The following is a 71,689-nucleotide window of genomic DNA, read 5'->3' as shown; positions in this document are numbered from 1 at the left end:
TGTCCTTCTGGGTGTCTCTGATGCTGCTCCTTAGCACACCTGTGGGCTTCCCTCGCTGGGACGGAGCCTTGAGATCACATACTTTGACCTGCCCTTGCTCCACGCTCTTCCCTGACGCGTCTTTCCCGCCTTCCGTCCCAGCTGTACAGCCCAGCATAAGTTCAGACACTTAGATACGCCACCAAATGCCGAAAATCCAACAGCTTCATTCCAACGGATGCTTTTTAAGCATCGTTTCAGGTTTACACGTCCTTAGCAGAGACTTGCGCCACCTTGCGTTTTGGTTTTGGTAATTCTTCTCAGCCTATATCAAAGGCCAACTTTCGGGTCTGGGACCCTAGAAATTTGACTCCCAGCCCCTTAGTCAAGTCTTAAAAATAAGTTCATCTTTCACTTCTAGCCACTCGCTTTTCCAAATGTGGTGGTTCCTCCCACCCTGTTCCTCTTTTTGCTCTTAATTTGTCAAGCCTTTAAATGTTTGCCTTTTTTCCTGGCTGCAGTCTAGTTGCCAGTTCTGCTTACACATTTATTACCAGTGCTGGTAATATATCTTAAATATTTTTTGTACATACATATGCATATGTATGTATACACATATGCATGTATACATATGTATGCATATATAGTGACACAGCATAGCTTTAATTACTTAAAACAAGTAATTACTTAACAGTTTTAACTACTTAAAACAAGTAAGCTTGACACAGGATTTAATTACGTAAAACCTTCCACCCCACATGAGGGAAGAAAAAACGTTTGAATTCCACCAGCCTGAGCTTTTAGATACTACTGATGAAATACATGATCGATACACAGTGCCTAAGGAAAGACAAATGGGATTCCTGTTTTTCTATCATGTCAACCATTACTGACTGTCCAAGACTCAGTTGAATAGAGAATGAAAGCCACTGGCCTCTATTCACAGAAAGTAGAGCAGAGAAACCATGTTAGGGATGGAGATGGTCTTCCGAGTCGAGTGGGTTTTTCCCATTCCTTAGGGGATTTGCCATGGGATATTACAGTTATTCACTGTTTTTGAAATTTCAAGATAATGTGAACAAGAGATAATCATCTTTTCACTCTCAGGGTGCCTGGGGGCTCAGTTAAGCATCCGACTCTTGATTCTGGCTCCAGTCATGATCTCACAGTTCGTGGGATCGAGTCCTGCATCAGGTTCTACACCAACAACACAGACTCTGCTTGGGATTCTCTCTCTCTCTCTCTCTCTCTCTCTCTCTCTCTCTCTCTCTCCCCCTCCCTCCCTCCCCCCCAGCCCCACTCACTCACTCTCTCTCCCCCTCCAACAAAATAAATAAATAAACTTAAAAAAAAATAAATTAAAGGATGCCTAGGTGGCTCAGTCAGTTAAGTATCTGATTCTTGATTTCGGCTCAGGTCATGATCTCATGGTCCATGAGTTCGAGCCCTGAGTTGGACTCTGTGTTGACAGCTCAGAGCCTGGAGCCTGCTTCCAATTCTGTGTCTCCCTCTCGCTCTGCCCCTTCCCCACTCATGCTCTGTTTCTCTTTCTCTCAAAAATAAATAAACATCTAAGAAAATTTTTTAAATAAGTAAAAGTAAAAGATAGACATTGACAGAATATATTTGCACCGCATAGTAACTAACAAAAGATTGGTGTCAATACTAATACTTAAAGAATTTCTATTAATCAATAAGGAGATAAGAAAAGGATAATCCAATAGAAAATCTGGCAAAATATATGAACAAGCATTCCACAGAGAAAGAGACATATATGGCCAATAAACACATGAAAAGATATTCAACCTCCCTAGGAGTGGAGAAATGCAAATTCAGAGTGTATAATTGGCAAAAACAAGGAAGTCTAATGATACACAGTGTTCAAGAGCATATGGATCAATTGAATAGTTATGTATTGTTGATGAAAGTGTAACTTGGTACGATTTTTTTAACTTAATAGTATCTTGCAAAGCTGAATATTCATAAAGTCTAATGATCCAGCAATTTGACTTCTAGTCACATACCCAAAAGAAACTTGAGCAAATAGGTACCTGGAGACATACTCAACAATGTCCCCAGCAGCATTGTTCATCACTGGGGGGGGGAAGAAAAAAACAAACAAACCTGGAAACAAAACAAATGCTCAAAAACGGAATAGCAGGAAAATTGTGCCATATTCATGCAGTGATATATATAAATAGCATTGACTACGAACATGTGAATGTGTAACCGCATAAGATAATCATAGTTACATATCACAGGGGACAAGGATGTTCCAAAGACAACATGTAACATGTTAGTATTTTCATACAGTTTGAAAACAAAGGAATTAGACAATGTATCACTTAAGCATATGTGTGATGTGTACGCACATGTGTGTGATCGTTAAAAAGTAACTTAAACAACAGCATGATAACCACAAAATCAGACAGTGGCTACTACTGAGGCAGAAGCAAGGTGGGGGAGGGGAGGTGGAGTAATCTAGAGAAGCACACAGATAGGAGTAGGGTAAAATGACATCCTAGCCCTTGGGTTGTGCCATGGTTCACAGATGTCTACTGCATCACAGAAGACAGGGAGAGAGGGAGGGACACAGAGAGGGAGGGATGCCCTAGTTCCCATGCATCTCTGCTATTTGTTACAACCACCAAGAAAGGACCACTAATATTATTTCATCACGAGGCTAAAATGGTGTTTTGGAAGCCCCTAACCCTTGCAGTTCAGTCCTCAAAGGTACAGAATGTCTGTACCTGAACAGAGGGTCCCACAGCTCTGGCCCTGAGACTCAGCAAAGAGTAAGGAAAGGTCACATTCCCACACATACATACCAGCCACACACACACACACACACACACACACACACACACACACACACACTGACCAACAAACTTACACAAGTGCCCTTGATCCCCACAAGGACTCCCATGTTCCGTGTTACACCCAGTGACTCACTCCAACACAATATGCTCCTCAAAATCTGAAACATCACTTTATCACATGATCCGGCAATTCCACTCCTAGGCATAGACCCAGAAGAATCGAAAACAAAGACTCAGATATCGTACACCAGTGTTCATTACAGCCTTATTCACAACAGCCAAAAGATGGAAACAACCCAGTGTCCATCAGCAATGATAAATGTACTATATACCTACGATGGATAAAAAGGAACGAACCTCGGACACACGCTACAACACGGATAAGTCTCGAGAATATTATGCTAAGTGAAATAAGTCAGACGCAAAAGGGTAAGTATTGTATGATTCCATTTATAGGAAGTACCTAGAACAGGCAAATTCACAGACGTAAAGAGAAGAACAGAGATCACCATGGGCTGGGGGATGGAAGGAATGTGGAATTATTATTGCTTAATGAGTACAGAGTTTCTGTTTGGGGTGATGAAAAAGTTCTGGAAACAAGCAGTGGTGATGCCACACGACAGTGTGAAGAGATTAATGCCGCTGAACTGTACACATAAAGATGATGAAAATGGCAAGTTTTGTATCATGTATAGTTTACCACAATTCTAAATAATAAGTCCCAGAAGACAAAAAACCTGATTGCCCCAACTGGGCTCTATTTAAATTCTTCATCACTCAGGGTTCCCGGGTGGCTCAGTAGGTTGAGTGTCGGACTCTTGACTTCAGCTCAGGTCACGATCCCAGGGTCGTGGGATGGAGCCCCGTGTCAGCCCTGCATCGGGCTCCAAGCTGAGGGTGGAGCCTGCTTGGGATTCTCTCTCCCTCCCTCTCCTCCCACCCCTCACTTCCCTTAAAAAAAAAATCCTTCATCATTCCACCTCCTGCATGAAGGCACCCCTCTTTGATTTCCTTGCAGCCTCTGGGCAGAGATGGAGACAAAGGAGGACAGGTCCATTCTCGGGTGCGGCAGTGACCACAGCTAGAGAATATGCAGAGTTTCAGTCTCACTACCTTTTTGACACAAGACCAGCCTGTCCTCGCTACCAGCCCCGAACCATCCCACGTCTGTAGCACAGCCTGGGTGGCAAGGCCCTGAGAGGACCAGCGTCGTATCCACTCAGGGCCTCTGACCCCACAGCACAGACTTCCTACCTGCCTCTTTCCATACATCTCCACGCTTGTGCTGGGCCCTGTCCAGGGCACGGGGCATTCAAGGTAAGAAGACATGCCCTCAAAGGACTCATGTCTCAAGGGAGTTGCTGACAAGTCAACAGAAAAGTAAACTGAGAAGAATAAATGAAAGGCCAGCCCAGGAGAACAGCAGAAAGATGTGGAGACAGGACAGGAGGGTGAAGAGGCCCGCAGGGGGTCAGGTGGCTGTCAGGGAAAAGGTCCTCAGGGTTCCATCAGAGCGAGCTTCCCAAGCCTAATGACACCTTAGCTTATTCTGAATGAATAAATATGACTTACCAGTAGAGAGAAAAAGGGATTCAAGGCAGGGAGACAGCAAGGCATGGAGAAAAAATGTATAGCATAGCCCAACCTGTTGAAGAAGTGGAAACAGATTCAAGCGGCTGAACCAAAGGGGGTGAAGTAGGGGGTGGTGGGACCGTGGCCACGAGGCTAACAGAGGGGCAGAATGAAGAACTTTGTGTGCTCGTCTAAACGTTAAAGAGTTCGCAGACAATTTCAAAGTCTAGAAGAATGAAAATATTCACATACTTCAAGGTCAGAGGGGGTCAGTGCTTACGAGTTGAGTGTCCTTGGGATTGTACTTAACATAAGTGACCCTCAGTTTCCCCGTACCTAAAATGAAACTGGTACACATGATTTTGTGGAGGTCAAGTGAGATGATCTTTAGAAACATGCTTTGGTTCTTCAAAAAAAAAAAAGAGAAAGAAAAAAGATCAATAACAATGAAGAGAAATGCGAATCTTTAAAAGGCCTTTGTTACTGACCTTGTGGAGGAAGTCCTCACTCAATGTGAAGAGAACAGGCACAAAACAGACCTTGCAGCCACATCTGGAAATCCCAAGGCCACTCAAGTGGGGAGTGGCTGGGAGCTCCTACTAGACCCCCTCAGGGCCACACAGAGGCAGAGCATGGGCCCAGGACACTCAGCCAGCCTACACCCTAACAGCTACAGGTCAGATAACACCAGGGGTAAGAAATGATCAGTCAGCCCACGTCTCAAGTCTGCAGGGGGATGTGGCCTTGGTGCATAACAAAGACCTTCCCTCTGACCCAGGAGAGACCAGGCCCCTGGGAGCAGGTTCCTCGACTGGGAAATTCACGGACCTGTGTATTTCCCCAAAAGAAAATTGTTGAGAAGACCAGTATGAGTTGATATTGCTTTGGGGTTTTTTGTATCTTTTTTAAGATTTTTTTTTTTTAAGTAACCTCTACACCCAACATGGAGCTCGAACTCACAACCCCCGAGGTCAAGAGTCACACGCTCCACCCACTGAGCCAGCCAGGGCCCCTTGTGGGTCTTTCTTACAAGGAAAAACTTTTTTTTAATTAAATATCTACCAACATTATCATTTTATTTAAAAAGGAAATTTCTTTGAATTTTTTTTTTTAAGTGTATTTATTTTTGACAGAGACAGAGTGAGAGCATGAGCTGAAGAGGGGCAGAGAGAGGGGGAGACACAGAATCCAAAGCAGGTTCCAGGCTCTGAGCTGTCAGCACAGAGCCTGACACGGGGCTCAAACTTATGAACCGTGAGATCATGACCTGGGCCAGAGTCGGACGCTCAACCGACTGAGCCTCCCAGGCGTCCCTAAAAAGGAAATTTTAACAACAAAATAGGAACATGATCATTTCAGAATAAATATAAGCCTTTAGCTGAATTAAACTGAGCTCCATACAAAGACCCGAATTTGTTCTTCTTAATTTTCTCATTTTGCCACAAACTAGTGAAAATTTACTATAGGTGACCGCCAGTCTGGAGACAACATTTGAGAATAAGTCAGCACGACCTGCCCCCTGATGCCTCTGACCTCCTCCACCGCCTTTCAGCTGCAAGAGAACTGATCAGGCCCTCCACGGTGACACCATGTACCTAACGCATATTATCATAGCACTGATAATATTGCAATGCTTAGGAAAAGGTTGTCTCTTTTTTGCTAAGATAATCTTTTCTATCTTTGTAGGCTCAGAGTACTGATTCACACCAAATACTCAGATATGTTGATAAAAGAAAGGAGAACTCCAGGGCACCTGGGTGGCTCAGTTGGTTAAGTGTCTGACTCTTGATTTCGGCTCCGGTCCTGATCTCATGGTTTGTGAGTTCAAGCCCTGGATCGGGATTCTCTCTCTCCTACTGTTTGGGATTCTCTCTCTCTGCCCCTCTCATGCTCTCTCTCTCAAAATAAATAATAAAAAAAAAGAAAATAGAACAGCGCCCAAGAAAGTAAGCTCCAAAGAAAATTTACGTTTCTTTTGTATTTTTATTGCTTTAAGACACATGTGTTCACGTTTTGACGTTTTTAATATCATTCTGCATTTCCTCTTTAGTGGTATATAAATTGCGGAATGACCTATAGTTGATGGCACCTAAGAGTCTGGGAGGACAGCAGACCTAATCTTAGGGACGTCACCCCTCTGACCACCGCCACCCAGCCACCACCCACGACTGTGTCCCATCGATCTCACCTCCTACCCCCTCTTCAATCTGTTCCCCCCACCACCTCCCCCAGATCCCACTGCGCCGATGTTTATTTGGCTCAGGTCTAGATCGGCGAGGGTGTTTTCAGCTGTGACCAACAGAGATCCCATCTCGAAGTGGCTTCAACAAAAAGTGAAGAAACTGCCTCATGAGATGGCACGAGACACAGCAGCTCAGGCTTGATCTACTCATCAGCGCGTCCGTGGCTTCGAGGACCCCTTCGTTCCCCCTGTGCTGGCTTCGCCAGCTGCGTGAGACGTCGGCCGAGTTCCGAGCATCGCCTGCGTATCAGCTTGCCAGGGCCTGCCCTAACAAAATACCCAGACTGGGGACTTCAACAGCAGAAATGTATTTTCGCACAGTTCTGCAGGCGGCAAGTCCAAAATCAGGGTGTCGGCACGTGTGCTCTCTCCTGAGGCCTCTCTCCTTGGCTTGCGGACGGACAGCAGCCTCCTCGCTGGGGCCTCACATGGTCTTTCCTCCGTGCACACGTCCCAAGTGCCTCTGTGTACCCAAACTTCGTCTTCTTATGAGGACACCAGTGAGGGGCCCCTGGGTGGCTCAGCCGATTACAACGTCTGACTCTTGGTTTCAGTTCAGGCCATGATCTCACAGTTTCGTGAGTTCGAACCCCACATCAGGCTCTGTGTGGACAGCATGGAGCCTGCTTGGGATTCTCTCTCTCCCTCTCTCTTTGCCCCACCCCTGCTCATACTGTCTCTGTCTCTCTCAAAAACAAGGACATACATAAACCCTTAAAAATAAATAAATGAATGAATGAATGAATGGAGACCAGTGAGATTCGAGTAGGGCCCACTCAAATGGCCTTATTTCAACCTAATCACATCTTTGCAGACTCTGTCCTCAAATACAGTCACATTCTGAGGCACAAGGGTTGAAGGTCCGACATACAAATTTGGGGGAACACAATTCAACTCATAATCTATACACCAAAAGAACGTCCAGAGGGAAGAGAGCTCCTCTCTTCCTGCGGCTCCTTTTTAGGAGGGAGGACGCTTTTTCCAGAGGCCCCCAGCACACTTTTCCTCAGGTCTAATTAGCCAGAGATGGGTCAGATGCCCGCTCCTTGGGCGCCTGGCTGGCTCAGTCGGTACAGCATGCGACTCTTGACCTCGGGGTCATGAGTTCAAAACCCATGTTGGGCATAAAGCTTACTTAAAAAAAAAAAAAAAAAAAAAAAAAAGCCCACTCCTGAACCAGACTCTGGCCAGGACGGTGGAACTTCCATGATCGCCTCAAACCAATTGTCTGGACCTGGGATTGATGTTGGTGACACCTATAACAAGGCCCTCCCGTGGCCCCCTTCTCTGAAATGGCCTCCTGACCACTTCCAATCCTCTTCAGTGTCCAGAACTGGCCCACCTCCATCCCTTGTCCATACGGCTGCCAACAGAGATCCTTCTAAGACCCTAACCACCTCCGCAATCCCATGAAAACATTCTCAGCATCTGCAAGAGCGTCTCGCACCAAAGCCCAAACTCCACACCATACGAGGTGTGTCTCAGTCACCTACTGGCGCGTAACAAAGCGCCCCGAGACTTAGCGGCTTAAGACAATCGTCGCCTCTTGCTCGTGAGTCTGCAGTGCGAACAGAGCTCAGTGGGACGGCGTGTTTCGGGGACATACGAATGCCCCCCCTTTTCTTCAGTCACTTCTCCATCTTTCTCTCCTTCCCCCATGACCCTTCTGCTCAGCACCTCAACTTTGCCACTCCCTCTTTCCTTTCCCTTCCTCTTTCGCTCTCCGCTTTCTTTACCTCCTGACCTTTCCCTCTGTCACACCCCTTCCTCTCTCTGCCCACAGCTGTCCCTGTTCGTCATGTTGCAACCACTCTCCAGCCACTCTCTTCCAGGCTGGAGAATGCTCCACGGGACACGGGCACACACTTCTCGGGTCTCTGCCTCCGCATCTCTTAGAGAACTTTTGCCACAGACTTTCCTTTGCAGACAGTACCAGAAACGGTTCTGGAAACAGGCTGTCGGGGTGGGATTTTGCAGCTGGATTGCTCACACATCCAAAAGGAACAGTGACTCCATTGCTGTCGGTCAGCGGGATCACCGGAATACGATCCTTTCTCCTCCCCACTCCTCCACCTTTCTCCTCCCCACTTTGGGCCTTTTATACATTTTAGGTCAACTCCTCTGTTCACTGAACTTCCGTGTGCACTGGAAGGCAGGAATCGAGGAGAGAAGGTAGGAGAGTAACAGGAGAACCAGCAAGGAATGTCAAGGCACGGGCAGTGGAGAGGAGCTGGGGGTGAGGGAGGGGTTAGGAGGGACCCATGGCAGCCACCCAGTCTTTCCGCCATGCAACAGCCTAAATGCAGCAGCATGGCGGAGTTGGAGGCTGGGTTGTGTGTGGTAACAAGCTGGAAATTGTTAGGAGGTAGGGTAGGGTTGGTAAGAACGTAAAAGAAGGAATAGATCAGGGAGCCCAGGTGGCTCAGTCCGTTGAGTGTCTGATTCTTGATTTCAGCCCATGTTGTGATCTCAGGGTCATGGGATCGAGCCCCACATCAGGCCCTGCACATCAGGCCCTGTGCTGAGCATGAAGCCTGCTTCAGATCGTCTCTCTCTCTCTCTCTCTCTCTCTCTCCCTCTGCCCTTCTCCCGTTTGTGCTCTCTCTCTCTCTTTCTCTAAAATACAATTTAAAAAAAAACAACAACAAAGGAGTAAATAATTGCTTTTGATAGAGTGTTGCGTCCAACTTCCACTCAGGTCATGATCTCCCAATTCGTGAGTTGGAGCCCCATGTCTGGCTCTGTGCTGACAGCTCAGAGCTTGGAACCCTCTTTGGATTCTGTGTCTCCCTCTCTCTCTGCCCCTCCCCCACTCACACTCCGTCTCTCTCTCTCTCTCTCTCTCTCTCAAAAACAAACATTTTAAAAATGTTTTTAATAAATTTTTTTTAAAAGTTTAAACCAACAATAACACTGGGAAACTCTTCAATTGCTGACTTGTTAATAGAAGGGACTGAACTTGGCTGCTGGAAGTGGAAGAAAAAATGTCCCCTCTCAAACAGGGTTTAGGCAGGTCTTCCAGATTACGATAAGAGCTTTCCCCCTTTTGTCAGGACTGTCCAACCCACTGTCACAGGCTCAATGCCTGGATTCTTCTGCTCAGCTAACAAGAAGTGAAAACTCATTTGCTGCTGGTGAGGGATGGAATTGTGAGGGTAGGGACCAGAGGGCTGGAAGATGTTCCCTGGACACAGCAGTGACCGCCCAGCTCCCTCTGGAGACCCCGAGGCCAGCAAGAGTAGCTGAGAGGGCACACCATCCTTTCCATCCCACCCCCCACCCCCTTCGCAGGCACACGGCACAGAGTGAGGTCCCAGGCCACGCCTCAGCTACCTAACACCCCGACCGCTGCAGGCCGGACCCCAGGAGACGCCAGCAATCCACATCACACAAGAGGGCTGCAAAGCACAGCTTCTCGTCATCTGAGCCTCTGCATGGAGCCCAGCTCTGCTCCCCCCCCCCCACACCGCACGGCACGACACTGCGCCCCAGAAGTGAGCGGGAGGAACTGCGGCCCGCTCTGCTCCCTCTGGTGGCCACAGAGGGGAACAGCAGGAAGCCGAATCTGGTCCTCGTCTAAAGAAAAAACGACACGCGTAAGGTCACCGGCTCGACTGTCTTCTCTCTTCTCCCTCCCACCCCCGTCCTGCTAATGGTTAGAAATTTTTTATAGCGATGCAAAAACCAAAGCCATGTTTCCACAACCACTTAAGTGTTTACGGCAGTCAAAGTTATATTGGATTATTATTTGTATGGTTCCCCCAGTATACTCCCTAAATTCAGTCATGACGATCTCGGCAGAAGACTGCAGTTGTAACCCTCGCCACCAGAGGGCGTACCCCGTGGGCTGCACCAAGGAGCATCTCCCCCAGGGATGCCAGGGCACATGTTATCCTTTTCCGTTGAGGGCCAGGATGCAAAGGTTTGGAAGCACTGACCCGGCCAGATTCAAAAACAAACAAACAAACAAACAAACAAACAAACAAACAAACAAAAAACCGATTTTTGAATTAAATCAAATAAAACTGCATGAATGAATTAATGAAAGACATCAAAGTACTTGCTTTGCCTCTTAGTAACTGCAAATCACCAGCGTCTCCAAGCCGTGGATTTCCAGCTGCAAAGCGAGGACAGGACTTATCTTACAGGATTATGACGATTTATAAGGATGGGAATGCAAGCTGGTGCAGCTACTCTGGAGAAGGGTATGGAGGTTCCTCAAAAAACTAAAAACAGAACTACCCTACGACCCAGCAATTGCACTACTAGGCATTCATCTAAGGGATACAGGTGTGCTGTTTGGAAGGGACACATGCACCCGCATGTTTATAGCAGCACTATCGACAATAGCCAAAGTATGGAAAGAGCCCATTCATTCATCGATGGGTGAATGAGTAAAGAAGATGTGGTATGTGTGTGTGTGTGTGTGTGTACACACACACATACACACACACACAATGGAGTATTACTCGACAATCAAAAAGAATGAAATCTTGCCATTTGCAATGACGTGGATGGAACTGGAGGGTATTATGCTAAGTGAAATTAGTCAGAGAAAGACAAAAATCACATGACTTCACTCATATGAGGACTTTAAGAGACAAAACAGACAAACATAAGGGAAGGGAAACAAAAATAATATAAAAACAGGGAGGGGGACAAAACAGAAGAGACTCATAGAGAACAAACTGAGGGTTACGGGAGGGGTTGTGGAAGGGGGGATGGGCTAAATGGGGAAGGGGCATTAAGGAATCTCCTCCTGAAATCATTGTTGCACTACATGCTAACTAATTTGGATGTAAATTTTTAAAAATAAAAAATTAAATTAAAAAATATATATATTCTTTCTCTCTTTCCCTCTGCCCCTCTCCCCAGCTAACCTCCTTTCTCTCTCTCTAAAGAAACAAAAATAAAAACAAACAAAAAAAACAAGGTAAATGGATAAATAAATTGTGGTATATCCATTCAGTAGACATGTACTCTGTAGTAAAAGGAACATATTCATAGTAAATGTAACAACATGGATAAATCTCAAAAATACAGCGCTGGATAAAAGAAGCCAAATACAAAATAGTATTGCTGTACTGTATGCTTTCCATTTATAAATACAAATCTAAACTTCAGTGATAGAAAACAGATCAGTGATTGTTTGGGGCCAGGAGTATGGGATTCGAATAAACTGGCAAGGGGCCCAAGATAACTTTCAGAGTTAAAAAAATAGTCTGTATCTTAATTGGCATGGTGGTTGCATGATGCACACATTTGTCAAAACTCACTTTACTATAAATACAAACAGCACATTTTATATTATGTAATTTTACCTCAATAAAGTTAATTTAAGTAACAAAAAAAAATTACAAGGAATGATGTAAGTTGAAGCTATAAAGCTTTATACCAATTTAACTATGACCACCTTTGGCCTTAACAACTAGTTACACCGCCATTTCCCTAACTGACCGCCCTCTTCAACTTCCCCTCTCTGCCATGTACCCTGCTCTCATCAACGAACTGTTTTGGGGGCGCCGTTCCCCGACTCCCCCAAATCATTCTCCACATTAACAATGTGGGCAGCTCCCCTTTCCTACTCGGTCAAGTCTAAATTCACACCGCAAGGATGGCGGTCACCTGGCTGTCCCTCCCTCTGTCCTCCGTGAACCCAGTGATGGAGGGGGGAGGGGCTGGAGTCCAAGTCCAATCTGTCAGGTACACCAACAGCTAGGGACGTAAGGCGCCAGGGTCAAGCTGCATTAGGCAAAAGCTTTCCCCAGAGAAGTCAGAAGCAACAGCACGAAGGGGCAAGTTCAACAGGGAGCCCAAGTCAGAGCTGCAGAGACAGCATCCGTATTGGCTTCAGGGGCAAGGTAAGGACGTAAGCCGTGTATTTGAATAAGGATGGGCTCAATTACACTGTCCTAACAAACAATTTCCAAACCCCAGGGGCTTAACAGAACAGAGGCAAAGCGGGCAGCGGGTCTGGATGAGTGCGTGGTGACCGTCTCCCATGAGGCTATCGTGGCTGCAGAAGGGACGACACATCTGGAGGCTGGTGCAGGCCTTTCTTTGCCTCGGCCTGGAGCTGAAACCTTTTGCTCAGAACTCACTGCCCACAACTGGCCAAATGGCCCCATCTTATTTCCAGAGGACCGGCAAATGTGGCCATGGTGGATGGAATCCGAAAATACCACCCCAAGCCCCTCCCCGGAGGTGGACATCACTCCTCCCATCAGCAGTGTGGCTCATTTTCTCCTCCCTCAATCTGGGCTGGCATCGTGACCTCCTCTTACCGATGGAATGTAGCAGAATGACACAGGTGCAGGCTGGCCCTTAAGCCCAGCACCTTCTGTGTTTGCTCCTTGGAACCCAGCCTCTGGTGAGACGGAAGTGGAATTCTCCTGCTGGAGAAAGATGGGCCCCGTCCCGAGGCCCTGGAGGGTGAGGCCCACATAGAGAGAGACGTGGGGCGAATTCCCAGCTGAATACAGCTGCATAAGCCACCTGTCTGACCACTGATGATACGCCTTGTTCAGTCAACACGCAGAATCCAGAGAAATAATGCAAATGTCCACCTGCTCCCAGCCCACGCCCTTGGGCTCGCTAAGCAATAGAAATTGACAAGAGGACGAATGGGAGTTTCAGGCCAGGCTTTACCGGGGCTTTGGCTTGAGCACAAGGGAGGCAGCACAAAGAATCCTCAGGCTGACTGCCCGAGGAGAGGTCAGGGAGACTTTTCTGTTTTGTTTTGTTTTTAATTTTTTTAATGTTAATTTATTTTTGAGAGAGAGACAGAGACAGAGAGACAGAGCGTGAGCAGGGAAGGGGCAAAGACGGGAGGGACACACTGAATCTGAAGCAGGCTCCAGGCTGCGAGCTGTCAGCACAGAGCCTGACGCGGAGCTCGAACCCACGAACCATGAGATCGTGATCTGAGCCCAATGGGCCGCATAACGGACAGAGCCATTCAGGCGCCCCTCAGGGAGGGTTTTTAAAAGAAATGTGGGTGGGGAAAGGGTCCCTTGGAAGCATGAAGTGGCCGGGATTCATTAGCACCTGGGCACTTAAAGGTCATGCCTTTAAGGCGAGCATGTCAATTAGCAAGTTCCATTTCCACCCCTGAGGGTGATTTTTTAGCATTAGGGGAGGGGGAAAGTCAGTGAAAGGTCAGCACTGGGGTCCCTCTGGGCACAGACTGGTTTGATGGGTCTTCTCCAGTTTGTCCTCGCCATCCTCCCCAGATGCAACTCAAGAGGCAGTGACAGAGGGGTTGCCACAGAGGGGAGGCAGCCACAGAGGGGTTGAGGGGTTGAGGGGACCCGAGTCCAGAGCCTGTTCTGTCTCACAGATAATTAAATATGGCAAATCCACAAAATGGCCGACTTGGTGATTAAAAGGAATTAAATACTGATACAGGCTATAAAATGGGTGAACCATTTATATGAAATGTCCAGAAGAGAAAAATCTATAGAGACAGAAAGGAGATCAGTGGTTGGCTAGGCTTGGGGGGAGTAGGGGGTGCGCAAGGGCACAGAGTGTGACCGCAGTGAGTATGGAGTTGGGGGGGTAATGAAAATACTCAAAAAGGGACTATGGCGTTCATTACAGGACTGTGTGAATATATAAAACACCATTCAACTGTATGCTTTAAATGAGTGGGATGTATGGTATGTGAATTATACCCCAATAAATGCTTTTTTAAAAAAAAAAAAAATCAAGGGGCACTTGACTGGCTTGGTGGGAAGAGCATGTGACTCTTGTTCTCCAAGTTGGAGTCGCACACTGGGTGCAGAGATTACTTAAATGATAAAACTTAAAAAATAAAAATAAATCAAGGTTGGAGTGCCTGACTGGCTCAGTCCCTAGAGCATATGACTCTTGACCTCAAGGTTATAGGTTGGAGCCCCACATTAGATGTAGAGATCACTTAAAAATAAAATCTTAGGGTGCCTGGTGGCCAGTTAGACGACCAACTTCGGTCAGGTCATGATCTCACGGTTCACGAGTTTGAGCCCCACGTCTGGCTCTGGACTGACAGTGTGGAGCCTGTCTGGGATTCTCTCTCCCTCTCTCTGCCCATCCCCCAGTCTGTCTCTCTCTCCCTCTCCCTCTCTCTCTCTCTCTCCCTCTCTCTCTCTCTCCTCTCTCTCTCAAAATAAACTTTAAAAGATAAAAAATAAATCTTAAAAAAATATAACAATAAATTTAAAAATCAAGATAATGGGGCGTCTGGCTGGCTCAGTCCATGGAGCATGTGGCTCTTGATCTTGGGGTCACGAGTTTGAGCCCCACATCAGAAGAGTTTACTTAAAATATATATATTAAGTAAACTGATATACCCTCAGAACTCTTAACAAAAATTATCCGAAATTTGGAAATAAGGTAAAAAGATGACCCCATGTCCTTTCACTGTCACACAAAAGCACAGTCCAGGAGGCTCACCCAAAGATTATCTAAATCTCTAGTTCTGGGCTGACCACTACTGTAACCATGAGCCACAGGTGTCCTGTGAGCACAACCGAGTGCTTAACTTTATTTAATTTTCATTAATTTAAATTTAAATTTCAAAACTGGATACTTTTCAGGTGCCCAGCTGACTCAGTCAGTAGAGTGTGCAACTCAGTCTTGGGATTGTGAGTTCCAGCCACGATTTAAGAATAATAAAATCTTTAAAAATAAAAATAAAATCGGGGCGTCTAGGTGGCTCAGTCGGTGAAGCATCCGACTTCAGCTCAGATCATGATCTCACAGTTCGTGAGTTTGAGCCCCACCCACATCGGGCTCTGGGCTGACAGCTCAGAGCGTGGAGCCTGTTTCAGATTCTGTGTCTCCCTCTCTCTGCCCCTCCCCTGCTTGCTCTCTGTCTCTATCTCAAACATAAACATTAAAAAAAATTTTTAATAAAAATAAATAAAAACTGGATACTGTTCAGTTACTGGGGAAGTTTCAAGTATGTTGTTAACTATGTCAGCAACACCTTTTTCAGCTGTAAATTTTATGAAATCTAAATGCAGATCAACAGTTTCTGGTGAAAATTAGCGTACAAATTGAGCTGAGCTGTGAGTATTAAATACACGCTGGATTTTAAGCAGCTGGCAAGAGAGAGAGGAGCCAGGATCGTGGAACAGCACGGAAGTTTTTTGTGTGTCTCGCGTCCGTGAAATGCGGCCAGACCGACACGAAACCATCCTACACACCTAGACAACTGATCGGAGGATGAACACAACAATCTGCACAACCTGAAACACAGCATTCAGTGGGTACGCGGCGCAGAGAGGTGAATTTGGGGAGCGAGAAGCCGCTGGGGATAGGGAACCGCTTTTGCAGGTGGAGAGAGGACGGAGACTGGGGGGGGGGGGAGAATTCGGGAAAAGCACCGCTCCCCAAAAGCAGCTGGAGAGAAAGTGGAAAATTGCAAACGGCCGCAGGGACTAAACTAAAAAGGGAGAAAGGAGAGGGTTTCAATTCCACTAAGACTGTAAACAAGGGGAGCGCAAAGGCTGCAACTCCGCAGCTCCCTACCTGGCGGTGCTCGGGTGGGAAGGGCGAATCCCCAGGAGCAGAGTGGAGGCCGGGAGGTCCTCGGGCCACACGGGGAAAGGCGGTTCCACTGCTGGAAGGACATTCGGTGGTGACTGTTGAAGCCACCTGGTCCCGGCAGACCCGAGAACAGCCACATTCGCTGGTGCTGGAACAGGGTCGTTGGGGGTGGACCCTGGTGCCAGATGTGTTGTGATTTCCCATCATCCCTGAAACGCTGCTGCTGCACTAGCTCGCGAAGTTTTTCTGGGCCGGGCTGGCACCTCGGCGCAGTCTCGGGGCACCAGCAGCAGCAGGGTCCAGCGGGCGTCCCTGGGTGCAGCCGACATTCGGCCATTGCTCATTTGGCCTTTGCTCGGGGAGACCCTTCCGCAGAGGGGCGGAGCGGGTCAAGGCCGCAGTCCTTCAGAAGTAAGGGGCCGGGGAAAACAGCCGCGTCTGAGACAAAACTCGGGAGAGAGGTACGGCCTGGGGCCTCGTCACGAAGACTGAAAAAGCAAGTCGTGGACGAGAGCTGAAGACAGGACAGGTGCGCTGATCCGGAAGAACAGACGGGGTAGCTGGGTGGCGCCATTTTAACCGCTCCCGCGCATGCGCATACGCACCTACGAGCGCCGAAAGACTCCACCCCAGTAGGCTAGCAGCGCCATCTAGTGGAGACGGGAGCCGTTACACTGAGCCCCGCCCAACCGGGTCAACCTCGCTCTTCAAGAACACAAGTCTCACCGCCCGCTTAGTTTATGGACTATAAAGCACTTCATAGTCTGACTTGTACGGGAAAACGAAGTAATTTCAGTCCTATTTCAATCTGTTAGCAGGTCCATCTATGCAACTGTCTTTCTTTTTTTTTTTTTCTCTTTTACACTACTTTTCTTCTTGAATACAGAAAAAGAAAAAAATTCATTTTTATTTTCAAGTTTTATTAAAAATATTTTTCTTTAATTTTCATTACTATATTTTTTACTTTTGTGTAAATTTTTTCAAGTCCTATTTTACTTCCATCATTTTATTTTAGTCAACTTCAGTGTATTCACCTTTTCAAATTTTCAAACGATTTCCTTTTTTTCTTCTTTCTTTCACTTTTTTCTCTTTCATTTCTTTTTCTTGAATGCAGAAACAGAAAAACTTCATTTTTACTTTCAATTTCTTTTTTTAATTTTTTTTAACGTTTATTTATTTTTGAGACAGAGAGAGACAGAGCATGAACGGGGGAGGGTCAGCGAGAGGGAGACACAGAATCGGAAACAGGCTCCAGGCTCTGAGGTGTCAGCCCAGAGCCCGACGCGGGGCTCGAACTCACGGACCACGAGATCATGACCTGAGCCGAAGTCGGCCGCTTAACCGACTGCGCCACCCAGGCACCCCTTTACTTTCAATTTTTATTAAAAATATTTTTCAATTTTTTGGGGCGCCTGGGTGGCGCAGTCGGTTAAGCGTCCGACTTCAGCCAGGTCACGATCTCGCGGTCTGTGAGTTCGAGCCCCACGTCGGGCTCTGGGCTGATGGCTCAGAGCCTGGAGCCTGTTTCCGATTCTGTGTGTCTCTCTCTCTGCCCCTCCCCCGTTCAGGCTCTGTCTCTCTCTGTCCCAAAAATAAATAAACGTTGAAAAAAAAATTTTTTTTTAATATTTTTCAATTTTTTTACTATACTTTTTGCTTTTATGTAAATTTTTTCAAATTCTATTTTACTTCCATCATTTTATTTTAGTCTACTACAGTGTATTCACTTTTTCAAATTTTCAAAAACGATTTCCTTTTTTTTCTTTTTTTTAATCTTTTCATTTTTTTCATTTCTTTTCTTTTTCTTGAATACAGAAAAAGAAAAAAATTCACATTTATTTTTAATTTTATTAAAAATATTTTTCTTTAATTTTTTCTACTATATTCTTTACTTTTGTGTATATTTTTTCAAATTCTATTTTACTCCCATCATCTCATTTTAGTCTACTTCAGTGTATTCATTTTTTCTTTTTTATTTTTTTAAATTTTTTTCAACGTTTATTTATTTTTGGGGGGACAGAGAGAGACAGAGCATGAATGGGGGAGGGGCAGAGAGAGAGGGAGACACAGAATCGGAAACAGGCTCCAGGCTCCGAGCCATCAGCCCAGAGCCCGACGCGGGGCTCGAACTCACGGACCGCGAGATCGTGACCTGGCTGAAGTCGGACGCTTAACCGACTGCGCCACCCAGGTGCCCCGTATTCATTTTTTCAAATTCTCAAACGATTTCCTTTTTTTTCTCCCCCCCATTTTTTTCTCTAATTTGTCAAACCACTTTCAACACCCAGACCAAAACACACGTAGGATCTAGCATCATTTATTCGATTTGTGTGTGTGTGTTTAATTTTTTAATTTTAATTTTTCTACCTCATTAATTCCTTTTCTCCCTTCAAAATGACAGAACGAAGGAATTCACCCCAAAAGAAAGAGCATGAAGAAACGACAGCCAAGGATTTAACCAACACAGATACAAGCAAGATGTCTAAACCAGAATTTAGAATCACGATAATAACAATACTAGCTGGAGTCGACAATAGATTAGAATCCCTTTCTGCAGAGATAAAAGAAGTAAAAAATAGTCAAAATGAAATTAAAAATGCTATAACTGAGCTGCAATCATGGATGGATGCAGCCGCGGCAAGCATGGATGGATGAGGCAGAACAGAGAATCAGCGATATAGAGGACAAACTTATAGAGAATAATGAAGCAGAAAAAAAGACGGAGATTAAGGCAAAAGGGCACGATTTAAGAATTAGAGGAATCAGTGACTCATTAAAAAGGAACATCAGAATCATAGGGGTCCCAGAGGAGGAAGAGAGAGAAATAGGGGTAGAAGGGTTATGTGATCAAATCATAGTGGAAAACGTCCCTAACCTGGGGAAAGACACAGACATCAAAATCCAGGAAGCACAGAGGACCCCCATTAGATTCAACAAAAACCGACCATCAACAAGGCATATCATAGTCAAATTCACAAAATACTCAGGCAAGGAAAGAATCATTAAAGCAGCAAGGGGAAAAAAAAGTCCCTAACCTACAAGGGAAGACAGATCAGGTCTGCAGCAGACCTATCCACAGAAACTTGGCAGCCCAGAAAGGAGTGGCAGGATATATTCAGTGTGCTGAATCAGAAAAATATGCAGCCAAGAATTCTTTACCCAGAAAGGCTGTCATTCAAAATAGAAGGAGAGATAAAAAGTTTCCCAGACAAACAAAAACTAAAGGAGTTTGTGACCACTAAACCAAGAAATTTTAAGGGGGACTCTCTGAGGGGAGAAAAGATGAAAATAGAAATAAATAAATAAATAAATAAATAAATAAATAAATAAATAAATACCAAAAGCAACAAAGATTAGAAAGGACCAGAGAACACCACCAACTCTACAAGCATGATAATGGCAATAAATTCATATCTTTCAGTACTCACTCTAAACGTCAATGGACTCAATGCTCCAATCAAAAGACATAGGGTAACAGAATGGATAAGAAAACAAGATCCATCTATATGCTGTTTACAAGAGACCCACTTTAGACCTAAAGACACCTTCAGACTGAAAATAAGGGAATGGAGAACAATCTATCATGCTAATGGTCAACAAAAGAAAGCTGGAGTAGCCATACATATATCAGACAATCTAGACTTTGAAATAAAGACTGTATCAAGAGATACAGAAGGGCATTATATCATAATCAAGGGGTCTATCCACCAAGAAGACCTAGCAATTGTAAACATTTATGTGCCAAATGTGGAAATACCCAAATATATAAATCAATCACAAACATAAAGAAACTCATTGATAATAATACCATATTAGTTGGGGACTTCAACACCCCACTTACAGTGATGGACAGAACATCTAATCAAAAAAATCAACAAGGAAACAATGGCTTTGAATGACACTCTGGACCAGATGGACTTAACAGATACATTCAGAACATGTTATCCTAAAGCAGCAGAACATACATTCTTCTCCAGGGCACATGGAACGTTCTCCAGAATAGACCATATACTGGGACACAAATCAGCCCTAAGTAAGTACAAAAACATCGAGATCATACCGTGCATATTTTCAGACCACAACGCTATGACACTCGAAATCGACCACAAGAAAAAATTTCGAAAGTTAACAAATACTTGGAGACTGAAGAACATTCTACTAAAGAATGAATGGGCTAACGACGCAGTTAAAGAGGAAATTAAAAAGTATATGGAAGTCAATGAAAATGATAACACCACAACCCAAAACCTCTGGGACGCAGCAAAGGCGGTCATAAGAGGAAAGTATATAGCAATCCAGGCCTTCCTAAAGAATGAAGAAAGATCTCAGGTACACGACCGAACCTTACACCTTGAAGAGCTGGGAAAAGAACAGTAAATAAAACCCCAAACCAGCAGAAAACAAGAAATAATAAAAATTAGAGTAGAAATTACTGTTATCAAAACCAAAAAAAAAGAAAACACACACACACACACACACACACACACACACACACACACACAGAACAGATCAATGAAACCAGAAGCTAGTTCTTTGAAAGAATTAACAACATTGATAAACCACTAGCCAGTTTGATCAAGAAGAAAAAGGAAAGGACCCAAATAAATAAAATCAAGAATGAAAGAGGAAAGATCACAACTAACACAGCAGATATAAAAATAATAAGAGAATATTATGAGCAATTACATGCCAATAAAATGGGTAGTCTGGAAGAAATGAACAAATCCCTAGAAACATATACACTACCAAAACTGAAACAGGAAGAAATAGAAAATTTGAACAGACCCATAACCAGGAAGGAAATAGAATCAGTAATCAAAAATCTGCCAAAAACAAGAGTCCAGGGCCAGATGGCTTTCCAGGGGAATTCTACCAAACATTTAAGGAACATTTAACACCTATTCTCTTGAAGCTGTTCCAAAAAATAAAAATGGAAGGAAAACTTCCAAACTCGTTCTTGAAGCCAGCATTACCTTGATTCCAAAATCAGACAGAGACCCCACTAAAAAGGAGAACCATAGACCAATTTCCCTGATGGACATGGATGCAAAAATCCTCAACAAGATATTAGCCAACCGGATCCAACAATACATAAAAAAAATGATTCACCACGACCAAGTGGTATTTATACCTGGGATGCAGGGCTGGTTCAATATCCGCAAAACAATTAACGTGATTCGTCACATCAATAAAAGAAAGGACATGAACCATATGATCCTCTCAATAAATGCAGAGAAAGCATTTGACCAAATACAACATCCTTTCTTGATAAAAACCCTCAAGAAAGTAGGGACAGAAGGAGTATACCTCGAGATCATAAAAGCCATATATGAATGACCCAACGCTAATATCATCCTCAATGGGGAAAAACTGACAGCTTTCCCCCTAAGGTCAGGAACAAGACAGGGATGTCCACTCTCGCCACTGTTATTCAACATAGTATTGGAAGTCTTAGCCCCTGCAATCAGACAACACAAAGAAATAAAAGGCATCCAAATCGGCCAGGAGGAGCTCAAACTTTCACTCTTCGCAGATGACATGATACTCTTTATGGAAAGCCCAAAATATTCCACCAAAAACCTGCCAGAATTGATTCATGAATTCAGCAAAGTTGCAGGGTATAAAATCAACACACAGAAATTGGTTGCATTCCTATACACCAACAATGAAGTGATAGAAAAAGAAATCAAGGAATCGATTCCATTTACAGTTGCACAAAAAACTATAAAATACCTAGGAATAAATTTAACCAAAGAAGTGAAAACTCTATATGCTGAAAACTATAGAAAGCTTATGAAAGAAACTGAACAAGACACAAAAAAATGGAAAAAGATTCCATGCCTCTGGATAGGAAGAGCAAATATTGTTAAAATGTCGGTACCACCCAAAGCAATCTACATATTCAATGCAATCCCTATCAAAGTAACACCAGCATTCTCCACAGAGCTAGAACAAATAATCCTAAAATTTGTATAGAACCAGAAAAGACCCCGAATAGCCAAAGCAATCTTAAAAAGGACAACCAAAGCAGGAGGCATCACAATCCCAGACTTCAAGCTATACTACAAAGCTGTCATCATCAAGACAGTATGGTACTGGCACAAGAACAGACACTCAGATCAATGGAACAGAATAGAGAACCCAGGAATGGACCCACAAACGTATGGCCAACTCACCTTTGACACAGCAGGAAAGAATATCCAATGGAATAAAGACAGTCTCTTCAGCAAGTGGTGCTGGGAAAACTGGATGGCGACACGCAGAAGAATGAACCTGGACCACTTTCTTACACCAGACACAAAAATAAACTCAAAGTGGATGAAAGACCTCAGTGTAAGACAGGAAGCCATCAACATCCTCGAGGAGAAAGCAGGCAAAAACCTCTTGGATCTTGGCCACAGCAACTTCTTACTCAACACATCTCAGGAGGCAAGGGAAACAAAAGCAAAAATGAACTACTGGGACCTCATCAAAATAAAAAGCCTCTGCACAGCGAAGGAAACAATCAGCAAAACTAAAAGGCAACCGACAGAATGGGAGAAGATATTTGCAAATGACATATCAGATAGAGGGTTAGTATCCAAAATCTATAAAGAACTTATCAAACTCAACACCCAAAGAACAAATAATCCAGTGAAGAAATGGACAAAAGACATGAATAGACACTTCTCCAAAGAAGACATCCAGGTGGCCAACTGACACATGAAAAAATGCTCAGCATCACTCATCATCAAGGAAATACAAATCAAAACCACCATGAGATACGACCTTAAACCTGTCAAAATGTTAATGGCTAACATTAACAACTCAGGCAACAACAGATGTTGGTGAGGATGTGGAGAAAGAGGATCTCTTTTGCATTGTTGGTGGGAACGCAAGCTGGTGCAGCCACTCTGGAAAACAGTACGGAGGTTCCTCAAAAAACCAAATAGAACTACCCTACGACCCAGCAATTGCACTACTAGGCATTTATCCAAGGGATACAGGTGTGCTGTTTCAAAGGGACACATGCACCCATGCACCCATGCACCCATGTTTATAGCAGCGCTATCAACAATAGCCAAAGGATGGAAAGAACCCAAATGTCCATCGATGGATGAATGGGTAAAGAAGATGTGGTGTGTGTGTGTATATATATATATATATATATAATGGAGTATTACTCGGCAATCAAAAGGAATGAAATCTTGCCATTTGCAACGACGTGGATGGAACTGGAGGGTATTAATGCTAAGTGAAATTAGTCAGTCAGAGAAAGACAAAAATCATAGGACTTCACTCATATGAGGACTTTAAGAGACAAAACAAATGAACAGAAGGGGAGGGAAATAAAAATAATATAAAAACAGGGAGGGGGGACAAAACAGAAGAGACTCCTAAATATGGAGAACAAACCAAGGGTTACTGGAGGGGGTGTGGGAGGGGGGATGGGCTAAATGGGGAAGGGGCACTAAGGAATCGACTCCTGAAATCATTGTTGCACTATATGCTAACTAATTTGGATGTAAATTTTAAAAAATAAAAAATAAAATTTTTTAAAAAATTAAAAAATAAAGAGTTGACAAGACAATAAATTTTTATATCGGCTACACATTTTGGCTACACACACCCAAATGTGTTAATTTCACCTGTTCCTTTGTGTTTTATTTTATTGTTTTTAATGTTTATTTTTGAGAGAGAAAAAGTGAGACAGAATGTAAGCAGGGGAGGGGCAGAGAGAGGGGCAGAATCCGACGCAAGCTCCAGGCTCCAAGCAGTCATCATAGAACCCTACGTGGGTCTTGAACTCACGAACCGCAAGATCATGACCTGAGCCAAAGTCAGATGCTTAACCAATTTAGCTACCCAGGTGCCCCGGAAAATTGTTTTTATTCATCCTTATTATCTCTCAATTTTTTAAATATAATTTATTGTCAAGTTGGCTAACATACAGTGTATACAGTGTGCTCTTAGTTTTGGGGGTAGATTCCTGTGGTTCATCACTTACATACAATACCCAGTGCTCATCCCAGCAAGTGCCCTCCTCAATGCCCATCACACATTTTCCCCTCTCCACCCCCCCCATCAACCCTCAGTTTTTTCTCTGTATTTAAGAGTCTCTTATCATTTGCCTCCCTCCCTCTCTGTAACTATTTTTTTCCCCTTCCCTTCCCCCATGGTCTTCTGTTAAGTTTCTCAAGTTCCACATATGAGCGAAAATAGATGATACCTGTCTTTCTCTGACTTACTTCACTTAGCATACTACTCTCCAGTTCCATCCACGTTGCTGCAAATGGCAGGATTTCATTATTTTTCATTGCCAAGTAGTATTCCATTGTACATATAAATCACATCTTCTTTATCCATTTATCAGTTGATGGGCATTTAGGCTCTTTCCACAATTTGGCTATTGTTGAAATCACTGCTATAAACATTGGGGTACATGTGCCCCTGTGCATCAGCACTCCTGTATCCTTTGGATAAATTCCTAGTAGTGCTATTGTGGGGTCGTAGGGTAGTTCTATTAATTTTTTGAGGAACCTCCACACTGTTTTTCAGAGTGGCTGCACCAGTTTGCATTCCCACCAACAGTGCAAGAGGGTTCCCATTTTTCCACAACCCCGCCAGCATCTGTTGTTGCCTGAGTTGTTAATGTTAGCCATTCTGACAGGTATGAGGTGTTATGTCAGTGTTGTTTTAATTTGTATTTCCCTGATGATGAGTGATGTTGAGCATCTTTTCATGTGTCTGTTGGCCATCTGGATGTCTTCTTTGGAAAAGGGTCTGCTCATGTCTTTCGCCCATTTCTTCACTGGATTATTTGTTGTTCCGGTGTTGAGTTTGGTAAACTCCCTATAAATTTTGGATACTAACCCTCATCTCTCAATTTTTGACTATGACTTCTTCACACAGATATAATTATAAAATGGATGCTATTTTGCATTCTTAATAGGTATATATGTAAAAATCATAAACATTGTTCATGTTTTTACATGGTCCTCATAATTATCATTTTTAATAGATGCATAATATTTCATGGGCTTTTGTGTTCTAACTTAACAACTTACTGATTGTTGAGAATTTGGTTTCTTTCCAACTTTTTACTCTTACAAAGCATGCGACAATGAACATCTTTCACACATATATGTATATGACCTCTTGCTTCTGTCTGATTATTTCCATAGGGTGGATTCCCAGGGGAGGGATTACTGACCTTCATGGTGTGAACATTTTTATGGCCATTGAAAGGTGCTGCTGTTATGTGTCCAAAAAAAAAAAAAAAAAAAAAAAAAGGGTTGTAACCATTTACACCACACCACCAGTTCATGAATGTGCCGCTTCCCAGAATGCCCCTGCCTTGTTGAAAGAGTGTCTGGGTTTTGCTATAAAGTAATCAATGCAAAAGAGATTCTCAACGTAAATGCTGCTTATAATTTCCTGTTTTCTTTCTGCTTCCACAGTAGAACAGGCGCTCTGGGGCATCTATCACAAGAACGATTCCTCGTCTGGAGCTCCCCATTGGAACGGAGGGACCGACCTAGGGGAAATGTAAGCTTCAGACGACTTCCACAGGAAACAGACTTAGCTGTAGAGAAATGAATGAGCCCCAGCAGGGTCTGACTCCAAAACACAGGAGTGGAGCCCGATACCGGTGTGTGGGCAAAGTCAGACTGAGCTATGAGTCAGGGATGAATGGAAACATGGAATAATGCCGAGAGTGTCCTCCTGCCGAAGTTCGGAGCGCGTTCTGTAGGCACCGTCCTTAGATACAACTGCACTGGTTTGCTAGAGCTCCCATAACAAAATATCCTGGGGGAGGCTTTGGTTCAGAGGCCGGAAGGCCAAGATCACAGGGTGTGGGCAAGTTTGATGTCTCCGGAAGCCTCTCCCGGTAGCTTGCAAAGGGCCCCTTCTAGCTGTTTCCTCACATGGCGGGTCATCCCTGGGTCTGCATTTATATCCTAAGTTCTTCTTCTTATAAGAACTGCAGTCACATTGGGTTGGGGTCTACCCTAAAAACTTCGTTTGCCCTAAGTATCTCTTTAAAGAGCCCATCTCCAAATATAGCCATATTTTAAGGGTCTGAGGGGTTACAACTTGTTTTGAATCGGATGGGGCGAGAGGAGGACACACGCACAGTCCAGCCCCTGACAGTTTCAGCAATATCTGTTGCAACTTGGTACACGTAAAAAAATTTTAAATGGGTAAGGTTGGAGCTCAGTGGTTAAGCCTCCGGCTTTGGCTCAGGTCGTGATGTCGCAGTTCCTGAGTTAGAGCCCCCTGCGCTGACAGCCCAGATCCTGCAGCCTGCTTTGGATTCTGTGTCTCTCTTTCTCTCTCTGCCCCTCCCCTGTTCGCGCTCTGTGTGTGTCTCTCTCTCAAAAATAAACATTAAAAAAAGTTTGTTTTTTTTTAAGTTGGTAAGACTAAGGGCCCCTGGAGGGATAGTATCTACAAAATCACAATTAAGATGGGCACAAAATAATTAGGGGGAAAAAATCCCTCTTTATATTGTCCTGCAAAGAACATTAAACGGGGAGAAATCCTCACTATCACAGTCTTTTCGTAATCCCCTTTCTCCCCCCATTCTGTCCACATGCAGAAAACAAGTTCCCCGCTGCTGCCCCGCCAGGCGCTTTGTAACGTGGGTTTAGTGAGCCCCTCACGCTCCCGGCGCGGGGTTTCTGCACCGGCCGCTTCTGTGACTCCGCGCGGCCGAGCGCAGGGGCCTGGGGTCGGGGCTCATCGCCCAGCACAGGGGGCCGCGGGCCGGGGAGCACCGCCGAGAGCAGGGCCTGGGGGGCCGGGGCGCACCGCCGAGCGCGGGGCAGGGGGGCCGGGGCGCACCGCCGAGCGCAGGGGCCTGGGGTCGGGGCTCATCGCCCAGCACAGGGGGCCGGGGGCCGGGGCGCACCGCCGAGCGCGGGGCAGGGGGGCCGGGGCGCACAACCGGGCGGCGGCTGCAGTGCGGCGCAGCAGGTGTCGTGGGCGCGGGAGGCCCTCCGGAGCAAGGAGGCTGGCTGGGGGATCGGATCTGCCCTGGGGTCCCCGAGCCCGCCTCCGCATCCCCACCCCCACCCCCCAAGAAGCCCAGCGTCCCGGGAACTCCCGCCGCCTCCCCGGGGCTCCTCCCTCCGGAGACCTGGGGGAGCCGCGGGCGGAGCCGTCCTCCCACCACGCCCGGAACCCGCACCTTCTCCGCGGACTGATCCCCACGGGGACCGATGTCGGGCACCACGAGGAAAAGAAACAGGGAAAGAAGCAGCCGCTAGATGTCCCCTCTGCCTCACCACAGAAACGCAGAGCGCGGCCAGCCCCCCAAGTCTCGGTATTCATCTGTCCCCAGCTGGGGCCGGGGGACGGGCTTCACGGCCGCCCCCCCGCCCGCCCCCAGTGGGAGCAAATTAGGGAGCGTGGTGTCCAGCCAGAGCCCTCAGCTAGCCCCCGACAAGTGGTCCCCGCGGGAGCTGGAGACCCCCTTGAACGCACCCGCGACCTCACTGCGGCAGCTTCATCTTTGGGGGGGTTGGAGTCAGGCCTGCGTCCGTCCCAGGTCCCCAAAGGGACACACCCCTGGGACAGGAGAGCGGTCTCCGACAGAAGGGGAAGACTGTGTTGTCTCCATCCTTCTAGGCGATGAGAGTCTAGTCTTTCATTTTTGAAGTATTCAAATTGGAGGCAATTGATAGACGTGCAAAATTTACGACTTTCTCCCCTCCCCCAAATCAGTGTCACCACCACTTAGGATTCGTTTCAACATTCTTTTACTGCCCCTTTAATTCCCCCCCCCCCCCCCCGGCGCCTGGCTGGCTCAGTGGGAGTAGCCTGGGACTCTTGATCTTGGGGTGGTGAGTTCCAGCCCCACGTAGGGTGTAGAAATTACTTAATAAAGACAAACCAGATAGATTTGTTTTTTCTATTCTCGCTTAAGCCAGTTTTGCTGCCCCGCTTGATTCTCCCTTAGGAGTAAGATGAGATCTTTAACCTGGGATCATTTTTATATCTTCTAGGGCATTCATGATTTTACCTTTTTCTGAAAATTATCTTTCAGCAATGGTAAAGGGGCAGATTCACTGTGATGTTTAAGGTTACGCCTCAGGACCTCTTCCAAGGCCTTCTACCTAATGCCTTATTTTTAAGGAGCCTCCCTCCCCCACGCAACTTGTATAAACTAAACACCCACCAAATCTACATCCACACCTGCTACTGACTGCCAGCCCCCTCCGCCCCCACTAGGCAGTTGAAAGATTTTAATTTTATTATTATTATGTTTAAGTCATCTCTACACCAAACGTGGGTCTCAGACTCACAACCCTGAGATCAAGAGTCCCACGCTCCACTGACTGAGCCATCCAGGCACCCTGAAAGATTTTTTTTTTAAGTAAAATCATAGAAATATATAATGAGCGCATTAACTATTACTCATTAATTACTCCTATAAAGCAAAAATGTAATGTGTGGGATCTTCTCCTTTCTATTTCTTTTTAATGTTTATTTATTTTTGAGCGAGTAGGACAGAGTGTGAGCAGGGGAGGAGCAGAGAGAGAGGGAGACACAGAATCAGAACCAGGCTCCAGGCTCCGAGCTGTCAGCACAGAGCCCAACGCGGGGCTCAAACCCACGAACCTTGAGATCGTGACCCGAGCCGAAGTCGGATGCTTAACTGACTGAGCCACCCAGAGGCCCCCGAATCCTCTCCTTTCTCAACCGGAAAGCAATCAGATGGGTACCAGACAAAAGCCATTTGCGTTTCTATGAACACGGGTCATTTGCAACATCGGCCTTCTCGGTAAACTTCTCTCCCTGCAGAGCTGCAAAACAGTCAGACAATGAGGAATGCAAATCCCCACAGAATCAGGAAACTCCACAGAGGGGGTCCTCTGGTCTAGAAGAATCCTAGTATTCCACTGGGAAGGATGCTCAGTATCCGCGCATTTCAAAATCCTCCACAATTTTCCCTTAATTAACAGCAGGAGTCTGAGTAGCAAAAGTCACATGCTGTTTGTTATTTGCCGAGTGTATTGCTTCTCACAGAGCCTCCCTCCGTGTTCCCCTGTATCCCGATGGCTGGCAACTTGTGGAAATTCTCCCCACGGCCTCCAAAGTGGTGCTTGCTTTTTGCCTGGTTGTTGATGCATGTTATGAACGGGGCCAAGAATCATGTGGATGAAGTTTTGGGGTGACAGTGAGGGGTTCAGAGCCGGCGGCCAAGAAAGAATTCTTGAAGATGTCTTTGGTGCAGAAAGGTGATTTTATTAAAGCACGGGGACAGGACCCGTGGGCAGGAAGAGCTGCACTGGGGTCGTGACGGGTAACTCATTATATACCCTCAGGTTGGGAGGGCGTTAGGGACAGAGTAAGTCTCTAAGGCATTTTGGAAGCAAGGTTTCCAGGACCTTGAGGGGCTAGCTGTGCTTTAGAAAAAATGCCATTTATTACTGTTTAGTAAAACCTCAGCCATGAGACCCTTCAGATGTATATCAGGGGGTCATAAGCTTGGATTATGTTTGCCAGCATATATCTTGGGGAAGTTGAGATGAAGTTTCCAAAGGAATTTTTATGTTGAAGTAGACTTACAGGAACCTCGAGGTTGGGATGATGTTAAGCTAAGATTCTCTTTTGCCCCTAGCAAAGTGTCATCATGGAGGCAGCTGAGCTTCTAGAAGGAGGTCACTCTGCCAGTTTCAAGGACTTGTCATTGGGGCCTGTAGGCAGTAAGGGAATTTAATTTTTCATTTGCCTTAGTTTCCCATATCACCATGGCAAGCACTCAAACCCCTTTTCTTTGTGTGTGGGTAGCTGGGAGTGTCTGAGGAATATCACACATATCCCATCTGGGAGGTGGAGCCGGGGGGGGAGGGTTGCTAGCTTGTACTTGGCCCCCAGCTTGCCACATGCTCCCTCATCGCTGTCACTGTTCACCTACCACACGCTGGCTCTGGGGCCTGAGACAGCACTGCCCACACGGGCCAGGTGATGCAGACTCTCCTCGACCAGACTCTACTGTGACATTCGCCCCCGCCCGTGGATTGCTTTCTAGTAAAATAAAGGACATCGAATTCATTACCAAATTGTATTATTTTTGCCATTTGAGACTCCTTACTTTCTAGTTCTCGGCTTCCAGAAACTTTTCCCTTTAGTCAAACACCTAGCGGTTTTTAGGTCCGCCTCGTCACCCAGCATGTTCAACGGTCGCAAGAAACACCTTCTCCCAAAATGTGCGGTCCTGACTTGAGACCTTTGCTTTTCTTTGTCTCTTTCAAGACTGCCACAGCTCCTGCATGGTCAGCCCGCAACTCCTTTCCCACTGTTACCAGACACTCCCATGTAATTCATCTTTTTTTCTCATTGATTTATTTTTTTATTAATGATTTATTGGCTTTTCAAATTGACATCCAAGTTAGTTAGCAAATGGTGCAACGATGACTTCAGGAGTAGATTCCTTAAGCCCCTTCCCCATTTAGCGCATCCCCCCTCCCACAACCCCCCCATCAACCCTCTGTTCGTTCTCTGTATTTAAGAGTCTCTTCTGTTTGGTCCCCCTCCCTGTTTTTGTATTATTTTTGTTTCCCTTCCCTTCTGTTCATCTGTTTGGTCTCTTAAAGTCCTCATATGAGTGAACTTATACGGTATTTGTCTTTCTCTGACTAATTTCACTTAGCATAATATCCCCTAGTTCCATCCACGTAGTTGTAAATGGCAAGATTTCATTCTTTTTGATTGCCAAGTGATATTCCATTGTGTATATAGACCGCATCTTCTTTTTTTTTTTAATTTTTTTTCAACGTTTTTTTTTTATTTTTTTTATTTTTGGGACAGAGAGAGACAGAGCATGAACGGAGGAGGGGCAGAGAGAGAGGGAGACACAGAATCGGAAACAGGCTCCAGGCTCCAAGCCATCAGCCCAGAGCCTGACGCGGGGCTCGAACTCACGGACCGCGAGATCATGACCTGGCTGAAGTCGGACGCTCAACCGACTGCGCCACCCAGCCGCCCTAGACCGCATCTTCTTTTTTTTTTTTTTTTTTTTTTTTTTTTAGACCGCATCTTCTTTATCCATTCATCCATCGATGGATATTTGGGCTCTTTCCATACTTTGGCTATTGTTGATCGTGCTGCTATAAACATGGGGGCTCATGTGTCCCTTTGAAACAGCCCATCTGTATCCCTTGGATAAATGCCCAGTAGTGCAATTGCTGGGTCGTACGGCAGTTCTGTTTTTAATTTTTTGAGGAATCTCCTTACTGTTTTCCAGAGTGGCTGCACCAGTTTGCATTCCCATGATTTTTTTTTTTTATGTGAAAAACATTAACATGGTTCTGTTAAAACCATGGGCCCCAAATAGTGCCACCTAGGTTAAGGCCCCAAGTCGGTAAAACAAGACTTACTACCTAACCTAACTGTAATTTCAACCCCCTAAAATGTAACCTTTAACCAGTCAACATGGGATTTCCTGGTCAGCACTGTGAATTTTACTGCTAGACCCCTCCTGTTCCTCTAAGGAGGGCGACCTCCCCTGAAACAATGGATTCCTTGTTATTTCCTTTTCCTCACTCTCTACCTTTAAAAAACTTGCCTTTTCTGGAGCTCCTCTCTACTTGCTAGATGGGACGCTTCCTGATTCCCGAATCGATTAATAAAGCCCATTAGATCTTTAAAATTTACTCGGGGGGCACCTGGGGGGGGGCTCAGTCAGTTAAGCATCCCAGTCTTGGTTCCGGCTCAGGTCATGATCTCACGGTTCATAAGTTCAAGCCCCACGTTGGGCTTTGTGCTGTCTCTTCCCGTGGCTCTCTGCCCCTCCCCCACTTGTTCTCTCTGTCTCTCTCAAAATAAATAAATAATAAACTTTAAAAATTAAAATAAATTTACTCGGTTGAATGTTATTTAACAGTTCCAAAAGTCGAAAGCAGACGAAACAGTATACTCCCAGGAGGTGAAACTTCATCGCCTCTTTCACTCGGATCCTATCACCTCTTGTAGGTAACCAATCTCATTAATTTTTATCTTCTATCTTATGTATGTTTCTGCAAAAACAATACAGTATGCTTTCTTATTCTATCTCCTTTTCCTACCAAAATGTAGCTTTGTGCTTTTTTTTTTTTTTTTTTCATTTAAAAATATGTCCTGGAAAATACTTCAAGTCAGTTGATACAATTAGGGGAAGAAAATTTTTTCCTTATTCTTTTCTAGGTTCTTTGGCTGTTCTAAAAATTAAATTGAGATTGAGATTTTTTGTGTGTTTGTTTTTTGAGAGAGAGAGCAGGGGAGAGGGTCAGAGGGAGAAAGAATCTTAAACTGGCTCTATGCTCACAGTACAGAGCCCGGTGCAGGGCTCGAACTCACGACCCTGGGATCATGACCTGAGCTGAAATCAAGAGTCAGACGCCCAACCGACTGAGCCACGCAGGCACCCTTAAGACAGGTTAACAGGAAAAAAAAATCAAACAGAAATTTAATGGCGTGTATACCTCCTGTATACAAGGGAACACCCAGGAAAACTGAATAACTCCCTGAAAAGGCTGAAGCTGTCACATTAAAAACAAAAAAAGGTGTTGGGGATGGGGAGTCACTTACAGGAGGTGACCCGGAGAAGCACAGTAAACAGGAGTGAGGTTGTTATCCAGGTTTACTTGGTGGTCTCCTCCACTGAGAAGTTTCTAGAGATTAGGTCACCCTCCCCCCCACACACACACCCTCCTCCTGGTACATGGAGGGAGACAGTCTTCCAAATGGAGATTTCCCTTATGAATGCAAAGGTCTCTTACAAAAAGATCGCTTCTCAAGTTTTCACAGCTTCTCTCTTGTCTGAGTTCCTTAAAAAAAAAAAAAAACAAAAACAAAAAACCCAGTTTAGGGGTGCCTGGGTGGCTCAATCATCTGACTCTTGATTTTGGCTCAGGTCATGGTCTCATAGTTTGTGGGATCAAGGCCCGTGTTGGGCTCCGCACTGACAGCACGGAGCCTGCTGGGGATTCTCTCTCTCCCTTTGTCTCTGCCCCTCCCTCATTCTCTCTCTCACTCTCTCAAAATAAATAAATTAAAAAAAAACAGTTTAAATATTTAAGTAATCAATATGCCAGAGGTGCATTTCGGGGTGGTGTATTTTTCTCCCTTCAAGATCTTCAATTTTTTTTTTTTTTTTTTTTTTTTTTTTTTTTTTTACAGTTGCAACCTATTGCATTGTGTGACTACACCGGAGTTTATTGACTCAATTGCCTATATTTGAACTTTTGGGGGCAGTTTCCAATACATTGCAATGACAAAGAATGCTGCAAGTAACTTCGTGTATGCAGATGTTTGTATTGTCAGGGGTGTAGCCTCAGGGTCGATGCCTAGACGTGTATCTGTGGTTTTGTTGAGATATTGCCAAAATGCTCCTCATCAGAATGACGCCTTTTTTTTTTTTTTTTTGTGCCCGCCGCACAGTATCCGCGTTACTCATTCCCCACAGCCTTGCCAGGTGGGGAAGCAGAATACGTGACCCCGAAAGTGTGCCTCTTTGGCATGAGGATTATCTCGAGCTGGTTATCTTGAAGAAAACAGTGGATCCGGGAGAAGCTGTGAAAACCAGATGGCAGGGACCCTTTGTAAGAGACTTTTGCATTCGGAAGGGAAATCTCCACTTGCAAGGACGGGTGTCTCCCTCCCCGAACCCGGAAGAGGAGGAGGACCTGATCGCTAGAAATTGATGGAGAAGGTAACGACTGAAATCCGCATGACCTCCTCACCCTTGTTTACTGTGCATTACCTGAAAAACCTCCCTTAACCGGCTGTCCTCCGCCCCCAACATCTTTGTCTTTAGCTAGAGATAATATTTAAGATGCTGGCTCGGACCGTTTGGGGGAGTTGCTCAGTTTTCCCGGGCATCTCATGCTTACGAGAGGTACACGTGTTACTGAACTTGTTTTTCTCCTGTTAAATTATCTTCTATGACGATGGGGGGGGGGGGGTCTCCACCAGGAACCTACAAGGGTAAAGGACGATTATTTTTCTTCCCTTACACAAACATTTTAACGTTTGCCGATCTGATGGATGAGATTAACCATTTTTAATCCCTCCTTCTTAACCGAGTCTCCAGCAAACCACGCCTGTCATTTACCCTCAGGTTTGGAAGCGCCTTCCGGGAGGTTCTAGCTCCACCTGGCGGTGGCGTCTAGTTGCCGGAATTCGTGCCTTTGCGCTTACTTTTCCTACAAGAGCAGCCTGGAGGGGCGTCTGGGTGGCTCAACCGGTTAAGCTTCCAGCTTTGGCTCAGGTTCATGAGTTCGAGTCCCGCGTTGGGCTCCGTGCTGCCGGTCCAGAGCCTGGAGCCTGCTTTGGATTGTGTGTCGCCCCCTCTGCCCCTCCCCTGCTCGTGCTCTGTCTGTCTCTCTCTGAAAAAATAAATAAACACTAATAATGCCACCCCTTCTCAGCCTGGACATCCTTAAGGATTTCAACCTGTGTCTCGTGGGGTACTGCCCTCCAAAAAAAGACACTGAGACAGGGCAGAATATGCCACCCTAAAGACACCACTTTGGCATCTTGATCATTTTGAGCTGAAGGCAAGTAAGAAATAGGTACAAGAAAAGCTCTCTGCCCTTTCCCTATTGGCCTAAAAGCAGGACATCAATTCATAAAGGTGACCCCCCCCGCACCCCCCCACCCCCACCAGGAAGGGGAGAAGTTAATCTCTGGCAACAACTCTAGACCCTTAGTCCAGAGACTGTATGTAACAATCCTTACTAAGTAGATTCTATGTAACAATCCTTACTAAGTAGCCCTTACCAGAAGATAACATGTAACAATCCTTACTAAGTAGCGCTCATTGGGGCGCCTGGCTGGCTTAGTAGGTACAGCATGCAACTCTTGATCTTGGGCTCCTAAGTTCAAGCCCCACACTGGGTGTAGAACTTACTTTAAAAATAAATAAATAAGGGGGCGCCTGGGTGGCTCAGTCGGTTAAGCGTCTGGCTCTTGATTTCGGCTCAGGTCACCATCTCACGGTTTGTGGGTTCGAGCCTCACATCGGGCTCTGCACTGGCTTGGGATTCTCTCTCTCCCTCTCTCTGCACCTCTCTCGCACATGCTCTTACTGTCTCTCAAAACAAATCAATAAAACCTGAAAAGATTTTTAAAAATAAATAAGTAAAGTGATCACATAGGGGCAAAGAAAAAAATATTTTTAAAAAGTAGCCCTTCTCTTCCATTTATTCCCCCCCCCATATTTACTTTCCCGTAATTTGCCACCCTAGAAATTCAAGCCTTTTTCCTTTTTCCTTTGTCTTATCACGTCCCTAAAAATGTGTTATTCTTTTGTGAAGATGCCACAGAAGCCCAAGTTGTGTTGTTTTGTTTTGTTTTTTGTTTTGTTTTGGGCAACCTTTTCACCCAGCATGGAGCGCAAACTCCTAGAAGCCTGAGTTCTACCATCTGTGAGTTACTCCTCTCTGAGCGCTCCCGTGTGAATGCGCGACGCGTATGTTAGTATGTTTGTTCATCTGTCTTCTGTCACTCTGCTTCACAGTCCCCGACCTGAGAACCTACAAGGGTAGATGAGAAGAGAAAAGACTTTTTATTTCTTCCCCTACAGAAACGACATTGACTGCGGGTGTCCTGTGTGCAAACAATTAAAGTCACAAGCCTGTTAGGAATGTTGCTAAAACATTGGTGAGAAAGGGTGAGGAAGGCCTGGGAGCCTTAGGAGTTGTCCCTGCTCCTTATCTGTCCCCCAGGCTGCACGGCCCGGCCAGGCTCCCTCCCAGGCAGGTAAAGAGTCTCATTCTCAGCCCTTAGCCTTTTTTGTGGAGGTTGTCTCCCTCGGGGGAGTTTCAGTGTGGTCCTTACTGGCCACCTCAGCGCCTTAAACCATGGGCTGGGCTCCAAGGTAGGACTAGGGCGGAAGCCAGGAGTCCAGCACCCTGGAAGGCACTCAGCATACCAGAGATAAGTAAATGGGTCCACTTATTCTCTTCTTTGGCCCTGCACCCACCTCCGCTGACTCCACTGCCCACATACCCAGAGGAAACAAAACGTTTGTGGTGCCAGCATTTAAAAATTCAGGATTGGGGCGCCTGGGTGGCTTGGTCGGTTAAGCGTCTGACTTCGGCTCAGGTCATGATCTCACGGTCCGTGAGTTCGAACCCCGCGTCGGGCTCTGTGCTGACAGCTCAGAGCCTGGAGCCTGTTTCAGATTCTGTGTCTCCCTCTCTCTCTGCCCCTCCCCTGTTCATGCTCTGTCTCTCTCTGTCTCAAAAATAAATAAACATTAAAAAAAAATTAAAAAAAAAATTCAGGATTGGGGCGGGCGGGGGGGGGTTGGCACCTGGGTGGCTCAGTTAGGCTTCGGCTCAGGTCACGATCTCACGTTTTGTGAGTTCGAGGCCCCCCGAGGGGCTCTGTGCTGACAGCTCGGAGCCTGGAGCCTTGCTTCCGATTCTGTGTCTCCCCCTCTCTCTGCCCCTCCCCCGCTCGTGCTCTGTCTCTGTCTCTCAAAAATAAATAAACATTAAAAACATTTAAAAATAAATAAATAAAAGTAAAAATTCGGGATGTGGGACCCCCCCCGTTCCCCCCATCCGTCTTCCACTTTTCACTTGGCCTGCACACGAATAACGAGAGGTAACAACGCTCGTGACAGCCCGTGACAGCCGACTAGCCGCAGCAGCTCCTAGGTTATCGGGATTTATCGCATTGGAGTTTTGTAAACGGATCCTTATTCGTCACCATTTGTTGATGGGCACAGAGTGCCAGACCCTGGGTACATACAACAAACAGAACAACACAAGCTCCCCTCCCTTAAGGAAGTTGGTGACATCAGCTAAGGAGCAGATTTGTGGCAGAAAACTATTGCACGATTTCTATGTAGTTTAAATTTTTTTTTTTAACGTTTATTTATTTTTGAGACAGAGCATGAATGGGGAGGGCCAGAGAGAGGTCGAGACACAGGATCCGAAGCAGGCTCCAGGCTCTGAGCTGTCAGCACAGAGCCTGACGCGGGGCTCGAACTCACGAACCGCGAGATCATGGCCTGAGCCGCTTAACCGACTGAGCCACCCAGGCGCCCCGCCCCGATTTCTACGTAGTTTAATGACCTACTGCGAATCAACTAGAAACAGAAACTGGGTATAAGTGTTGTTCTAGAATGACTCAGTGGGTGTGGGTCTCTCCTCCTGTTCCGTTTTCCCCCCTGCATCACTGCTCCCTGGCACGTTGGTTTTCCACCCACCCCTTTCTCTCCTGCAGTCTCTGAGGCTTCGGCCTTTATTCTCTCTAGCTGCTACCACCCACTGCCTTCTGAGTTCCTTTCTCCCTGGGGGATGTCGCAGACCTGACCAAAGGCATCTTAAAGTCTGCATCCGGGGCTAACACCTCTCAGGATGAGCCCTGAGTGACGTTGAATCACTATGTTACACACCTGAAACCAATGTAACACTGTGTGCTAACTATACTGGAATTAAGATAATTTAACTAGAAGACAAATGGGTTCGACTGCTTTCTTTTCGCTCCAATGATGAGTCAAAACAGCCATTGCCGGAGCGCCTGGGTGGCGCAGTCGGTTAAGCGTCCGACTTCAGCCAGGTCACGATCTCGCGGTCCGTGAGTTCGAGCCCCGCGTCGGGCTCTGGGCTGATGGCTCAGAGCCTGGAGCCTGCTTCCGATTCTGTGTCTCCCTCTCTCTCTGCCCCTCCCCCGTTCATGCTCTGTCTCTCTCTGTCCCAAAAATAAATAAAAAACGTTGAAAAAAATAAAAAAAAAACAGCCATTGCTAGCCCGATGTTTTTGGGCAGCCTGGGATCTGAGAATGCTTTTTGCACTTCTAAATGATTGGGAGGCTGGGGGGGGGCAGGGAATAAAAAGTTCCTCATTTCAGGACATGTGGAAATTCTGAAATTCACAAAGAGACCATGGACAGCTCTTGCGTGAGGTGACAGAAAGTGCTTCCCAAATCTTGCCTCATTTGCTTCTAAAAACTTCATTGGGTGAGGCTTTTAGGTGACAGAGACTGACGGGAGAAAACCTTGCCAACGTCAAAGGCTGGAATCAGGCGAGGTCTGCGACCTCAAAGCTGGCAGTCTTTCCAGTACACGACACCCTCTTGAGAGGTCTGAAGGGCACATTCTGAATAATAACCAGTCTTTGTTGTTGTTGTTGTTGTTGTTTTAATTTTTTAAATGTTTATTTTTTTTTAATTTTTTTTCAACGTTTTTTATTTATTTTTGGGACAGAGAGAGACGGAGCATGAATGGGGGAGGGGCAGAGAGAGAGGGAGACACAGAATCGGAAACAGGCTCCAGGCTCTGAGCCATCAGCCCAGAGCCCGACGCGGGGCTCGAACTCCCGGACCGCGAGATCGTGACCTGGCTGAAGTCGGACGCCTAACCGACTGCGCCACCCAGGCGCCCCAAATGTTTATTTATTTTTAAGAGACACAGAGCACGAGCAGGGGAGGGGCAGAGAGAGAGAGGGAGACACAGAATCTGAAGCAGGCTCCAGGCTCTGAGCGGTCAGGCACTCAACCGACTGAGCCACCCAGACGCCCCATAACCAGTCCCCTTTGGACAGTCAACCGTTGGTCCCGATCCTCCGTGAGGCCATCCATATCTTCAACTATCTACAGGCTGCCATTTTGTCTTGCCGGATCTTTGATTCTCAGCTTGACTCTTGGTCTCTTTACCATCCACGACACTTTTTTTAAAATTTTTTTTTTTTTTTCAACATTTATTTATTTTTGGGACAGAGAGAGACAGAGCATGAACGGGGGAGGGGCAGAGAGAGAGGGAGACACAGAATGGGAAACAGGCTCCAGGCTCTGAGCCATCAGCCCAGAGCCTGACGCGGGGCTCGAACTCACGGACCGCGAGATCGTGACCTGGCTGAAGTCGGACGCCCAACCGACTGCGCCACCCAGGCGCCCCTATCCACGACACTTTTATGAACACGTTCCAGTTGGCCTATAATCGCTTTAAAGGGTAGCACCTAAAGCAACCTGATACGGGGGTCCAATGCCATGAGCGGACTGCCTGCCTCTCTAGGTCTAGACGCTCTATATCTTTCCATCTTTATTCATGACTCGTTGAACCTTTTGGACCCAGAGGCAGAATCGTCCACTTACTACTATTGAATTTTGGTCTAGAAGACGAAGTGGATCATTTGTGCTGAGATTTTTTTTTCTTTTAATTCCAGGGTAGTTAACAGCGTCATAGAAGTTTAGGTGCACAATGCGGTGGTTCAACAACCCCATCTATTAGTGCGCTTCTCTTGGTCCCCCTCACCTGTATCTCCCACCCGCCTCCCCGCTGGTAACCCTCTGTTTGTTCTATTGAGACGCTTGAATTCTCATTCTGCAGCCTAAGTTGCTGTTCTCTTTTGCCATCCACAAATACGATACGTATGCCTTCTGATTTTCACCCGGGTCACTGGCAAAAATGCAGTGGGCTTTACCCTTCCTTCCAGAAGGTGGCACTCATAGGCCCTCCATTTCACCAAGAGCTTCGTATTTGTTTCACCGCGTCCCCTGGATCCTGTTGGGGTGGCACGCTCAAGTGAAATCACGGTTCAGAGGAAACCCCAGGTAAACATCATTGCTTTCAGTGTCCTCTCTGACACCCACAGGGCCACTTCCAAGGAGACCTTGTTTCCTCCTCCTCCTCTTCCTGAATTCTTTTCCATTCAGGGTCACTGTGAGTGGGACAGTCTACCCGACCTTCTCTCTCTCCCCAGCTCTCTCGAGCCCAGTCCTCCCACTTGTCCAGTACTGGTTGTGAATTTGGACAAGTAACTTGGCATGTCTGTGCCTCTTTTCCCCATCTGTGGCCTAGGGATATTGATAATAGCCAGTAAGTAAGTTAATGGATGATGATAATCATTCAACAAGGTACCCCTCAAAAAAGAAAAACTTCCATTTCATGTTAGATTTTTGTTGGGGGCGGGGGGGGGGCACCTGGCTGGCTCGGTCAGTTAAAGCATCTGATTTCGGCTCAGGTCATGACCTCGTGGTTTGAGGGTTCAAGCTCTGTGCTGACAGCATGGACCTCGCTTGGGATTCTCTTTCCCTCTTTCTCTGCCCCTCCCCTGCTTGCATGCATTCTCTCTCTCTTCTCAAAGTGAATAAACTTTAAGGAAAAAATTAGGTTTTTTTCCTTAAAGTTGTACTTCTTCACTTAACACCCCCCCCCCTTAAGGTGTCCCCATGCCCCATAAAGCATATTCTCCCTTCATCCAGAAAGGGACCAAACCCATTTCCCCTCTCCTTGATCTGTAGATTCTGTTAAGACAGAACAAACACGTCCTTGACAAGCATTTTATCCGCAATTACAGTGGGTTCGTGTCTCAAACCACCAATCTCCATAGAATTCCTCCCTCCAAGTGTCACTTGAAAGAAACGTCCACTTGAGTCATTCCCATTCAAGCACGAGCCAACGGTAATCTTGGGAGAAAAGTTAACTATCAGTCTCCGTGGAAGGAGATCTCAAATCTCTTAAGACTATCGGGAAGGTTTTGAATCTCCAAATCACTCTGGAAGTCCCAGCTCGTTTACCACACAGAACTTCAGGCTGTAAACAAACTCAATGTGAAAAATAAACATTTATTACAAAATTAGCCTTGACATTTCGAAACGAAAGCAGACAGGGTGTTTTCCAACTCAAGGGGACTGTGGTAAGCTGGAGAGGTGACTTCCAAGGCTGGTCACGCATGACTTCTGTTCATCACAAGTGACCGAGACGGTGAGGAACCACTCACCTCAGACCTGACGGGACAATGAGTCACCTCTGCTTCCCTGTGGCCTTGGCTCCGCGTCCCTCCCACCCCGTCTCCCAACCAGGAGGCTGAAACACGCTTTAAAAATCTCTTTCTTACTGAACCATTTCATCATCTCTGCTTTTACTGTTTAATTAAATTTTATCTCCATCTGAAAAAGCTCTTTTTTTATTGGCCCATGACCCTTAACCGATGGTTTGGCTAGGCTTGTTTTTCCTCTTGGATTCTCGATAGAAAACTCAATTCTGTCAGGGGTTTCCAGATCAGGGAATAAAACCCGGCAAAGTGGGGCTTAGTGTCCCCCACGGAAGGAAGTTAAGCAAAATCAACCCTTGAAGACCCCCGTGTTCGCCCTCTCGCTCGTTAATAGACCGGGCGACTACGGTAGAGGGGGAAACAGAAATTTAAGGGCAAAAAGGGCTGTCCAGACGCACAAAGGAAAGCAACGTCAGGCAGGCCTACCTTCCCAGCAGTCACACGCGGATGGCCTTGTCACCTGGTCTCAAATTACCTTTCCTCTAAACAGCACCCCAGCCCCCAACTCCGCTCCAGTGAAGCAATGGTTGCTGTACTGCTCTGGGGCAGTCTGTTCTCCTTAGAGAAGTCTTTCCATGCATCTGGTTGGCAGAGGGGGGAGGGGAGGGTGGGCACTTTCTCCCCTCAGTGGACCAGACCAGGGAGAACCCCAGGGCACAGCATCGGCTTCCTCCGGCCGCCAGAGGGCTCCGGAATGAGGGTCCCAAGCTCAGAAGCTCTGCCTTGAGACGGGAGCCAGGAAGGGGTGGGACAGGGGGCCAGGACCAACCCAGGTTGTTGGGAAGCAGGGTTTCAGGCGCCTTCCTGTTTGTACAAAGGAGCCCAGGAACTTCATTTCCCCAACTTCCTGCGACGAGAGGCTTTGACAAACCAGCAACATCCGGCTACATCCAAACACACACCAACAGTCTCACCAAAGAGCGAAGACGCCCTGGACACACACCGCATTTCAGCAGAGAGAAGACCGAGCGCGCGAATGTGCACGCGCGCGCGCACGCACACACGCACACGCACACACGCACACACCCCACAGCGAAGAGCTACGACCAGTGCGCACATCCGCACGGCCCTGCAGACGCATCTTAAAAGGGTCCATCCAGTTGTTCCAGCCAAGGGAAGGGTGATGGTCGGAGCTCCCAGCGCCAGCTTCCTTTTCTTCAGATCAGGGGTTTTAAAACCCTTCCGCTCAGTGTCCCCTGAGAGCCCCCCCACCCCCACCCCATGGTCTCCATAACAAAGCTCCGGTTTCTTTCGACAGACACAGATGGTGTCTTTCTGCGTTCAGGCCGGTGCAAGAGGGTCTCGGGGGCACTTCCCGTAGGAAGACAGAAGAAAGTGGAGTGGGCTGCAGGGGCGGGAGAGCCTTGGTGTTGTCACCCCACAACCTCTTCGGTGGCTCGGTCTCCAGTCCCCACTCTGGAACAGTGGGTCCCTCCTCACCACGGGAGGAAAGGGCCGAGGGACCAAACTCCAGATCCCTGCTGGGGGGGAGGGGCCGCCGCCACACAGAGGGTATTGAGTGCCCGGCCACTGTTGCCACGTTCTGGGAAGGGAAGTCAAGGGGCGTGACGCTCAGGGCTGTTCCCTGATCCCTCGTAGGGATGGGGGACATGGGGGATGAAAGCTTTTAAACAAGTCCCGGGCCACTGGGCAATGGCGGGAAAGGAAGGGCGGGATGCAGGGGGAAAGCGTACACAACCACATCCTAACTAAGATAAACGTGGGGACCCCTGTGGGGGCTAGAAGACGCGTAAGGGACCCTGTGAAACTACAGACGCCACGGGCCGGAGTCTGGTAGCACCGGAAGAAGGCAAGCACGGAGGACAGGAGATGAGTCGGACCAGGGTCACACCAGGAATGACGAGGTCTGCCTGAATTCCCCCTGGAGAAATAAAACGCCCAAATCGACCCTGTACACTCTTGTTTAGCTGATAAGCTCCTGAACCTGTAAACACAGGGGAGGAGCCCCTCACTCCCGCAGGGAGACCCTCCCGGTCCCCGGGGAGCACACTCACTTCACTGCGGGCAGCGGGCTGGCTGTAAATCACCTTCTTACTCGAGGTCCTGCGGACAAGCCAGAAGACGGAGACGCTCAGCAACCCCCACCCCCCCCAACCCGTGCTCTCTTTAACCTCTGCTGGCCAACGTTAGAGGCTCGACCGAGAACTTCACGGAAGCACAGAGCTCTCAGTAGGGAGGGGTGGGTGGAGGGAGACCCGACAAGTGCAAGGTCACAGGGAACAGGGAAAGGTAGACACACAGATAGCCACCCAACCAGGGTGGCCTCTGCTTCCAGCCCCTCCCCCCGGGGCCCGTCTCCGCTTCGAACCACACGCATCCTTGTTCTCAACCTCCTTTGGAGACCTCCCAGGACGGCAGGTGGCTCACTCACCCTTTCTTTGTTCCTGAAAAAGAAGAAAGGGGACCGTGAGCGTCAGCGGGATAGGGGCCGGCCGGGCACAGAAGGCTGGGGGGAATGGCACTCAACAGGTCACTGGTGCTCACCCGGGAGAGAACCCCTGCACACGTGGGCTCACTATCAGGTCAGTACTCAGATGGCACCCAAGGACCGTGCCCTGGAATGGGGACGATACAAAGGAGAGCCGTTGAGGGCAAGTACTTACTGTCAAAGTAGCCTCGTCTATAGGCGAACCAGATGCCCAAAATCAAGAATCCAAGGAGAATGAGTGTGACAAGGACAGCTGCCACAATGCCCCCCACATTCAACTCCGCTGTGAGACACAAACAAGAGGTCAGTCCTCTGAGGGCTCACTCACGTGACTGACACCACCACCAAAGCCAGGGTGGAAAGCAGACCCCGGGCGCCACCCCAGGCCCGAGCTCAAGCCCCTGCTAGAGCCTTGCTCACCGGCTTCCATGCGCACAGCCTCTGACCTCATGGGCATCCCGTACCCATTCTGCGCCTCACAGGTGTACTCGCCCGTATCCCAGGCTGACACGGGATCGAAGACCTGAAGGGAGGAAATCGGTTGGCCTCCTGCCGACAGAAGCCAAGCACCTACTTCTGGTGTTTTGTCAGTAAGCTCTACGCCCGACGCGGGGATCGAACTCACGACCCCTGACACCAAGAGCCGCAGGCTCTACAGGAGCACCCCACCCCCACCCCCGATCCTCGTTTTTAAGTTGCAGTATCGTGGACATACGTTGTTGCACTGGGGTTTCGGGTGCATGGCAGACGAATTCAACAACGGCACACCTTATGACACCCTCATCCTGAGAAGCGTCCAAGCCCCCATCTTTAGTCTTCCGACCCTAACGCCAAGCTCATCTTGCTGCTTGTCTTCCCCACCTTCCAGGGCTCTTTGGCCCTGCCCCCCCCCCCATACCCTTCCGCACCACCCCATCCCTACCAGCTCCCCTGTCTTTTCATTCAGGCTGTAGGAAGAGTTGCTGAAGGCGCGGTTGCCCTTGGGCTCCAAAGGCATCCGGACCCCGTCCTTGAACCAGTAGTACTCAGAAGGGGGGGAGCCATCCTTCTCTGAGCAGGTCAGCACTGCCCGACTCCCGATGGTGGCAGAGGAGGGGATGTGGACCGTGGGCTTGGATGGAGGCACTGCGAAGGGACAGAAGGGGCCCAGCACAAGTTCAGACAGCGCCGCCTAGAGGCCAAGCGGAAGACAACCCCATAGGTCAGCTCCAGCCTCCATCCCTTACCAGGCCCTCTGCTTCCCACTGTGGGAGGGGGGAGGGGGAGGGGCGGGGCTCGTCGCCTCTGCAGCACAGAGACTGAAGCCCCCCCACTCCCCACTCCCTCCCCCCCCCCCAGCGCCCTGGCCATCAGTGAGCTCCAAAGCTCGGCAAAGCCTCTTGAGGACCTGGGAAGCAATGAATGCCAAACCCACACACAAAACGGTGGGCACATACCAAGCACAGTGAGCTGGACGCTGACCTCCCCGTACGTGTTGCCGCCATCGTCAGACACCATGCAAGTGTACGTCCCCGTGTCTTTCCGGGTCACCGAATGGAAAGTGATGCCACTGTGCGAGAAGGTGACTCGGTCTGCATAGGAGGCTACCAGGAGAGAGGAAGGGGCGGCCGGCTGAGTGCGCTGCGGGGCCACGAGAAGCTGGGTGGTGGCAGGGCAGGCCGTGTTAGAGTCCGCGGGACCTGGGCCCCAGGATGCTCCTCTCCCCCGGGGGTCCGGCCCCGTCGACCCCTCCACAACCTAGGCCACCGGGGAGGAGCTGGGGCAACTCACCCGTGATCTTGTTTTTATAACAAACGAGGCTGGTGATGTCACCATGGGCGAACTTCCACTCCACGCGGGGGTTGGAGAAGCCCGAGTAGGAGCAGGACAACTTGGCGGCTGTGGGCAGCGCAAAAGTGAGCCGGATGAAGGAGCGGCGGCAAATGGAGAAGGAGAAGGGCCCCAAACTGCATGGGCGGCTCTGCGCTGCCCGCCCTCCAGGCCCCAGGCGCACCTGCTCCCCCCCCTCCGCCCCACCCCCCCTGCACAGCCGCCCACGACTCACGTTTGTCCTCAGGAACTCTGACATCGGGCTCAGAAGTATACACTGCGCCCCTGCCCAACGCCAGGGAGCCTGAGGAGGAGAGGGGTGGGCCATCAGGAGGGGACACCAGGGCGGCCCAGCTGAAGGAGCTCCTGAGGCCCTTCCCGTGGCTTCTCCAAGGTGAAGAGACTCAGGAGATCCAGGCTCCTCCTGGGTCTCACGCCTCCTCACCAATATCCTAAATACCTTCAAATGCTTTTTGCCACAATCGCAGGCCAATACTTCCATTATCAATGGAAATAAAATATTTCTCTCAGATGTAATGTCTTTCATTTTTTTATTTTTCCCTCTGCAACTCCCAATAATCTAATTAGATTCCTAGTAGTCCAGGAACAGCTTCCCAAATGACTTTTCATGGTTCAGAGAAAGCTTCTCAACAAATAATTAATTGCAGTCACTTGTCAGACACTCCTGGCAGGAAGCCAGCAAAGCTGGAGGCAAGGGAGGTGGGTCAGGCAGGCAAGGAGGCAGGGAGGCAGGGAGGGAGGCAGGGAGGCAGGGAGGGAGGGAGGCAGGGAGGGAGGGAGGCAGGGAGGGAGGGAGGCAGGGAGGCAGGGGGGGAGGCAGGGGGGGCAGGGGGGCAGGGAGGGACGCAAGGAGGCAGGGGAGGAGCAGTAATGAGGATAATAACAATACTCAACATTTGTAGGGCATTTTGTGCTTTTTAAAGTGTTTTCACCTACATTACGCTGTTTGATCCTCAAAACCAGCATGACAGATCAGCAGGACAGGTGTTATTATCCCAGTTTTACATGAGGAACCAAGCCCATGAAACGCAAAGAATCGTGCCTAAGATCACGCAGCTGGGTCTGAGCTGGGGTCGGGACCAGAACTGGGCTAGATCCTCTCCTAGATCTAGAGACGAGATCTCCTCGTGCCCAGTGGAGAAGGAAAAGAAGGGGTGGCATGTGCTGGGGGCACAGAGATGAGGCTGATTGCACGACAGGGTCGCTGGAGGGTCCAGCATTCCAAACTAAGCACCAGAGCCTGGGCTCAGACAGCCGGGCTCTGCTATAAACCTGCCCTTGGACAGTCACTCCCGTCCGTGTTTTCCAAGCTCAAATTCACCACCTGGGCTTTCCTTATATCCCTAAGAGTCCCGTCTTCCTTAGATAAACGCAAGCACATTTTTGCTTTACGTAATCACTCGCATAACTGAATACGGTCTCGTGACGTCTGAAGCGCCCTCTTCTCACCCAGAACACAAAAGGTTTGGACTAGATGTTCGCTCAAGTCCTTTAGGGTTTTTGTGGGGGGTTTGGGGACGTTAATGTCTAACGAGGACTTTTATACATACATTTATATCTATCTGACACAACATTGTGACTCCGTCCAGGTACGTATTCTCTCTCCCACTTTACAGATGAGAAAATTAAGTGTCTAAAAAAAGTTCTGCATCTAGCCCCAAGTTTTCATAGCTATGAAACGTCAGAGCTGAGAGGAAAACGCAGGTTCCCCCTACACCCCCATTTCCCTCTTATTATGTCAGACTTTTATAAACCATGAGGTTTCTTTCTCAGAGAGGCCGTGGCTTAATGGGGGGCAGACTATGTAATAAAATGCCATTCTTTTATCTGTGAGTTATTTATACTAATATTACCTTATATGTGTGCATTTGGCATTACATTTTAATGTCAAATGTATAATCAAATATAATAACACGTAAGAAACTTAAACCAGATAGCCCTTCCTAGGTCGAAAACTGAGCCCATGGGAGTCTCTTACTCAGCTGTGAGGGGGGAACGCGGAGAATGAAATGCTTTGATTTTCGCCGGGATCACTTTCTCTGCTTCAACGATGGGCACTTGTTTTTTAAGATCCTCACACTTTACAATTTGCTACCCGTGATGTGCAGTGCGATGCTCGAACGAGATCTCTCTTCAGGAATGAAGGACTGACTTGTTGTCATCCAGCCTCTGGGACTTCTGCCAAATCAAAGCCCTCAGCCTATCAGCCCTTTCGGGGACAACAGCCGGGACACTGCGGGGCCCGGGGGCATGCGGTCCACCCGGGCAGGGACAGGGGCAGCTGGCATCCAATGCCTCATCACTGAATGAGAGGAGGGAAGCCCCAGGGAACCCCAGGTCTACTGCCCCAATGCCCCCACACCACCACCACCACCGCCCCCCCCCCAGCTCAGAACAACGCTGAAAGGCTGTTCCCGCCCCGTAAAGCTCCCTGGGGAATAGGTTGAAGCTACTCTGCAGCCCGAATTCTCCCTCTGCCCAACCCCACTTCTTTTCCCTCCCCTGCCCTTCCCGAGCTGTGGACCCCAACAGCCCTCCGTAATAAATGTCCTGGCACGATAGAGGACATCTCAGAGTCAGCTTCCTTAGAACCCAACCTACGACATGACCCAAATCAGGAAGAGCTTCTAATTACACTAAAAACTAGCGTTTGAAATAAAGGGCTGCCAAGAAAGAAATGACAGCACAGGAATTTGGTGATTGTTTCCGCATCACTTCTGACGTCAGCTAAAGTTCTTTTGAGACCTCTCAGACCTCCGGATCTAAAACATTCAGGAACCACACACACACACACACACACACACACACACACACACACACACACGTCCTCCCCAGCTCCTCAGTGTCCTGACCTCCATTGGCTAGTCCAGGCTTCTCTGGTTTATTTATTTATTTATTTTTTTCAACGTTTATTTATTTTTGGGACAGAGAGAGACAGAGCATGAACGGGGGAGGGGCAGAGAGAGAGGGAGACACAGAATCGGAAACAGGCTCCAGGCTCCGAGCCGTCAGCCCAGAGCCCGACGCGGGGCTCGAACTCACGGACCGCGAGATCGTGACCTGGCTGAAGTCGGACGCTTAACCGACTGTGCCACCCAGGCGCCCCCAGGCTTCTCTGGTTTAAAACACGGGCTCTGCCCCTCGCCTGGGTGGCTCAGTGGGTTAAGCATCCGACTTCGGCTAAGGTCACGATCTCACAGTTCACGAGTTCGAGCCCCGTGTTGGGATCTCTGCTGTAAGCACAGAGCCCACTTTGGATCCTCTGTCTGCCCCCCTCTCTTCCCCTCTCGCACTCACTCTCTTGCTCTCTCTGAAAAATAAATAAACGTATAATAATAATAATATAATAAAATAATAATAATAAAATATAAATAAAAATAATAAATAAATAAATAAATAATAAAATAATAAAATAATAAAATAATAATAAAACAAAACATAGGGCCTGCCCCTCAATGCCATCCCACCTCCCTCGGAGGCAGGACTGCAGCTGACTGTCTGTGGCCTGCCAACACTCTCACTCTATTGTGCCTGTGAATCGCCGCATGTGTCATACTCAGCCTCACCAGTGCTCCGTCCTCACCGCGGGACACCTCCGCCACCGTGGTCCATGCCTCCCCCCACCCCCTCCCACCTCGCCCCTGAATAAGCCTCTGGAACCAAGCTGCCTGATTCAAATCCCAGCTCCGGTACCTACTAGGCTGTGTGACTGGGCAAGCTACCTTAGTCGCTTTGAACCTCAGTTCACCCATCTGTAAAGTGGGGATAATAACAGTTTCTACATCAAAGGGCTGTGGTTGAGTTAAACAAGCTAATACAAATAAAGTGCTTTACAACAGGAAGCAGCAAACAACTATTATATCTTATTATTATTATTATTATTATTATCATCATCATCATCACCTGCCCATAGGTTCTTCTCCATACACTTAATTGTTGACTTTAAAACTTTCTTCAATAAGACATATAAATAAATATAAACACTGCCTGAAAAATGCTTATGTTCCAGCCCACCAAACCACCTCTCCTCTATCATTGCAATTGTCTTGGAAAAGCTAACTCTTCTCTAGAACCTTCCCAGGTAGACCAGCAGAGCGGAGGGCTTCCCCTCACTGCACCCCATCTCCATCAGGACACCCAGGCTCTTGCCCATGGCCTTCATCTATGTTGTATTTCCCTTGCCTCCTCATCCCCCCACCCCCCAGACCTATAGTCGGCTCAATGACACACACAGCAAACCAAAATAGAAGGAAAGTTCACCCTTTCGCCACGATGCTTAATTTACTACAAGTTCGCAGTAAGAAAAGCCACAAAGTCAACGGCATCAACAGATTTTCGACCCTTTCGTGTACAGAAAACCTACACTCAATCTCGCACACCTCTCTAGAGGGACTCCTCTGCTCCCTTCCTCCGCAAACTTTTATTTGTTTGTTTGTTTGTTTGTTTGTTTTAGAGAGAGGGCACAAGCGAGTGAGGGGCAGAAAGACAGAGAGACACAGACAGACAGACAAGGGGGGCTCACCTGAGGCTCATGTTTTTTACCCAGAGCCAGGCCTGTGCTCACCCGTTGAGGGGCTCAAACTCATGGAACTTGAGATCACGACCTGAGCCAAAGTCAGACGCTTAACATCAGCCACCCCGGTGCCCTTCCTCTGCAAACTTCTTCAAAGAAGGCGTCTACACACAGTTTCCAGCCCAACACAATCCCCGCCCCACCTACCGCAATATGTCTTTGGCTCTCACCTTGGAATGAAAATTGCTTTTACTAAGATCACCAGTCATTCGCTCCTCAACTCTATGATGCCCTGATTATACGATAGAACAGCGATTTAATAACAGCTCCTTGGGGGGTGGGGACATCATCTTAAATGTATAGTTAAGCTGTACGTCGCATCCCAATTTCCAAAACATTGAAGTAGTCTTAGAATTAAGGACAGCCACAATTGGCTTTTTCAGTTCCCTTCCGGGGCCCCTGTAAGAGGCCTGGCCCCGCCGACCACTCCCTTCCTCAGAAGTCACGCCGCCCCTTGGTTTCTGCGTGCCGCCCTTCTGGTCATCCCCACCACTGGCGAGTTTTCTCATTCTCTCCCTTGAACTGTGCTTCCTCTGTGGATCCCTTAATATGAGTGCTCCCCAGCATTCTATCCTGGGCCTTTTCTCCTCTCCACGTTCTCTCCAGGAAATCTCGAACACCACCCCAAAACTCATCTGCACCCACACGCAGTCACCTCCAGTCCCCGCCTCCCACCTGAGCTGCAGGCTCCGGGTGGAGAAGCCTCCTGCCCTCGTCACCGGAGTCCCCACACCCCTCCCCATCTGCCGCCCGCTCCCTTCTCCTCCTCCTCCTCCTCCCCCAGGTCGGTGGTGTCCCGGTGTATTCTCATGTATTCCATCCGTCATCATCAGTCAAACTGGAAGCCTTCCAGCAGCCACCACGTCTCCCCTCCTCAAAGAGCAAGCATTGGCATCGTCCCCTCCCAAATCTCCCTCAAACTTTGACCGTCACTTCTTAGCACCATCATCATCGTCTGACAAGCACACTTGGGTGTCACATCGTCTCTCAAGCACACTTGGGTGTCTCTGCCTCATTTAATCTTAACCCATTCAGATCCACCCTCCATCCCAGGGCCAGAGGAAGGGCTAGTATTTACTGAGCACTTACTCTGTGCCAGGCAGTGCTGCAAGCATATTACATGGTCTGTCTCTTCATCCCTGCCACCTTGGGAGTGGGGCGATACTGTTTATTACCATCACCTCTATTTTCTACACGGGGAAACCGAGGCCCCGAGCAGCAAAGTGCTGGTGCTGATTCCAATCCAGGCAATTCCTGGGGCCATGCTCTGCTCCAATCCACCACACAGCCTTCCTAAAAATGCCAATCTGACACTTGCGTCAAGCTTTCAAGGATTCCACATCGCCTCTCAGATAAAATTCAACGTCTTGGGGGCGCCTGGGTGGCTCGGCCAGTGAGGCACCTGACTCTTGATTTCAGCTCAGGTCACGATCTCATGGTTCATAGGATCGAGCCCACGTTGGGCTCTGCACTGAGAGCACAGAGCCTGCTTGGGATTCTCTCTCCTTCCCCCCCCCACCACCCCTCACCCTCAAAATAAATAAACAATAAAAAAAACAAAAAAACAAAAACAAAAACAAATTCTTCATCAAGGCAGAGGCCCAGCAGTACCGGACCCTCTGAAAGCCTGTCTACTCTTGGCGTGTTTCCCCCTCTAGCAGTACAGAGGACTTAAAATTCCCAGCAAAGAGCCATTTCACAACGTCTGCTTTGCTCCTGCCGTTCCAGCTTTGTAGAACACCCTTTCCCCTCTTTCTCCCTCTGGTCAGCTATTCATCCACGTTATTTTCCAGGAAATGAGCTACCAACCCCCGATCCTACCAGAGCCAGCTTCAGACCTCTTCCGGAGGCTTGAACTACCCCATGCAACACACGGGTGAAGTACTTCCCACGTTATAATGATGTCATCTGTGCACATAAGTCTCCCCTAGCAGACAGTAAACCCCCCAGGGAACAGGGACCATGTGTTATTTATTATTCTGAGTACTCCGCGCTCACCAGAATGCCTGGTACAAGTTGACATTGAACAACACGGAGCCTTAAACGAATTAGGTCATAGCAGACCATTCACCGTAACATCTGCTGTTAAGGTTTATCTACAAAGATAACCCCAGTTTTCACACTGGCAGATGGGGCACGCCCAAATGAGGAAAAAACAAATTTGACCCAAAGCTCAATCTTTTTAAAAGTTTAAGAAACTATTCTACTTTCGGGGGGTGGGAAATGACTATTCCATCAATCTTTTTGTAAAAACTTAGTTTCAGGGGCGCCTGGGTGGCTCAGTCGGTTGAGCGTCCGACTTCAGCTCGGGTCACGATCTCGCAGTCCGTGAGTTCGAGCCCTGCGTCGGGCTCTGTGCTGATGGCTCGGAGCCTGGAGCCTGCTTCCGATTCTGTGTCTCCCTATCTCTCTGCCCCTCCCCCGTTCATGCTCTGTCTCTCTCTGTCTCAAAAATAAATAAAACCTTAAAAAAAAAACAACTTAGTTTCAGAACATAAAAATTAAGTGGGTGTTTTTTTTTGTTTTTTTTTTTTTTTAGTTTATTTTTAAGAGAGAGAGAGAGAGAGAGAGGAAGAGAGAGAGTGAATCCAGAGCAGGCTCCACACTGTCAGTGTGGAGTCTGGTGTGGGCCTCAAACTCATGAACCGTGAGATTATGACCTGAGCCAAAACCAGGAATGGGACCCTTAACCTACTAAACCACCCAGGCACCCTAAGAATTGTGGTTTTTTTTAAAGATTAAAAAAAAATTTTTTTTACGTTTATTTTATTATTGAGAGACAGAGTGAGACAGAGCATGAGCATGGGAGGGGCAGAGAGAGAGGGAGACACAGAATCCAAAGCAGGTTCCAGGCTTTGAGCTGTCAGCATAGAGCTCGAAGCAGAGCTCGAACCCACCAACTGTGAGATCATGACCTGAGCCGAAGTCAGACGCCCAACCGACTGGGCCACCCAGGCGCCCCAAATCTTTTTTATTTAAAAAATTTTTTTTAACATTTATTTATTTCTGAGAGACAGAGAGAGCCTGAGCAAGGGAGGGGCAGGGAGAGAGGGAGACACAGAATCCGAAGCAGGCTCCAGGCTCTGAGCTGTCAGCACAGAACCCAGTGTGGGGCTCGAACTCACCAACTGTGAGATCACAACCTGAGCTGAAGTCGGACACTTAACTGACTGAGCCACCCAGGCACCCCAAGATTTTTTTTATTTTTAAGTAATCTCTACACCCAACATGGGGTTTGAATTCACAGCCCCAAGCAAGAGTCACACACTCCACTGACTGAGCAGTCAGGCGCCCCCCAAATTAAGTTTTTTTAAATTTGCTTCATAGTTTTGTAATACAATCGGAGTGCTCTGCACATGAGCAATTTCCAACTGGCATTTTGCAACAGGCACTAATTCTTTTTTAAGTTTATTAATTTTTTTTGAGAGAGAAAGAGAGTACACATGGGGGAGGGGAAGAGAAAGGGAGACAGAATCTCGAGTAGGTTCTGCACTGTCAGTGCAGAGCCCCATGTGGCGCTTGAACTCATGAACGGTGAGATCATGACCTGAGCCGACTGAGCCACCCAGGCGCCCCGAGGGACTCGTTTCTCCGTGTGGGTTGCAGTGCTTACAGACTGCTTTCCTGCATCCAGGGAGGTGTGCAGGGACAAAAGAGGAAGTTGCAGGAGGTTTTCTGATGCAAGGTCTAAACCAGCAGCATGAAGTGGGGGAAGGATGTGAATCCATTTAAAACATCACCACTGGGGGCGCCTGGGTGGCCCAGTCGGTTGAGCGTCCGACCTCGGCTCAGGTCATGATCTCACAGTCTGTGAGTTCGAGTCCCACTTCGGGCTCTGTGCTGACAGCTCGGAGCCTGGAGCCTGCTTCGGATTCTGTGTCTCCCTCTCTCTCTGCCCCTCCCCTGCTCACGCTCTCTGTTTCTCAAAAATAAATAAATGTTGGGGCGCCTGGGTGGCGCAGTCGGTTAAGCGTCCGACTTCAGCCAGGTCACGATCTCGCGGTCCGTGAGTTCGAGCCCCGCGTTGGGCTCTGGGCTGATGGCTCGGAGCCTGGAGCCTGTTTCCGATTCTGTGTCTCCCTCTCTCTCTGCCCCTCCCCCATTCATGCTCTGTCTCTCTCTGTCCCCAAAAAAATAAACGTTGAAAAAAAAAATTAAAAAATAAATAAATAAATAAATAAATAAATGTAAAAACAAAAAAATTTTTTAATAAAAATAAACAACAACAACAAAAATCCCCACTGTCTTCATGACCACAACAGGGAACTCCAAGCAGGTTCAAGTCAGCTGGGGAAGAGGCCTTAGCCAGGTAGGGCACTGCTCTCACTGCAAAGGTATCTTCAACACGGTTTACGGTTGTTATGGACCAAATGGTGTTCCCTCAGCTCCTATGTGAAAGCCTGAATCCCTGGTACCTCAAAATGTGACCGTATCGGGGCGCCTGGGCGTCTCAGTCGGTCAAGCCACCAGCTATTGGTTTCAGCTCAGGTCATGATCTCAGTTTTTGGGTTCTGAGTTCGAGCCCTGCATCGGGCTCTGCGCTACAAAGTGAAGCCTGCTTGGAATTGTCTCTGCCCCTCCCCTGTTCATGCTCACTCACATGCTTGCACTCAGGCTCTCTCTCTCTCAAAATAAAGAAACTTTAAAAAACTGTGACTGTATCTGAAGACAAGGCCTGTCACAAGACAATTACATTAAAATAAGGCCCGTATGACATGCCCTAATCCAGTGTGACTGGTGTCCTTTATACAAAGAGACACCAAGGTGCTCATACAGAGGACAACCGGGGACAGAGTGGCTGCCTGCAAGCCAAAGAGAGAGCCTCCAGAGGAAACCAACCCTAACACCGCAGTGGTCTTGAACTTCAAGCCTCTAGAACTGTAAGAAAATCAGTCACTGTTGTTTAAGCCCCCACCCTCACTCTCCCCATCCCTGTCTGTCTGTGATACGTCGTCGTGACCATGGCCCAGGCAGATGAATAGGAAGGTCTCAGCTGGACATCAGCAGTGAACATTCTGGCTGAATCCCCTGTAACTACAGCCTTGACTTAGGTAATTATGATGACATTTCCACACAGTGGAAGAATCAACGTTCTGCCCTGCAAAGAAAACCATCAACAGAATGCAAAGGCCGCCTACTGAATGGGAGAAAATATCTGCAAATCACTCATCTAATAAGGGATTCATATCCAAGAAAATTGAGAACATACAAAGAACTCACAACTCGCTAGTAAAACAAGAACAAAACGCAATCCAATTAAAAACTGGGCAGAGGATCCATATAGATGTTTTTCCAAAGAAGACATCCAGATGGCCAGCAGGTACATGAAAAGATGTTCAACATCGCTAATCATCAGGGAAATGCAAATCAAAACCAAAATGAAATCTCACCACGCGTTATTATCAGAGACAAGAAGTAACAAGCACTGGCAAGGATAGAGGAAAGAGAACCCTGTGCATGCTGCTGGGAACGTAAACTGCTGTAGCCACTATGGAAAATCGTATGGGCGGTCCTTGCGAAATTAAAAATAGAAATACCGTATGATCCAGCAATTCCACTCCTGGGTGTCTATCTGAAGAAAAGAGAACCACTGCTTACGAAAGATATATGCACCCCATGTTCATTGCAGTGTTATTTACAATAGCCAAGATATGAAAACAACCTAGGCGTCCATCGATGAATGGATAAAGGATATGTGGCCCACACAGGTAACAGTTTATTATTCAGCCGTAAAGAAGAATGAAACCTTGCCATTTGTGTTAACATGGGTAGACCTTGAGGCCAATATGCTACATGAAATAAGTCAGACATGGAAAGACAAATACCATAGGACCTCACTTACATGTGGGATCTAAATTAAAAACAAAACTAAGCTTGTAGATACAGAGAACAGATTGGTGGTTCCCAGAGGTGGGGGATGGGGGGTGGCAAAATGGTTGATGGGGGTCGAAGGTTACAAACTTTCAGTTATAAAGTAAGTCAGTCATGGAGACGTAATGTACGGCATAGTGACTACAGTTAATAACACTATATTGCAGGGCGCCCGGGTGGCTCAGTCAGTTGAGCATCCAACTTGGGCTCAGGTCATGATCTTGCGGTTCATGGGTTTGAGCCCCACATGTCAGCTGTGCTGACAGCTCAGAGCCTGGAGTCTGCTTCCAATTCTGTGTCTCCCTCTCTCTATGCCCCGCCCTGCTGTGCTCGGTCTCTCTCTCTCTCTCGAAAGTAAATAAACGTCAAAATTTTTTTTTTAAATAACACTGTATTATATCTCGGAAAGTTGCTAAGAGAGTAGATCTTAAAAAGTTTCCATCACAAGAAAAAACAATTCTGTAACTATGTATGGGGATGAATGTTAACTAGATTTACTGTGGTGATTATTTTATCATCTATAGAAATATGGAATCATTACGATGTGTATCTGAAACTAATATAATGCTATGTCAACCAGAAAAATAAATAAATAATTAAAAGGAAAGAATCAACAGAACTCCTGAAAACCTTTTTATAAGACTTGTCCTATACTTTCAATTACAGGTGACCTTTGAATGACACAAGTTTGAACTTCACGGGTCGAGTCATACACAAAATTTTTCTAATACAGTACAGTATTGTAAACGTATCGTCTCTTACCATCTTAACATTTTTTTCTCTAGCTTAATTTACTGGAAGAACACACTATATAATACATATAACAAAATATGTGTTCATCAGCTATTTATGTTATCAGTAAGGTTTTCAGTCAGTAGGTTACTAGTTTTTCGGGAGTCAAAGAATTATGCACAGACTTTCTTTCTTTCTTTTTTTAAAATGTATATCTATTTTTAGGAGAGAGAGAGAGAGAGAGAGAGAAGACAGAGAGTGAGCAGGAGAGGGGCAGGAGATAGAGAGAGACACAGAATCCGAAGCAGGCTCCAGGCTCTGAGCTGTCAGCACAGAGCTCGATACACGGGGCTCAAACTCATGAACCTCGAGATCACGACCTGAGCCGAAGTCAGCTGCTCAACTGACTGAGCCACCCAGGCTCCCCTGCACAGATTTTCAACTCCATGGGGTTGAGACCCCAAAACCCATGCGTGATTCAAGGGTCGACTGTAATCATATCTAAATTCTAGGCACATATTACTGAACATGACCAAATGAATAAAAGAGGAGCAAGAATAAAATAATATTAGCAGTTAGCGTTTCTCGAATACTTACCACATGGCAGGACCCTTCTGAGCCCTTTACAGGATTAATTCATTTGATCCTTGCCATGATGCCATGAAATAAACACTACTGTTGCTCTCATCTTCCAGATGAGTTCATTGGGGCACGTAAATTAAGTAATTTGCTCAAGTACAAAGCTAATAGGTGGCAGAGTAGGATTCTAACCCTGGTAATCTGGCTCCAGCACGATACATTATCAAAAACTATGTAAGAAATACATATTGCCAACTCAAAGGTCAAAGTAGATCAGAAGTATGTCCAAAACGTACAAGCAGTAGGTAGAATATGACCCTATATTTATAAATAATAAAAACAATCCGAGTATATGCATAACAAAATCTCTAAGAATAGATTCCAAGCACTAGACAGTGCTTATCACCTGAGACCGCAGGCAGCTTTTCTCTCTATGTTCTATAGGTGTGTGATCAGCAAGCACGGGATTAAGTGTTTTAATTTAGAGAAAAACGCGGGGGAAAGGGGATGAAAAAGGGGGAAAAGAAAATCAGATCACAAGAAGGAGAGAAGAAGAAACAAAGCCAAAAAGGAGAGGCAAAAACGCTGATTAAACAAAACCGTAATTTTTTCTAACGTTTATTTATTTTTGAGAGAGAGGGAGACAGAGCGTGAGCTGAGAAGGGGCAGAGAGAGGGGGAGACACAGAATCCGAAGCAGGCTCCGGGCTCGGAGCTGTCCGCACAGAGCCCGACGCGGGGCTCGAACCGACAAACCGCGAGATCATGACCTGGGCCGAAGTCTGGCGCTTAACCGGCTGAGCCACCCAGGCGCCCCTGATTAAACAAACCTTTATAGGTGAAATGAGGTAATAGATGAGAAAGAAATATGAGAGTACTATACCATCGGGATCCTGTACAGTGTCTGATAAATTTCAAGGAGAGAAAAAGGGCAGGAGGTGAGGAGAGCAAAGGTGACTTGGAGACACTGTAGTTGACAATGGGGAAGTAGAGAGGCGGCAGGAGTGGCTCAAGGGGGTGGGAGCCGGGAAGAGAAGTGAACCGGATAAAGAGAAGGGGAGATAGATAGTGATGCAGCCATTAATACTCAAATCAATCCCTACATGTTTTCATATGCTTCAGAAGAGAGTTGGTGGCGTAGAAATCTGTAAGACTGAGGATACAATTCTTGAAAATCACTATGTATCTGAATAATAAAACAACCGTGGCAAATTATTATTTTCCAGAAGCAGACGCACGGATCTATCTCATCCCACCTGGTTTTCTTACACTGTGACTGAAGTAGATTCTAGGTTTCCTCCTCCTGAATCTGGGCACTGTCTTGTGACTGCTTCGACCAATGGAGTGTAATGGGAGAAATGACACAGTGAGCCCTCCCATGAAGGTGGGTGCCATATGCATCGTCTCCTTAGATTCTAATTGCAAAAACCCCATGAGACACAAGTTCTATTGTCACCATCCCATGTTCCAGATGAGAACACTGAGCTTAGAACAGCTGCTCCAAATCACACAGCTATAAGCAGCAAAGTAGAAAGGGAATCTTGTTGTTGTTTGTTGGGTTTTTTTGAGTAATCTCTACGCCCAACATGGGGCTCAAAGTCACAACCTGGAGATCAAGAGTCGGAGGCTCTACCAACTGAGCCAGCCAGGTGCTCCATGGTGGGAAGGGCATCTTAACCCAAGTCTGCCTAATTCCGAAGCTCTAAAACCATGATACTACCGGGGCTCAGTCAGTTAGTTGGCTCAGGTCATGATCTCAGGGTTCATGGGTTTGAGCCCTGCATTGGGCTCTGCTCTTACAGCACAGAGCAAGCTTCAGATCCTCTGTCTCCCTCTCTCTCTGCCCCTTCCCCGCTCACTCTCTCTCTCTCTCAAAAATAAATAAACATTAAAAAAATAATAATAATAAAGGGGCGCCTGGGTGGTTCAGTCAGTTAAGCATCCAACTTCAGCTCAAGTCATGATCTCACAGGTCATAAGTTTGAGCCTCCCATTGGGCACTGTGCTGGCAGCTCGGAGCCTGGAGCCTGCTTCGGATTGTGTCTCCTCACTCTGCCCCTCCCTTGCTCGTGCTCTGTCTCTCTCAAAACTAAATAATCATTAGAACTCAAAATAATAATAATAATCATAATAATAAACTATGATGCTACAGAGCATCTCCGTCAGACAAGCAAGAAAAGTCTACTCATCCTTCAAGATCCTTTTCAAATGCCCCTCGACCCACTATGACTTTTCCCAGTCAAAATTAATCTTCCCCAACTTCTAGGAACGTAGCCTAAGAAAACACTCAAGAGTTAAGCTTAAAGATGGAACAATTTCATGTTATTTAGCACAGCAAAGAAAAAGAAAACCTCAAAGTCCAACAATAGGTGAACAGTTCATTATGATACAGCCATACAGAATACAATAGAATGGTTTTGTTTAAAGCATATTTTGCTTAAATATATACAGACACCACATTATTCATAAAGGAAAGACTACAATTAAACACCAACAGTATTTATCTGTTGATAACAGGCCTACGTGTGATTTTCTTTTCTCTATCTTCCTCTTTTCCCATTTTTCTACACTGAGCACATATTGTGTCTCTCTCTTCTTTTTTAAGAAGTATATATGTATATTTTTTTAATGTTTATTTATTTTTGAGAGAGAAAGGCAGAGAGAGAGGGAGACACAGAATCGGAAGCAGGCTCCAGGCTCAGAGCTGTCCACACAGAGCCCGATGTGGGGCTCGAACTCATGAACTGTGAGATCATGACCTGAGCCGAAGTCGGACGCTCAACCGAGGCACCCAGGCACCCCTATTGTTTCTTAATAAAAATTTATTGTTTTGAAAAATTGATCTCTTCCCTTTTATGCTCCCCATTTTGTACTTTGAGTGCAGCCGCGGGCACCCTCTTGTCAGTCTACGTCTGTAGTTCCTGGAGGAGAGACTGTAGGTCCCCAGCTCCTAGCACGGTGCCTTGCCAGCGAAGATGCTCCATGACCCCTAACTGAAGCACGCTGTGAGGACAAGGTGGTCACAGAGGGCAGAGGCTTCCAGCTAACAGAAGCCAGCAAGCATCCCTGTACACGTAGACCAAATCCACCACAGAAAAGCTACTTCCTTCTACTACTTTATTTTTTTTTATTATTTTTTTTAATCTTTATTTATGTTTGAGAGAGAGAGACAGAGTGTGAGCAGGGGAGGAGCAGAGAGAGAGGGAGACACAGAATCTGAAGCAGGCTCCGGGCTCCGAGCTGTCAGCACCGAGTCTGATGCGGGGCTCGAACTCGTGAACCACGAGATCATGACCTGACGACCTGAGCCGAAGTCAGACGCTCAGCCGACTGAGCCACCCAGGCGCCCCTCCTTCTACTACTTTATTAAGAAAACTTTGAGGGCGCCTGGGTGGTTCGGTCGGTTAAGCATCTGACTCTTGATTTCGGCTCAGGTCATGATCTCAGGGTCGGAGAGATCAGGCCCTGCCTCGGGCTCTGTGCTGCTGGAGGCAGAGCCTGCTCGGGATTTTCTCTCCCCCTTTGCCTCTCCCCACCCTCTCAAAATAAATAAATAAACTTAAAAAGAAAGAAAGAAAGAAAACTTTGTTTCCTCTACACATCCTGTCCATTGGAATGTTCCTTAAGTTGCTTTTCTGCCATGAGTTTGTTTGAATTCTTTTTTTTTTTTTTTTTTTTTTAAATAAAAGGAAGAAAAAGTAGGGAAACCAGCCAGCCAGCCAGTCTCTCTGGTCTTCTCTAAGAATTCCTCCGATCTTCGCCTCCAGGCATATGAGGTCCATGGGGGGGGGGGGGCAGGAGCTGGAGAATGAGGGGGAGCCCTCACCTCCAAAAGGTTACTCCCGGGTTTCCTGATGTGAGCCAATTGTTTCCAATACCCCCAGCTCTCCTAAGAACTTTTTTTCTTTTAATTTTTTTAATGTTTACTTATTTTTGAGAGAGAGAGAGACAGAGGGCGCACAAGTGAGGGAGGGGCAGAGACGGGGAGACACAGAACCCAAAGCAGGCTCCGGGCTCTGAGCCGTCAGCCCAGAGCCCGACGCGGGGCTCGAACTCACGGACCGCGAGATCATCACCTGAGCCGAAGTCGGACGCTTAACCGAGGGAGCCCCCCGGGCGCCCCAACGCCTCAGAACTTCTAGATAGCAGGTGTGGTCGCTGCTTTGTCCCTACTCTCCAGCACAGGGCTGGAACACGGTAGACACCAATGTTCACCGGATTAACAAATGAACTTGACAAAGCAATACACCATCAGGACCTGGCCCTAGGGCTTCCACCCCGGGTTTGCCCTTTCCTCCCCACCGGCCACCCTGTAGAGACGGAACTCGCTCCTGGGGGTTAGGGTAGGACGGATAAGGAATGCAGGGGCAAGAGGAAGGCTCTGTGAGCCCGACAGGCTGGGCTAAGTCTAAACAGCCCTTCTTGGCTGCGCTTAGAGTGACGTCAGTGGCTGGCCCGGTGGGCCCTCAGGAGGGCAGAAGGTGGGGCGGGCAGTGTGGGACAGGAGAGCTCTCACTGGAAGGCTCCCTCCTGACCTCGATCGGCAGCATTCCCAGTTCCACCTGCTGGGCTCCTCCCCTCCCCCACCCATCTCCCCATGACAAGGCTGTGCCCGCCCACCCAGGGCTGCTCCTCCAGGGGCCTGGCATCACACTTCCCGGTCAGCCAGCTGCTTCCTCCTGTCCTATCCCCACATTGCAAAACAAATACCACAGCCGGACTTTAGACAGAAACCCTGCTTATCAGGGAGTCCCAGACAGATGAACTCTGAGTTTTCAACGCCTGGCAAAGCCCAGCGCGCATCCACTCACGCGGCTTCCCCCCCCCCCCGCCCCAGCCCCCTCACAACGCCGCACCCTCGTCCACAATGACATCTGACGGGCCGTCATCCACATCTTTCCTGGACCGCGGCAAAGGAAGCTCGTCTGAGTCGGGAGGTCCCCAAGGTCTCCTCTCCTCGATGCTAACGGAGGCGAAAAACCAGGCCCACCATTCCCATTTGCGGCCACACAAAACGTGTGTAGCTTTTAAACCTATCTCTGAGCAAGGGTGCCAGTGTAACAAAACACTGGAAAGAGACATAAGAATCGGGGGGGGGGGGGGGGGGGGGGCCTGGACTGAACCTTCTACATCCTTCTGATTCTCAAACAATGTATTAACCTGTTCCTTTTCGTTGCAGGAGCTCCACCCCAAACCAAAACCAGGCCGGAGACCCCTGGCAAACCAGTGAAAGAAACCAGACAGAAACATGGTGAAGTGAAAGTGTCCTGGGGCCCGGAGGTGAAGACTGAGGCAGAGACACTGGAATCCCATCCCTGTTCATTTCCTAGTTCCTAGTTCCGGCTGCCATCAGCCACTAGGCTTCAGGTTTCCAGGGAACAATTCTTTCCTGGGAGTAGCAACTGGCAGGCAGAGGGAGGGGAAAGGAGAAGTGACTCATCGACGTGGAGTTTGAGGTAAAGCTAGCAAAGCTCAACAGTAGAGCTGGAAGGGCTTGGGAGGGAACTGACCCTGGAGAACACCAGACACGGGCCAGCAGCCCCTCCCTCCGGGAACGGCTCAGTGGGGACACCACCCTCAAGGAGGGGTGAGGAGGAAGGACCGGGGTTCCAGCCCAGGTTCCCCTTTCTTCCCCGTGGTGACACCAAAAGCCATCCTCGTCACACAGGACCCTGCTAAGCAGAAATGCCTCTCCCTGCTTGGGAGATGGCTGGAAACTTCTAAGTGCAGGTTCCCCAGGGAGAGGGAGACCGTGTTCTCCATCACTGGTTGGCTTTTCCCCAGGCCCAGTTCCCTCAGTGTTTGGGCTCCAATCCCTGGCCAACAGCCCGGGCCTTCCTCTCCGCTGAGCTCCCCAGGCTGGGGCTGGACCTTTGCTTGACTTGGAGAATATCCTGCCCTTTTTCTTCTTCCTCTCTGATGGGCAGCAGCCCTGATGGAAGAGAGAGCATGTGGGCACCCACGTATGATGCAGACATCCCAGGGTCACAGGACAGACCAGACACCCGAAAAACAGCCTTTAATGGAGTGCCTGGGTGGCTCAGCGGGTTAAGCGTCCGACTTTGGCTCAGGTCATGATCTCGCGGTTCGTGGGTTCGAGCCCCACGTCAGGCTCTGTGCTGACAGGTCAGAGCCTGGAGCCTGCTTGGGATTCTGTGTCTCCCTCTCTCTCTGCTCCTCCCCTGCTCATGCTCTATCTCTCTCTGCCCCTCAAAAATAAATAAATGTAAAAAAAAAAAAAAATTTAATGCGACATGGTCGGTTCCCCCATCCCCTGGACATGTCACTTCCCAGGACCCACAGTCCTGTCACGCTGACGCAACATCACATCAGGTTCCCTGCGAACCATCTGAATCCCGCAAGAGACTGGAGGACGTCCCCAAGCTCAGGACGGTGCTACCACGATTCTTTCAGTGCCAGTATGCGATTACTGGGGGATGTCAGGACGCACAACAGTAGGAAGAGAGAAAAGGGAAGAGGAAGAGGAAGAAGAACGTGGTTCCGGCAAGCTTGTGAACCCGACACACTCTGTCAGCGCTGAGAAACTTCTGGGTCTGGGGAAGGGAGCACTGGTGCACCGAGTACCAGTAGGAGCCCCACACAGAACCGGCCATGGGTGTCACAAGCAGTCCCACGGCCCAGGCAGAAATGAAAAAGACTGGAAACTGAGGCAAAAAGGCCAATGGGGGCGCAGAATGAAGAAGACAAGTGAGAGACTCTGGTGGGAACCGAAAAGGCAAGAGGGTGGACCCGGGAGCGTTATCCCAGGCTGATGTTTGAGGTCGCGGTTCCCGAGCCACAGGGTGCTTGAGACGCGGACCCGGGAGTGGGAAAAGGAAAGGGACTCCGGAGATTTTGGTGCCATCCCCAGGTCCTCTCATCCATCTGGAAAAGTCATTTCCCCTCTCTGGACCTGTTTCCTTGTCTGTACAATAGGGCGAGGGTTAGACTTGCCTCTGGTCCAGTGTACCCCCAAGGGCTTTTTATGCTTTTGTGATGAGGGACAAAGAAATTGCCCATCCATCCGTCCCAGGGCAGGGAACCTGTTTCCACGCTTCGCAACGGGGCAGAGTGAACCGCCGTATAACCACCGATGCTGATGTTTGTTTTTGATTGTTCGTTCCCTTCACACTTCCTAAAGCTTCGTTCTTCAAGGGACCAACGAAGATCCCCCCACAGATCGCATACCCGCACCACGACCCACAGAGGCACAGACCCTCAAGACCCTGGCGGATCACGTCCAGCTGCTGACACGGGTCGCCTGAACTGAGGCCCAAAGCATCCACGCAGCCCGGCCCCTAGGCCCAAACCTATCTCTGGACGGAGGCAAGCCCCAGCAAGTGAGTCTCATTGTTCCGCAGGAAAGGGAGTTTACAAAGGAAACAAAAACTCTCAGAGGCGGCCAGGGGGAGGGCAGAGCCCTGGCTCTGAGAAGCCTCCAGCCAACCGACAGGCAGGTCCTTCCCCTGGGAATAGTCCCTCGGTCAACAACAGCCACCAAGGGCTCTCAAGGTAGCTACTCCAGAAAGGAACTTGAAGTGCTGTGTTCTGAGAAAGTTCAGATTTCGAATTGATTTCTTCTTCGGACTTTGCACCCAGACACTTCTCCCGGTGGTTTCCCACCTCACCTCCAGCAGGTCCTGCCCTGCCGACCCTTCAGGAGCAGACCACCCAGGGGCCAAAGGAGTCAGGGGTGCGGGGCTCGGGGCTTCTCCCGGGTTGGGCGCGGGTGTCGGGTGCGCGTTGCGGGGCAGGATGGCCCGCCCCGGCGCGAGCGGAGGGGTGCGCCTGGGCGGAGGGGTGCGCCTGGGCAGAGGCGCGCAGGGCCCTCGCCGGCAAGTGAGGCTGCGAAAAGCGGGGCCACCCCCTCCCGGTGGGTGCCGGGGCAGGGGGTGGGGGAGGGGAGCCGGCCACCAGCCGGGGGGGGGGGGGAGAGGGGGAGGGGAAACAGGGAAGGGCCAGGGGTGGAAAGGCAACTCGCTGGGTGAGGCTGGCGGGTTTCTCAACGCCTCTCCTGCCGCGGGCGAGGGGCGTGGGGAGCGCCTCCCTCCAACCTCTGACCCGACCCACCGATTCCTCCCGAAACTCCGGGAACTTACTCAGGACGACCGACGTGAAGACGAGCAGCTGTCTCCTCCCGGCTCTCGCCTCGGTCCCCATGGCGATCAGGAGCCCGACGCGACGCGGCCGCTGCAGCCCCGGAGAAGAGTCAGAGATTCCCCCGCAGCCGCCCGCGGACTAAACTCCAGCCGCCAGGTCGAGCCCCGCCCGGCCCCGCCCTCCACGGCGATTGGCCGGCGCCCCGCCCCTGCGCGCTCCCATTGGCGGAGGGAGTCGCCGCTCCCGCTGAGTGATTCACCGTCGCCAGGTGCAACCTCGGCCCCCGGCTCCCCGCCCCGCCGCGCTTGGCGCCTTTCCAAGCCCGAGCCGCCTCCGATTGGCCCGCGGGCCCGTCGCGTCCGGGGACCAGGGCGCACCTTCTGCAGGTGAGGACGCCCTGATTGGCCGGCGTTCCTCAAGTAGGGACTTTCTGACTGGCTGGTTCCGAGTCAGGACGGGAGGGAGAGCCCGGCGGAGGGAGGGGAGGGAGTTGTGCTGCGAGCCTCGTGGACACCCGGCTGGGTTTGCTTTCCGTGGCTTGGGTGTGGGTTTGCGGGTGCATCGCCGGGTGCTGCGGGAACCTTGGTCCTCGTCCTTTGGCAGGTGAAAGCCACACATTCATATGGGGGGGTGGGGGGGGTGGGGGGGGAGAGGGACCCGGAGAGAAGAGGACGCGAGCCCCAAAACGCCATCCTCCGTCCGCCCCATCCGCAGCGTCACAAGCTTCGAGAGGGGGCGCGCAGAGAGGAGGAAAGGGAAGGGAGCCCTCAACTCCAAGGCGGGAAAAGCAGAATTACCTTCTCTCAAGAACTTTAAACATCCGATGGGGACACCCACACCCGGATGATACAAGCTGACCCACAGACAGATGCTCTACAGACATCACCGTGAGAGCCAGGATTTGCCCTTTACGCACGTCCGATGTGTCAGCGAAACGCTACGTTTCAAAATTGTCTATCCTCTCTCTGTGACTCACAGTCGGGTGCTGACTAAGCCCCTCTTGCTATAGACTATGTTAACCCTCGAGCTTTCTGTTAATGTTTACATCGTTGTGTCATTTTCTTTTAATTGAAACTCACGCTCACCACATTTACTATTTCTAGCTTTTGCTTTACCGTGATTTCATCTTAACTGTTCTTGCCAATTGGAAAACTTCCTGAACGTGATTTCATTGAGTGAAAAGTCCACGCCTTTATGCAAACCGGTAGGTAGCATTCTTTGACCTTCTGCTTCTTGAACTGTTGCTCTCAGTCCTTTGTCCACATCACTTCTGGTCCCACCCAATCTGAAGCAATGGTTATTTAAGCACCTAGTGGATGCTGTAGGGAAAAACAGATCGATATAAACCAGTCTCTGACTTCACCTGACCGACAGTCTACTCCCAAGACTGATACAGAAACAAGGTATTATGTAACCAAAAGAAACTTCATGTTACTGAATTGAAACAAATGTTCGTGCCTGCCAGGGTCAAAGTTCTCTTCTTTACCCTCAAAGGAATTTAAGGTCTTGGAGACAGAGGCAGATCCAAGGGGAAGGATGAGCTAGGAGAAGGGCCCGATCACTGCGGGGTTGCGAGTGTCAGAGAAAACTTTAAGGGTGGGGGTACTTGAGCAGCGGTTAAAGGAACTCTGATACTAGTCAGAAGTCTTTAGATGGAAGGGTCATCTTAGAGGTCGTTTAGTTCATTCTCTTGCCCTACATAGGAAGGCTCGTACAACCACAGAGTGTTTTTTTTTTTTATTTTTTAATGTTTATTTATTTTGAGAGACACAGCATGTGCAGGGGAGAGGCAGAGAGAGAGGGAGACAGAATCTGAAGCAGGCTCCAGGCTCTGAGCTGTCAGCACAGAGCCCGATGCAGGGGCTCCAACCCATGAACTGTGAGATCATCACCTGAGCTGAAGTGGGACCCCTAACCCACCGAGCCGCCCAGGTGCCCCAACCACAGAGAGTTTATACATCCTCTGTTTAAACTCTAATAAAAATTCTCGAGCATGGAACCATGCTTTAGATGCTCTCTCTCTCTCCTGCTGCCCTTACCACCCCTCATAAAAAATATGTATATATACTTGCTGGAATCTGCTTGCCGGTAACTTCCAGCCTCTACTCTCTGGAGTTACGCAAAATAATGTCATTATTCTTTGCCAATGACAGCCCTTCCTTCAAGTATTTTAATATACTTATTATGAGCCTCCTAAGTCTTTCCTTCTCCAAGCTAAACGTCATTAAATCCTTCAAGAGTCTTCATATGGCATGGTTTCACAATCTTCCCCCCCCCCCACCCCCGCCAGGCACGGGAGAAACCATCTCTCCATGAGACAGACAGATCTCAGTTCAAATCCGGTCCCCCAGTTTCTAGCTAGTCCTTGGCCAGCTCACATCCCTCTGAAACTTTCTGCATCCAGAAGGTAGTTCTTTTTTTTTTTTTTTTAATTTTTTTTTAACATTTTTATTTATTTTTGAGACAGGGAGAGACAGAGCATGATCAGGGGAGGGTCAGAGAGAGGGAGACACAGAATTTGAAACAGGCTCCAGGCTCTGAGCCGTCAGCACAGAGCCTGACGCGGGGCTTGAACTCACGGACTGTGAGATCATGACCTGAGCCGAAGTCGGCCGCTTAACCGACTGAGCCACCCAGGCGCCCCCAGAAGGTAGTTCTGATGACAATAATACCTTACAGCAAAAACAAGGGTTAAATAATATAACACACACAATATGCTAAGCACAGCACCTGGTCCATTTTAAGCACTGGGGTGATGGCTATTTCCATCACGTGTACTTACAGCATAAGAATGCATTCACAAAATATAATAGCCATGTTACACCACTGAGTTAGTTACAGCCAACTTGTGGCAAAGTCAAACCCACAAGGCTTTTCTTTCTTTTTTTTACATAGATAATAACTTTTGTTGTCATAAGCTCATCTACATTTTCCTAACATTCAGGCTTTAACCAACCTTTATTTTTTTATTTTAATTTTATTTATTTATTTTTAAATTTACATCCCAGTTAGTTAGCATCTAGTGCAACAAAGATTTCAGGAGTAGATTCCTTAATGCCCCTGATCCATTTAGCCCATCCCCCCTCCCACAACTCCTCCAGTAACCCTCTGTTTGTTCTCCATATTTGAGTCTCTTCTGTTTTGTCCCCCTCGCAGTTTTTATATTATTTTTGCTTCCCTTCCCTTGTGTTCATCTGTTCTGTGTCTTAAAGTCCTCATATGAGTGAAATCATATGATTTTTGTCTTTCTCTCACTAATTTCGCTTAGCATAATACCCTCCAGTTCCATCCACGTCGTTGCAAATGGCAAGATTTCTTTCTTTCTTTTTTTTAAAAATTTTTTTTAACATTTATTCATTTTTGAAAGGCAGAGAGAGACAGAGCGAGAACTGGGGAGGGGCAGAGAGAGAGGGAGACACAGAATCCAAAGCAGGCTCCAGGCTCTGAGCTGTCAGCCCAGAGCCCGACGCGGGACTCGAACTCACGGACCGCAAGATCATGACCTGAGCCAAAGTCGGCCATTTAACCGACTGAGCCACCCAGGCGCCCCAAGATTTCTTTCTTTTTGATTGCCGAGTAATACTCCAGTGTGTGTGTGTGTGTGTGTGTGTGTGTGTGTGTGTGTGTATACCGTGTCTTCTTTTTTTTTTTTAATTTTTGTTTAACGTTTATTTATTTTTGAGACAGAGAGAGAGCATGAACGGGGGAGGGTCAGAGAGAGAGGGAGACACAGAATCTGAAACAGGCTCCGGGCTCTGAGCTGTCAGCACAGAGCCCGATGCAGGGCTCGAACTCACAGACCGCGAGATTATGACCCGAGACGAAGTCGGCCGCCTAACCGACTGAGCCACCCAGGCGCCCCAGCGTCTTCTTTATCCATTCATCCGTCGATGGACATTTGGGCTCCTTCCATTCTTTGGCTATTGTCGATAGTGCTACAAGCCTTTATTTTCCATTGGACTACTATTAAGTCAGGTCTCTCACATCCTGTACTTGTTCAGTTGTTTCTTTTTTCTTTTATGTTTTCTTTTATTTATGAGGAGGGGAGGGGCAGAGAGGGAGACACAGAATCCGAAGCAGGCTCCAGTCTCTGAGCTGTCAGCACAGAGCCTGACGCAGGACTCAAACTCACAAACTGTGAGATCGTGACCTGAGCGGAAGTCAGACGCTTAACCAACTGAGCCAACCAGGAGCCCCAACAGTTGTTTCTTAACTGTAGTACATTTGCATTTAACCTCATTCGAGTTCATATTTTTTTGTTTTGAAAATGAAATACTCATATATACAAAAGTATACATGAAATAATGTTAATGGTTAATGTTAATTGAAAAAAAGGAAATACAAATAGTATGCATCCCAGTTATTTCTACACAAAATATTTGTGTATACAAGTATAAAGCATGAACGTAATTTTATGGCATGCGAATGATTTTTTATTCTCCATATATTTATTTTTCTCATAAAATTGCTTATATAAACAAGTTTATAAATCTCATTGTCATTGACATTTGTTTCTGTTTTTTAATCTTCAATTTTATTTTTTTATTTGAGAAAGAGAGCTGGGAGAGGTCAGAGGGAGAGAAAAAGAGAGAGAGAGAGAGAGAAAATCTTAAGCAGGCTCCACACTCAGCGTAGAGCCTGACACGGGCTCGATCCTATGACCCTGGGATCATGACCTGAGCCAAAATCAAGAGTCAGACACTCAACCGACTGACCCACCCAGACGCCCTGACATTTGATTCTTATAGTCTCTTTAAAAAGGAACAGATTTGGGGCACCTGGGTGGCTCAGTCGGTTAAGCGGCTGACTTTGGCTCAGGTCATGATCTCACGGTCTGTGAGTTCGAGCCCTGTGTCGGGCTCTGTGCTGACGGCTCAGAGCCTGGAGCCTGCTTCGGATTCTGCGTCTCCCTCTCTCTCTGCCCCTCCCCCGTTCATGCTCTGTCTCTCTCTGTCTCAAAAATAAATAAAATGTTAAAAAAAATTTTTTTTTAATTATAAAAAAAAAAAGGAACAGATTTGTAAATGTCAGGCTGGTGAGTTTGCCTGCAAAGTTGAAAACTGGAAGGGATTATTAAACGTAAATCTGGATTGTGTCATCCAATATATTAGCAATTGCACCTGAATTTGTGTTCTACGCGAGTTTCATAAACATGCTTTCTGTGGCCTAACCCAGTAGGTTAATAAAACAATATTGAACAAGGACCGAGTTGAAAACGGAATCCTGAAGTGACCTCTTTCCAAGCTAGCACTGTTAGCATTCTAGGTACTGATATTCCCAAATGTTCCTGCTGAGAGACACCGTGTTTCTGCCACGTATTTGTCTAACGGATACCTTGAATTTTATAACAAATCCTGTTAGTCATTTTGCTTTAGTCCCCAGGAAGACCAAATCCAAATTGGCAATTCAAGCCCAAAAACTGATGCGCATTCCTGACTCCATCTGACTTCATCGGACCATCCTGAGTATGCTCTCCCATTTTCCCTCTACCTTGACATATTTTTTGAAAAATCTTTTATCCAGGGGCACTTGGGTGGCTCAATCCGTGCAGCCTCCGACTCTTGATTTCCGCGCAGGTCATGATCTCAGGGTTCGGGAATTCAATCCCTGCCTTGGGCTCTGTGCTGGCAGTGTGGAGCCTGCTTGGGATTCTCTCTCTCTGCCCCTCCCCTGCTCATTCTCTCTCTCTCTCTCTCTCTCTCTCTCTCTCTCTCTCTCTTTCTCAATAAATAAAAACAAGAGCTTTAAAAAACTAAAACTAAAATAAATAAAATACTTTGTGTCCATTTTGAAATGTCGGGTTTATGCACGTACAACAAACATGCCATGGTAGGTACTGTGACATGCTTCCCTGCAGGAATAAGGATTTCCGGCCCCAGTTGTTGGCCTCTGGGAGTTACCTCCACTAAAGAGAGGCACCTAGGCCGAAGGCACACCCGCTTCCCGGGGTCCCCTCTATCCAAGGACTGATCCCCGTGTGTCATTCCTGGGCCATCTTGAAAGAAGTTTCAATGGAGCAGCGGGGTGGCCAATAAAACGTGCATGCAGTGACTAAGGAGAGAATGTCAATTGAGGAAATAAAGACAGTGGCTACAGACAGGTCAACTGAGATTTTGCTGAGAGGGCAGCAGAGAAAAGAAACAGCAGCTGGAGGGCTGTTGGAGGAAGGCAGAGTAAGTACTTTGTTTGCATGGAAACACTGTATGCTCACGGCAATGATCCAGCGCTGTGTGAGAAAGAGGGGACAGCCGCACTTCCGAGTTCTTGAGGAGGGAGGGGACGGGACCCAGGGTTCAAGGTGGGTATTAGAAAGGAACAGAGCCAACCATCCTCCCTGACAAGAGGGAAGTGATTGGTACAGCTGGTCATCCGTTACTCGTCTGCGGGAAGATGATGGAAATTCTGTCTGACTTCTGTTCTCAGTTCAGTAGGAGGCAAAGTCATTAGCAACAAACGCACAGGGGAAAGGAAGGTTAGGGGATCTAACTAGTGGGGGGACCTCCTGTGCAGGTAGCACCCTTGCAAGCATGGTGAGCCTTCCTAGAACCTGCCAGGCTTTCTGTGAGAAGTGTGGCAAGCGCCAGCCCACAAAGTGACGCAGGACAAGACGGGCAAAAGATCCTCTGTAGGCTCAGGGCAAGCGGCAAATGACAG

General features: G+C 47.9%; 1 protein-coding gene across 3 annotated transcripts; it reads right to left on the bottom strand.

Annotated features, from left to right (window-relative positions):
• Positions 1-40,673: 40,673 nt before the first annotated feature.
• Positions 40,674-65,217, bottom strand: F11R (F11 receptor). 3 transcript variants are annotated; one of them, XR_002739048.2, is made up of 10 exons: positions 65,035-65,217; positions 45,396-45,464; positions 45,122-45,229; positions 44,788-44,934; positions 44,274-44,476; positions 43,772-43,874; positions 43,408-43,478; positions 43,295-43,307; positions 42,918-42,966; positions 40,674-42,784 (listed from the first exon to the last, which is right to left on the bottom strand). XR_002739048.2 is itself a non-coding variant. In NM_001037864.2 (10 exon segments), coding segments are annotated over 10 exon segments (897 nt in total). In that variant the 5' UTR covers positions 65,096-65,127; the 3' UTR covers positions 42,204-42,748.
• Positions 65,218-71,689: the final 6,472 nt, after the last annotated feature.

This window comes from Felis catus, chromosome F1 (genome assembly GCF_018350175.1).
Source record: "Felis catus isolate Fca126 chromosome F1, F.catus_Fca126_mat1.0, whole genome shotgun sequence".
NCBI lineage: Eukaryota > Metazoa > Chordata > Mammalia > Carnivora > Felidae > Felis > Felis catus.
This window is presented reverse-complemented; position numbering and strand designations above follow the sequence as displayed.

What these genes read in the sequence shown, in the direction of transcription:
- F11R (XM_023247166.2), bottom strand. Translation starts at nt 65,095, where the DNA reads ATGGGGACCGAGGCGAGAGCCGGGAGGAGACAGCTGCTCGTCTTCACG. An exon ending in CTTCACGTCGGTCGTCCTGA is followed by an intron (nt 45,465 to 65,034) that starts GTAAGTTCCCGG and finishes TCTCCTCCTCAG; the next exon opens with GCTCCCTGGCGTTGGGCAGG. An exon ending in GGCTGTGCGCATGGAAGCCG is followed by an intron (nt 43,479 to 43,771) that starts GTGAGCAAGGCT and finishes TCCCCATTCCAG; the next exon opens with GGCACGGTCCTTGGGTGCCA.